General features: G+C 34.5%; 4 protein-coding genes and 3 pseudogenes across 4 annotated transcripts; all 7 read right to left on the bottom strand.

Moving 5' to 3' along the window:
- Positions 1 to 4,303: 4,303 nt before the first annotated feature.
- On the bottom strand, positions 4,304 to 5,242 carry OR6C7M (olfactory receptor family 6 subfamily C member 7M). Its single transcript, NM_001391824.1, is given in 1 exon segment — positions 4,304 to 5,242. A coding segment is annotated over 1 exon segment (939 nt).
- OR6AU1BP (olfactory receptor family 6 subfamily AU member 1B, pseudogene) lies at positions 11,085 to 11,695 on the bottom strand (annotated as a pseudogene).
- On the bottom strand, positions 15,924 to 16,877 carry OR6C1U (olfactory receptor family 6 subfamily C member 1U). Its single transcript, NM_001390919.1, has one exon. It carries the CDS (start codon positions 16,875 to 16,877, stop codon positions 15,924 to 15,926), a length of 954 nt encoding a protein of 317 aa, NP_001377848.1.
- Positions 16,878 to 37,429: 20,552 nt separating this feature from the next.
- OR6C74 (olfactory receptor family 6 subfamily C member 74) lies at positions 37,430 to 38,368 on the bottom strand. The gene has a single exon (XM_001489259.2). It carries the CDS (start codon positions 38,366 to 38,368, stop codon positions 37,430 to 37,432), a length of 939 nt encoding a protein of 312 aa, XP_001489309.2.
- Positions 51,151 to 52,084, bottom strand: OR6C3NP (olfactory receptor family 6 subfamily C member 3N, pseudogene; annotated as a pseudogene).
- Positions 60,443 to 61,384, bottom strand: OR6C1 (olfactory receptor family 6 subfamily C member 1). The gene is given in 1 exon segment (NM_001391779.1): positions 60,443 to 61,384. A coding segment is annotated over 1 exon segment (942 nt).
- OR6C342P (olfactory receptor family 6 subfamily C member 342, pseudogene) lies at positions 68,937 to 69,789 on the bottom strand (annotated as a pseudogene).

The following is a 72,089-nucleotide window of genomic DNA, read 5'->3' as shown; positions in this document are numbered from 1 at the left end:
TGCTCGACCCGCGCCCACCAATGTTGCAGCGTTCTTGGCTTCCAAGATGCCCTTGGCAATAGCTTTCACTTCATGCGCACATTAACCCACAGCAAAGTTTGTCTAGTTAGACGCCGGTCTGGTGAGACCGCAAACTCACCAGCCTGTGGGGCCGGCCCGGACAACAGGCTTATAGGGCCTATGCCTGTGTCCTACCCTATGGTATTTCCTTCTTATGACACACAACACAAAAGACAGAGACAAAAGAAAAAAACACAGTGGCTATCTCTGGGAGGAAAAAGGGATCAATAAAGCCAAGAGTACTCTATCAAATTACCAGAGTCACACAAGAAACTAGTTTCCCAAATATTTTCTCCTGCCAACCTAAATGTAGAAAGAGAAAAAAATTCTCACCGCTTGCTTCCACCGGACCCCGCAGATAGAGATTCTGGGAGGATGACTTGGTAAGAAATCTTACCTTTTGCCGGCTTTCGTCAGGCGACCCGGGATCTCCTCCTCCGCAGTGGCCCCCGGGAGGAAGCAAGTCTTCCAGCCAAAGGAGGCAAACTTGCCAGCCAGTGGGGATCCTGCTGACGACGCCAAAACTGTCGGGGAAGTGGGAGAATTCCCCCCACCGCTTTTCCTTAAGGTTCTTATGGCTGGTCAAATAATCAAAGAGGCAGGTTAGCAAGAGAAAATCAAACAAAATTTAATAGCATGTATACATGGGAGAAACCCAGGGTAAACTGAGTAACTCGGCCATCTGGCTGAGTCCACCCGTTTAAGCACCTTCAGCTACAGACAAGGAGGACATAATGATCTGGGACTTCAGAGGGGAGAAAGACAATCTACACAGAGATGGAATGCAAAAGTTTGATAAGCAGGACTTAGATAAGAGTGGACTTCGCAAGGGTCCCCCCAAGTGTCCTAGATAGTTATCTATGGTGATGGCCTGTCCTGGAGACAGCCTTTATTTTAAATTTCTTTAGACAGTTTGGGGGAAGGTCAGATGCTCTTTCTGAGTCTTTTGAGGCTTCGTTGTCTTCAGCTCGAAATAGTCCGCATACCAGAGTGGCACACCTTGGGGCGCCCGCCCTCAGCCCCATCAATCGTCGATAAAAGAGTTGGGGATTCTGAGTTTCTTTGGCTAAAGTGATTTTCTGTATTGTCCAATAGATTTAAGTTTAATTCCAAAGAAATAATTGTCTTCTGTTTCATTTTCTATCACATTATTTTATGGAGAAATCGTCATAAACCAAGGCTGGTATTTTGAATGTGTTCTTTTAGTACTTTTGCGAAAGAATATCTTATCTAAATAGAATTTCATTCTGAAATTCTGAGATTGCTCTGTATATTTTCATTTTGCAAGACTTCTCCCCTCCCCAGGAATTGGTACAATGGCTTATTTTAGGAGCAGAAAACTTATTTGAATCACTGTTCTGATGTTTATCTGCCACAAGTAAGTTATTTGTTTCTTATGAATTTGTCTCATTCTTTAAAAGGAGAAAATCATATCTACTTAAGTGAACTGTCAAAATCTTAGAGAGATAGGTAAAATTTAACATAGTTTAAAACAATATTCACATGAGGAAATGAGTATTGGTTTTATTCTCTTACTTTTCTTTGTATAATAAGTTAAATCAATAAAATTATCACTTTCATCAAAAGTATAAAAAGAAAGTTATTGTTACTCATTGCTTTCTGTGTCCACATGATTCACCATACACTTCTCTCACTTTCACAACTGTTTTATTTTCAATTTTGATTCTATTTGCCCACAATATTCATTTAAATATATTTATTATTTTACTGAGAATCTTACTGGATTACTGCAAATGTTGTGAGCAATCCCATAATTTATATTGATGTAGCACTTGGTGTATGCTTTTATAAAAGATTAATTCTATCATGTAAATGTTTACATTTTTATCTGCTGCCTGAAATTCTGTAGGATGGAGATGGTGTATGTACCAACCAAATGGCTAGGACATGCCTGCAACCTAGTCGTTTAAAAAATATTTTCAGAAATAATGTCTGAATGAATGTTTACAATCATATAACAATTAGGAAGAAATTATATTATTATTGTGCTTATAGGAAGTTTTTAATATCTATGTATAGATATTTAATTAAGGAAAATATTGTATTCATAATCACTTTATTATTTACAAGATATCACCTTAGAATATTCAATCTATGTCATTGTGATTGTTTTTTCTTTTTGTTTTGGGCATGGACTTAATTTGAGACATTTGAGTGTTTCCTGGATGTGACATGATAAATACTTGAAAGAGTTGGACACCTCCTAGAAATTGAGGGTGTGGTCATTGATGCAACATCTTTCGTATACACCTGAGACAATAATAGGTACATAGTGGTGCACAGGTCAAATGAGTAGAAAATCAACCTGTGATTCATGGTAGAGGTTGGGGCCAGAGGGAGCCCTCTGGGAGAGAGTTTCAGAAACCATCATAATCCTATTCCCGGTAACCCGTTTTTACTCACAAAATAATGTGACTTTTTGTTAATACACAAGATAAAAACAAAGAAAGAAAATAAAAGTTAAAACTAAGATGACAGCCAAAGCAGACAGGGTTGGGACTTTATCATTAAAATTAACCAACATTTATCAATTATTGTGAAGTTGCTATAATTCTGTTAGGAGAAAAGGCAGGAAAACGGACCTTTTTTCTCATCAATGATAACGTTATCTGGCCTATTGTTTTCTTAGACCCAAATTGCTGCATTCATCAAATTAAAATTTTACTTATGTGGTATTTTTTCTCCTCATTAGATTTTAAGATAAATTAGGAAAGAATCATCCTTTTTCATCACTATGTCCCCAACACCTGTCATATGTAAAGCCTGAATGAGTTAATTACACATTAGAGAGAACTTTAACAATTCTAATATTTAAGATGAACTTCTGCTCATAAATTATTACAAATGAAAGTCAGTGTAAAAATGAAAGTAACCCTACTAGTCTGATTTTAAAGTTAAAGAAGAATGATTTAATCCCAGTTCTGAAACCTTAAATCTCTGTGAAATCGAACTCTCAACATCGATTTCATTCTGTTCATTCACCTATAAATTAGGAATAATAATGCTCACTTTCTAAGAGATTTTGTAAAATAAATATTGCACATTACTCATCTAAAACAAAGTAGAGTGTGAATAATACTATCAATAGACGCGCTTTTCTACTCCCCAAAATCCTAACGTCAGTTCTAGACTCAGGTTAAAACTCAGGTTTTCAGAAAATTGAATCCTCACCAGTTTATCATATTTTCATGCACTTACTTGATGTATTTTGCATTGTCTGCTCTCTGTTTTTAAATTTTTCGAGGTATTTAATCTACCTAAAGATAAACACCCCTGGGGCCAGCCTGGTGGCGCAGCAGTTAAGTTTGCACATTCTGTTTGGGCGGCTGGGAGTTCGCTGGTTCAGATCCGGGTGCGGACATGGCACCACTTGGCAAGCCATGCTGTGGTAGGCGTCCCACATATAAAGTAGAGGAAGATGGGCATGGATGTTAGCTCAGGGCCACTCTTCCTCAGTAAAAAGAGGAGGATTGGCAGCAGATGTTAGCTCAGGGCTAATCTTCCTCAAAAAGAAAAAAAAAAAGATAAACACCCGTTACTAAAAAAGAATAACAATTGTAGGTACCTCATAAAGTTGTTGGCTGGATAGAAGGACTCAATGCAAAGGAAATAATTAGAATGGTCTGGAATATACTAATTGGTGAAAAAAAATTATTTCATCTTCTACCACTCTTCCTCATCCTTCTCCTCCTACCCATTATTATCATTATTATTATTAATAGTATAAAGAATTTGAATATATATGAGTTTCTAACCTTTTATAACATTTGAGTAGATAGTTATATTTTATTTCCAATCCCCTGGTGATTGTGGTTATTTGATTCAAATAGAACCAAAATTTCCTAATAACATTCATTTCTACTAGCTGGTAAGAATGAAAAGTTCAGCAATCCACATGTTTCCTGATGCCGTTTCCATTAAATTAAATGCCCTACGTCTCCTCAAAAATAAACCACTTCCTAAGTTCATGAAAATTATAACCATGAACCTGCATTTTTTACTTCATCCAAATACACTTGAATAAAACATCTGAATTTCCAGAAAATTCTGAAGCAATACTCAGCTTTATCAAATTTATTGAATTCAATGTAGGGGAAATTTTAGTATGGAAATGGAAAAAAAGGGTAAATATATAACTTTAGTGAAGGAAAGAGTTTTGAGAGAATAGAAATAATAGAAAGCACTGACAAAAATCTTTATTCTTTTAACGCTGTTAGTATTTTCATTTACCAGAGAAAAACATAACCTTTTTGACAGTGTCCTTAAAGGCTTGCTTCACTTGCTGGTTCCGCAGTGTGTATATGAATGGATTCATCATAGGAGGAATGGAAGTATTCAGAATAGCTACTCCTTTGGTCAATGATGCATTTTCTTTGGCTGAAGGGTTGGCGTACATGAATATGCAGCTCCCATAAGAGATGGAAATGACAATCATGTGAGAGGAGCAGGTAGAAAATGCCTTTTTTCTCTGACTGGTGGAAGGCAGTCTCAGAATTGTCCTAATGATGAACATGTAGGATAGAATTATTAATGCCAGAGTGAAAAGCAGAATCACTATTGCAGAGTAAAAACCAACCACTTCTAGGAGCCATGTGTCTGAGCAGGATAATTGCAAGAGGGGGAAATAGTCACAAGCAAAGTGATCAATGACGTTTGAGCTGCAGTAATCTAACTGGAGGAAAAGAATAACTGGTGGGAAGATGTTTAAGAATCCTGCCAGCCAAGCACAAAAAACAAGCAATATGCAGACTCTCTTGTTCATGATGGTTGTGTAATGCAGGGGTTTGCAGATGGCTACATAGCGATCGTAGGACATGGCAGTTAGAAGATAAAACTCAGTTATACCCATGAAGATGAAGAAAAACAACTGAGCTGTACAGTTATTGTATGAAATAGTTTTGTCTCTGGTGATAATTGTGATTAGAAATCTGGGAATACAAACAGTTGTAAAGGATATTTCTAATAGAGAGAAGTTCCTGAGGAAGAAATACATAGGCGTCTGTAGATGGGAGTCCACCAAGGTGAGAGTGATGATGGCCAGATTTCCAGTGACGTTTAACATATATGTGATAAGCAAAAAGAGAAAAATCACAATCTGAAGCTCAGGGTCATCTGACAGCCCTAGAAGAATGAATTCTGTGGGTATCGTGTGGTTTTTCATTGCTGATCCTTTCCCCCACTTTAGAACAGAAAATGTATGTCCCCCCTATAGAACCTAAAAATGTTAAAACAAGATTGAGATTATAGTATAAAATTTTTAAAATATCCATGATAATGAATAATCCATGAAATGCAAAAACACATGTTCCCTTCAGCAACTCTCTCCAATTTCTTTTCAACCTTACATTCAAGTAATGAATATTATCTGAAGTTAAATATTGATCTCTTTTCTTTGAAAATACATGATCACAGGCCATGGATAAAAAACCTTGTGCTAACATTTAAACAGAAACTATTTCTTCTAATGTTTCTTTTTAAATTAAGCATCTAGTTATTCTTTAAAATATTTGGCTCCTTTTATAAAAAATATGAAAATATTGTAAATGACTTTTTCCTTTCCTCAATATTATAATAATCAATCTGGATCATGGATAATCTAAATACAGAGTTTGAAAACTTGTAGAGGTTATTGAGGCCTCCCCCCACTTTTTATATTTTGAGGCCCACATAGTCTAGGAAACTTTCACAAAGTTAAACAACTAGAAAACAGGGTAATCATCTCACTTTAGAGCAAACACGTTGATCCATGGGAATGTTTTGTTGGCATTCTCTCTTAAATTAGTCTTAAGAGATTGATTGATGATATCACTCTCCCACATTATTTTTTTTGTTTTTCTGATAAAAAGGTCAGAAAGATAAGAAAAGTAACCTCTGTTACTGAAATGAATAATTGCTTAGAAACAATCTAATTCATACAATACACAATTCATTTTTTTATGATACTACTGTAGCAAACGAACAAGTAAATGGTCAAAATAACACGTACTGGGAAGCACATATTCTTTCCAATAGGAAATGTCTTTTTTATAATCCTATTTCCATAGCAGAATACTATTTAAATTCAGAAAATAATAAATGATCGATCCAAGACTTCTTCCTGTGTTCCTGCTTTGGACTCTATTAATAGTCTTGGTAGTAAACAATTATTTAATTTTTAATATTGAACGAGTTGTAAATTCACAAACATACACAAATAAGATTTTTAAACATTTGAGGAAAATTGAATAATACATACTATATTGTAGAATAACAAATTTACTTACTTCCTGGTTCTTCTTGATGATTTAGTGTCAAATTTTATCATCTGATTTGCTTAAATATCTACATCATTTCAGAGCATGTAAATTGAGTTAGCAATTTACTTGGTTTCTATCGTACTCTCAAAACAGGTGTGGTGATTTAACATTTTCATGTCGCTCAAGGATTATAGTTCTCTTTGTTAGACTAGTAACATTTGACCCACAACAACCTTCATTCCTGATGTAAAATATTTGGAATGTGTTTTATAAAGTGATTCCCGCTTCTTGTGTCTCACCCAGTCTCCATGTAGAAACTCAGTGACACCTGGCTGGACTAATGAAGCACCCCTCCATTTGCCCCTTTTCATATAATACTAAACACATTTATTAAAATGCTTTCTTTGTATTTATGCAAAAGTTTTAAATGACTATTTTGCAATTCTACAATTATGCATCTATAAAATCTAAGTAATATTTTCCTTAGGCTTCAGAGACTGTTATATTTTCCTGCAAATGTTGCTTTGAAAAGTAGAAAGTAAGGAATGTTCTTCTCCATGTATATCATGCAAAGGCAACTGGACTTATTTTATCTGTGTCTTTCCTGTTGACTCAGGGGAATTTATTAAGTAAACAGAGTGCCAAGGAGAGGCATCATTAAAAGATACGGGTGAATCATTGATGCTGGCCTTCTCATAAATATTGATAAGAAAGTATAAAAAGTCAGAACTGTTGAGGTAAATGAGGCGAATATAAAAATATCATAGGATGCTGAGTGTGTGAAAGTTTGATTTAGAATTTGACTCTTCTATGCTGGTTAAAGGAGTTCACATTTTTCTCCCAGAAATTCTGATCTTATCCTCAGGAGGCTTAGGATGCTTATCTGCCCTGAATTTTGGCAACCTAGAGAAGAGTTCTTCACCAAACCATAATGAAATGGTAGAAAATACTGCTTTGGATTTCTGGGATGACTTGATTATCTTCCAAAATGGACAGCATATTAAAGACAGATGAGGAGTTCTATCCCTGCTTTGGCCCTTGGAATTTAGGGAAACCTTTTCCACAGCCCATGACTAATATCATAGCAATATTTGCTAAGTATTGCATTTATTGCCTTTTGGTGACTTTCCTTCATAGTATCATTTACTTTCATTAAATCCTTTTTTATATTTGTGCATCTGGGGCATCTAATTGTGAGAATATTTATGAACCAAGAAAATAAATGTTTGGAAATCTGGCCTTGGATGTTTTAACTTTTTCATTTCCACGTTTTCTGTGATGAAAGATGTAAATTTTATTACTGGAAGAATATAATACTCATAAACACATATATGTAATACAAATTTTACATTTTACACATTATCCGTATTTTCTTCACAGTTATAAATATGGACAAAACACATGTGTGCATTTAATGCCAGGAGTGCATATTATTTATAGTACTGAAAGATGAGAGTATTTGAAAGTGGTATAGAAAGAAGAAAATACGAAAGGAGGAACAAATCGCTAGTGAACACACAGGACAAAACATAGACATCGAGATGTGTTGAATTTATAATTGATATACTTTAGAATAGGCATTGAAAATATTTATGTGACATATTTATGTAGAGATTTGTTGTTGTTAGTGCTGTCCAGTTGATTCTGACTCCTATCGACCCTGTGGACAGCAGAGAGAACCTCTCACCCTCTGCTATTCACAGAGTTTTCCTGGCCAGTTTCTTCAGAGTGGGTGACCAGGCCCTTTTCCCTAGTCCATCTAGACTGAAAGCTCCGCTGAAACCTGTCCACCATGGGTAACCCTGCCGATATTTGAAATACCGGTGTCATAACTTTCAGCATCACAGCAAAATGTAGCCACCAGAGTATGACAACAGACAGGTGATGTGGATCCCTGAAGAGAAAACAAACCTCCGCCACGATGGTAACAGCGTCGGATCTCAAACACTCGACCACCATTGGTAGAAACAGTGAAAGTGAATTTCTGTTTATGAAAATTCTATCCCTTTGCCTTTATTTTTGTATCCAAATAATGGTTCTTTTTATATTATGTTTCTTAAACTCTTTAACAGTAATAGATGTAGTAATCACTTTTGAGATTTTATTAATTACAAGGCATTGATTATACACTTAAATCATGTCATTTTCCCAAACAGACAACAAAAAACTTTATGAGGTGAGTATTGTTATTCTTCAGAGTTTGAAGAATTCTAAAGAGTTTGAAGCAGACAGAAGTTAGTTAAGTATCTTGGCTCCACTACATGTTGTTGTGAGCACTCCGTCTTTATTGATTTTCTTAGAGGAAAAGGAGTGAGTTTCTATCTCACAAAGCACTGCATTTCATTTGAAAACTCCTATGAGACGTGTTTCTTCTCCACAGTATCTTTTCTCAGACTCCCAGATGTTGAGTTGCCCGACTCTCTCCCTGGATCACTCGCTTACTTTCTACTTTTATTGTTTTCTTCCTAGTCCCTAATAATTCTCTAGCATCTCTCTAGGCCTCCTAATAGCTCACTTTTAATTTAGACTGATTCATCTCTATTGCACTCCTATCTGCAATCTAGTATGACAAATGCTTTTTAAATAATGTATCGAATTACCTCTAAGGTATTTTGAGGTTTTTGAGTGACTGTGTTTTAAGCCAATGAAACATACATAGTTCAGCTCCCAGAGTTCACCTTCCTTAACAACTGGAGGAAGAGCTTCAATTACAATTAATATTTTGCTGCAACATATCAAAGATCAAAAAATAAAATCTAAGACAGAGGTGGGCAAATTATGCTTCATGGGCCAAATTTGGCCCATCATCTATTTTTGTAAAAATTTTATTGGAACACAGCCAAGCCCATTTGTTTACACATTGTTTATGGCTGTTTTCATACAAGAGTGGGAGAGTTGAGTAGTTTCATCAGAGACTATGGCCTGTAGAATCTAAATTGTTAATATATTGCCCTTTACAGAAAAAGTTTGTTGACCTCAGATATTGATAATCAAAATGCTCATACAGATTCCAAACATTTATAATAACCACTAAGGAGTTGGTGTAGAGTTATATAGAAAGCTGAGTCATCCAATAATACCAGCATAAACTTCCTCATATCTTTTGTAATAACTTTACAAGTTAATTCCCCGATTTACAAATATCTAATCTTTATGGTATATATTTATTGAGCGATTAGGAACCAACAATATCAATCAAGTGTAAACTTCAATATTTTCAAATGTTTCCAGCTTAGCTTAGAAATTGTAGATCCAGTTAGAAGGAAGCAAGCAGTAACTGCGTGATGTTCCAGCGATAGCTGTCCTCCTCGTTATTTAATTGTGACAACTCAGCAAATAATCGAGATGAGTCTCTCAATTGAGTATAATGCATGAATATCATGAAGAATTTGGCTCAACTGGTTATGATTATAGTCTTTCTTCTCTTTTCAAGAAAAATGGTTAATAAAAATTTAGGATATTTTTTAGTATCCTCCATTCTTATATTAGCTTTTGACTTCATGGAAAACAAAAATTTCAGGGCCAGAGCTGTATGATCACTAAATTCTAATCACTAAATCTTCCAATGAAGTACTATACTCTAATGCATAAAGTAGAGTGAACGTAAAACATTTTTTTCACAAAAAGAAATTCTCAATTTTATATATAGTAAGACTGCCATTGTTGGCTTCTTTATTCCTGTCTATATAGCCTCTCACATAAGTAAGTAATTAAATGTATTGTATGTGTAAGCTATTTTATCAAAATAGCCACAATGTTGAGAAAGTTGTAAAAGTCTTAGCTGTTGATAATCAAAAGAAGAAGCTTCACATAAAGTATTTATTTAACTACATCACTGAACCACGGCAAATATAGTCATAACTGGTATCTAGTAATATTTATTTCTTTATACTTTAATGAAGAATTTGAATTATGTATGTGGAAATTACAGAGTTCTAAAAATATGTATTGATAATTTTTTAAACTGATAAATTATATGACAGAAATTTTAAATAAAGTAATGAAAAACAATTTTTGATTTCTCAAGAAAATCTAATTACATTATTCTTTGAGTTATCCTGCTTTTCACAAAGTTACTAAATGAGCTACAGTATGGAGAAGATAATATCTGGAATATTCTAAAAAGACTGTTAAATTATGTTTATAGTGTATATAGTAAATTAAAGTTAATATTAAACGTGATTTAATGTTTCCTGAATTTCTAGAAAGAGTGTTTCCTGGTCAAATCATGAAATACTCTTCTCTCTTGCAATCTTTTGCTCTCTTTCTGTCTGTCTTTAATTTTCTATGAATTATTGTGGAACACTGGAATTAAAAGATGTCAAGACAAGGAAATGAGGTCAGTTTCATAGTTATAGAGTGGAAAGACGAGGCAAAGGAGGAAAGCACATTAGAGAAGATTGGAATTTGAATGGAAAAAATAAAATATATACACACACATATATATATGTAATATATATGAGAAGAATGAGAATTTGAATGAAAAAGGAAAAAATGCCTAATTATATATAGGTATACAGAGAGAGATATCTATGTATACATCTATATTCAAATATTCTTAGTAAACTGCTGGAAATAGAAATATAAGAAAGGAAAAATAACTCTAATATGCAAATATTAATAGAGTTTTGAGCAGCCCTATTTTTCATTAATTGCTCTTCATTAGGCCTCTAATTTATGACAGCACTCTTATTTTTCTCTTGCTTGAGAAAAATAGTCTTCCTCGCCATGTCCATGAAGGCTCGCTTGACTTGCTGATTCCTTAGGTCATAGATAAAGGGGTTCAATATGGGGGCTACTGAAGTATTTAGCACAGCAACTCCCTTGCTCATGTAGTAAAGGGAAATAATCACAAGTAAAATGATCTATAATATTGAACTTACAGTAATCGAGCTGTATGAATAGCATGAGTGATGGGAATATGATTAAGAATGAAGCCAGCCAAGAGACAAAGACAAGGAGTGTGCAGACTCTCCTATTCATTATGGTCATGTAAGGCAGAGGTTTGCAGATGGCGATGAAATGTTCATAGGACATCGTGGCCAGAAGGCAAAATTCAGTGACTCCCAAGAGAATGAGAAAAAATAACTGAGCCATGCAATCACTAAAAGAAATGGTTTCATCTCCTGAAATAATGGTACCCAGGAAGTTGGGTGTACTGACAGTCATAAGTGAAACGTCTAATAAAGAGAAATTTCTGAGGAAGAAATATGTGGGAGTCTGGAGTGGGAATCCAGCAGTGCCAGGGTGATAATGGTCAAGTTCCCAGTGATGCTGAGCATGTAGGTGATGAGGAGAAAGACAAAAATCACTCCCTAAACTGGATCATCTGACAGTCCCAGGAGAATAAACTCAGTTATTTTTGTGTGATTTCTCATTCTTCAGTTGTCATTTGTTTTTCTCCTGCCAGATCTGTATGAGAAAGCACAAAGAACAAACTTGAAGAGTGGCTTGACAAACATCCAAGTGCAGAGCTGGAATTTGGCCTGAGTAATATGCCCTTTCCACCTTCAGGGGAAATTTAAAACAACTTGATGTTTACAATGATGCTTTAATTTCCTCTCCTTCGCACGTAGAAACTCTGGGGCTAAAGCAGATTAAAAAATTTTTTTTGGATTACGCAACTTGAAGTGATAGCACTGGGATTTATAAGCCAACCTTTACAATCCTAAATAAAATACAATGTTAACTTTCAAAGATCTTACACGCAAGGTTCCTAACCAATAAGAACCACCTTGTGTCATTGCCCCAATCCCCATACAAATTTTCTATTGTGTTAGGTACAGGTTTAACCACAGTGAGACTTTTCCAAAATGGTACATATACCTTATTTTTTAATAATAAGTGACTTGTTTATCCTTAGCCATCTACCACTCAGCTTTTCCAACTCTTAGTGGTACATCACTGCAAGTGAGATATACTGAAGCTATTGTCATGAGAAACCCAGATGTTAGGGAAGGAGGCAGAAAATAACATACACAGGAAGCACTTAAAACCGAGTTGATTGCGTGTGAATCCCTGGCGATGTTTCATGACAATTCAGCCTATGTGTCATAATTGTGGAATTTATTTCAATACAACTGATGCTCCTTTCTATTTATAATAATAACTATTATTATTTTTATTTCAGAAGAATTTCCCTCAGTCAAAGGCACAAATAGGTGTTATTGAAGAAGGCTGATTGTAATATGTTTATGTATTTATTACTTTTTTGTTTGTGTTTAAAAATTTAGGGTTTTAATTTTTCTATTTTTTAATAAAATGAAAAGGTATTACCATAGATATTGCTATAAGGAAGACTGAGGATTTCTAGGTTTGAATTAGGCCACTTACTATGTCTGAAAATCACTTAACTTCTCTGTGCCTCAGTTTCCTCATCCATAAATACATTTTCTTCCTTTGAATATCTGTCTATCTTGTAGAGTTGTATGAGCTTTAAATAAGTTAGTGTATGTGAAGCATTTAGAAAAATGCCAAGCACACAACGAAAGTCATATAATGATTTGCTCTGTGAAAAATATGTTTCCTAAACAGTAAATTAAATACTTTCAGATTAAGATGGTGTGCTATGTAAAGGCTAGGTATTCAACATGGTGCTGAAAGTCCCAGCCAGGATAATTAGGCAAATTAAATACAAATAAGTAAATAAGTAAATTGCATCCCTATTTACAAATAAAATGATCTTATATATAGAAAACACTAAAACTCCATAAGAAAGCTGTTTGAACTAGTAAATGAATTCAGTAAATTTGCAGGATACAAAATCAACATTAAAAATACCTATCGTGTTTCTATACACTATTAGTGAACTATCTGAAAAGGAAATTAAGTAAAACCTTTCAATTATAATACCACCCCAAAGAGTAAAATACTTAGGAAAAACTTAACTAAGGATGTAAAAAACTTGTACCCTGAAGAATAGAATACTCTGACAAAAGGAATTAAAGAAGACACAAACCAATGGAAAGACATCCAGTGTTCGTGGATTGGAAAACTAAATACTGTAAATGTGTCCATGCTCCCCAATGCGATCTACAAATTCAATGCAATCCCTGTGAAAATATCAATGGTCTGTTTTTTTTAAGAAATAGAAAAAAATAATTCTAAAATCATGTGGAACCACAAAAGACTGTGAATAGTCAAATCAATATTGAGAAAAAAAGGTCAAAATTGGCTTCCAGATTTCAAAATATATCACAAATCTACAATATCTGTATCAATAAGGGGTAAATGTCCAACATATATAAGGAACGCCTATAAATCAACAGCAAAAAGCTGAAAGAAACAAATTCTAGTAGCCTAATTAATAATGATCTGAAGACTTGAGCAGGACATTTTTCCAAAGAAGACATACAAATACAAGGAGATAAATGGCCAATAGGCATTTGATAGATGCTCAGTGTCACTAATTTTCAGAGAAATGCAAATCAAAACCACAGTGGTATATCACCTCACACCTATCAGGATGGCTATTATCAAGGAACGAGAAGATAACAAGTGTTGGTGAGGATGTGGAGAAATTACAATCCTTGTCCGTTGTTGGAGTGATTGCAGAATTGTGCAACTGCTGTGGAAAACAGTATGGATGTTCTTCAAAAATTAAAAATAGAACTACTATGTTATCTAGCAAGCTAGTTCATGGGTATATATTTAAAATAATTGAAATCAGTGTCTCTATGAGATGTTAGCATTCCTGTGTTCATTGCAGCAGTATTCACAATTGTCAGGATATGATAACAACTTAAATGTCCATGGCAGGGTAAATGGATACAGAAAATATGGGAAATAACATACAATGGAATACTATTCAGTCTTAAAAAGAAAGGAAATCCTGTCATATGTGGAATGTGGTTGCAGGGGGTGGAGAAGGGGGAAATGGGAAAGTTGCTAATCAACGGACATAAAGTTTCAGTTTTACAAGATGAATAAGTTGTAGAGATCTGCTATACAGCATTGTGCCTACAGTTAACAACACTGTCTTACGCCCTTCGAATTTCATATGGGTAGATCCTGTGTTAACTGTTCTTACCCTTAAAAAAATGTAATCTGTACCTACTCGCAACTGTAACAGTTAGATATAGAGAATAATACTAATAATAATTGCTACAATTTATTGACAGCTAATTATGCTATATGTGTTACAGATTTATTTCCATCCCTATAGTAAGTTACAAATACCTGATTTACCTGATTTTATACCTGATTTACCAATAGCGAAATTCACACCTAGAAGTTATAGAAACCTCAAGTTTGTCAACTATTTGTTTTATTTAACATACAGATTGTACTTCAGATAGGTTGAATTGAAACTGAGAAACTATCCATAACTTTCCTCTAACATTGTGAATCTCCTTCAATTTTCTATTACTTTTTGTTCTCTCTCAACAAATTCTGTGCTGGCTTTCTCAACTGAATATATCACACGAGGATCATCAGGAATGTTGTACTACTCATTAAGATCACAGCATATTTTTTATTACTAAAAAGTGGTTTATATAATTTAGAATACCTTTTAGTATCCGTAATTCTTATTTGACATTGCACTCATGCACACACACACACACATGCTCACACATCATCTCAAAATACTTTAGGCACTTACTAATGCCTTAAGTAGAATGAGTGGAAGAATATTTTAACAGATGAAATCCTATTTTTGTATAAGATGGGAAACTCTACTTGATTATGAAGCTTTTATTTTCTGGAAAGCTTAAATTATTTCTTTAGGTACAAAATAATTTGGATACAAGCCCTGTGTCAAACCAGTCCAAATCTTGAGAAAGAACTATATGCATATGTGTGTATGTATATATATATGTAAATTATACATATACACATACATGTAAATTTATATATGTATATTTCAGCTTAGTCAGAAAGCAGAGCTTACCTTCTATGGAATTAAAGAAAGTGAACTCATTCTACATATCTAAAATGGATATTTATTCGCTATTTTCTGCAGTTTGTATCTGTATATGTATCTACCTACCTATATCTATGGAGTTATGGGATTTGGAAATACAGAGACTATTTAGTACCATATCTACAAAAGTATATGTTAAAGATCTATGCTTTTTATCGTTAGATAAATTATATTGACTTACCTCATTAAAGTGAACAAGTAATGTTTTTTGGTTTCTGAATGAAAGCATTTACATTTTTTGAAAAAATTATATGCCATATAATTTTTTTCCCTAGAGAAACTGCAAGATGATGAAAGGAATTTCTGTCAACATAAATGAATATCACAAAACTATATTTTCTATGTTGACTAAGTAAAATATCACATCAATATTTATACATTGTTTCCTCCATTCTTGGCGATCATTTTCTTTTCCAAAACAAAACTCAAAATACAATTTTACTTTTTAAAACAACTATTGTTTAATATCTTGCAACTAACACAGTGTTCAGAAGTATGAGAGTCAGAGAGACATAAAAGTTATTTAAATTGAGTGAGAAATATATTAAACGAATGTGCTTGTAAACTACTAGAAAAAAAGAAAGAGAATGAACTAGTCTAACAGGAGGCTGTTGTGATTAGAAGAAGCTACTGAAATTTCATGTTTTATTTTTTAAATTGCCCTAAAATGTGTCTCTAATGCATTACACTGTATCAGTTCGTTTGCTTGAGAAGAATAGAGTCTTCCTCGCCATGTCCATCAAGGCTCGCTTGACTTGCTGATTCCTTAGGCTGTAAATAAAAGGGTTCAGCATGGGGGCTACTGAGATGTTTAGCACAGCAACTCCCTTGCTCAAAGACACTCTGTCATTTGCAGACAGTTTAATATACACAAAAATGCAGCAGCCATAAGACATAGAGATGACAATCATGTGAGATGAACAGGTGGAAAAGGCCTTTGTCCTCTGACTAGTAGAAGGAATTCTTGAAATGGTTCCAATAATATATACGTAAGATAGAATTATTAATGCCAAAGTGAACAGTAGAATGAACACAGCATAGGAAAACCCCATTATCTCTAGGAATTTTGTGTCTGAACAAGAAAGTTGCAGCAGGGGAAAATAATCACAGGTAAAATGGTCAATAATATTAGACCTACAGTAATCAAGGTTTAAGAACAACATGAGTGCAGGGAACATGAATAAGAATGAAGCCAGCCAGGAAGCAAAGACAAGGAATATACAGACTCTCCGATTCATGATGATCATGTAATGCAGAAGTTTGCAGATGGCAATATAACGGTCATAGGACATTACAGCCAGAAGGTAAAATTCAGTGACTCCCAACAGAATGAGAAAAAATAACTGAGCCATGCAATCATTAAAAGAAATGGCTTTATCTCCTGAAATAATGGTGCTCAGGAACTTGGGTATACTGACAGTCGTGAATGAAACTTCTAATAAAGAGAAATTTCTGAGGAAGAAATACATGGGGGTCTGGAGGTGGGAATCCAGCAGGGTGAGGGTGATGATGGTCAGGTTCCCAGTGATGCTGAGCATGTAGGAGATGAGCAGAAAGGCAAAGATGACCACCTGGAGCTTTGGGTCATCTGACAGTCCCAGGAGGATAAACCCTGTTATTTCTGTGTGGTTTCTCATTCTTCAGTTATTAGTTTCCCTCCTGCCAGACCTTTGTGAGAAAGCACAAAGAACAAACTTGAAGAGTGGCTTAACACATATCCAAGTGTGGAGCTGGAATTTGGCTCAAATAGTATGGCATTTCACCTTCAGGGGAGATTGAAAGCAAATTGATAATAACCGTGATCCATTAATTTCCTCTCTTTTCTGGGTGAAAACTCTTCCGTTGAGGCCAAGTTAATAAAAGTCAGTATCACAAAGATTGCATTAGTTGGACAAGGATTTGTTCCCAGACTTTTCTGACTCCAAATAGCACCTGTGAACTTTCAGAGATGTGACCACGAGGTTCCTTCTCAATGAGAACCACCTTTGTGCTATTGCTCCGATCCCTATACAGCTGTTTCAGTATGCGTAAGTTAAAAAGCTTAATTACATCAAGAATCCTCAAAAATAAGAAAGACAGTTTATTATTTTTTTAAGTGACTATTTTGTCCTCAGCCGTCTGTCAATTTCTGCTAACCCTCAGCTTTTCCGACTCCCAGTACTACTTTCTTGGAAGACAGAAACACTAAAGTCATTGCCATGAGCAACTTCAGATGTAGAGATAGAGGGGAGGAAGAAGTGGAAAATAAATTAAGCCGGAAGTGCTTAAACTGACATTGATTTCATCTGAATCTCTGGCAATATTTTATGACATTTCAGCCTACTTATGTTTCATTTTGATGACTTTTATTCCTATGCAGCTTATTTCCTTTCTATTTAAAATGATTACTGTTACTATTATTATTATTATATTGAAGAATTTCCCTCAGTTAAAGAGTTAGATAAGGGCTGTCCAAGACATAGTTCAATTTAATAGTTAAACTTCTTTATTTGTATGTGCTTTTAAAATAGTAAGTTTTAATTTTTCTTTTTATAAAATAAAACTTAAATGGTATTACCCTAGATGTTTCCATTAGGAAGAGGGAAGATGTCTGTGTTTGAGTCCAAGCCACTAACTAGGCCTGCAAATCATTTAGTCCCTTTGTGCTTCATCTATAAATACACAGTTTATGCCTCTGTATACAAGCCTGTCTCATAAGGTTATTGTGAGCATTAATTGAGTTAATATATGTGAAACATTTAGAAAGATGCTTAGGATTTAACAAAAATCTTATAAGGCTTTGTTTAATGGAGAAAATGTTCCCTAACCGCCAAGCAGAAAACCTTGGGATTAAGATGGTGTCCTGTATAAAAATCTGTGTCTAAGATAAATAATAATGAATAAATTTAGCACCAAGAGAACCACATGGGAACAATAACGACAACAACAAAATAAGGTCGAATCACCTGGTTGTACGGTACCTGTCAGGCATTCTAGGCAAGTGTATCTTAGTTTTGCTTCTCCACTTTGCGTACCTGGTGACCTCTCCCACCATGGTGTATCTGCCTTCTTCACCCCGTTACCACCCCCTAACCCATCTACACACACAATTCACTTTTATCTTCAGCTAGGATTTAACCAGCACATTTGAGGCATGTTCGGTATTTGCAACATGTCAACATTACTACCAATGGGCAATTCATTTCTCTGCCCTTCATTAGAAATAGTAACCTCTATGAGAATGATTGTGAAGCTTACATTAAATAAAATACATTATGTAACTGGCATTGTGAGTAGCAGATTTCTATGACACACAAATTCACCTCTTTCCTTATTCCCACAACACTAGGTTTAATACTCATTGTGTGAGTTCCATAAGAATCTTATACTCGTTCTTCCCAGCCCACCACACATCCTGTGCTGAAATCTCCTGTGAACTCCTCCACTGCTCTGGTATCGATGAAAGGTAGTACAGTCTTACCTTCAAAGCTGTTGCAACATAGTCCAGTGTCTCATATAGCCGTAGTGGGTTTAAACACTTGTCTAATTAATTAATATTGAGTTTGTTGTTGAATCACCTGCTAACGTCAGCTACACTTCTCTATTTTGCGACAAATTCTAGGCTGTGTATTACGCAGGTTGCATCTTTGTTTTACAGGAAATATTTTCCTACTTTACCTGATTTTCAGGATGTATTTATCTGCATGGCCTAAATTCCCTGTAGTAAGTAAATTTATAACAAAGGATATGTAAAGGAAACCATATTTTTTGATCTATAATTTAAAATTATAGATCACAAAACATTATTTCAAAATTCCTTAAATTTCTTCACAAATCATCCTTTTTATCTAACTTTCCTCCTGCTCAGTGCCATCACTCTTCCTTTACCAAGGTCTGCTTTTCATCGAATGAGCTAGTTTTTCATAACACCATGAAGTCACAAAACACATTCTCATCAACTAGACAAGATTTGGTTTCAATTTCAAGATTGAAATTTCTGAAACAACTTGTTGACACTAGAGATCCAGATTTTTAAAAATATATATTATTAAAATTCCATAGTGAATAATGTATCATTGCACTCTGTTTTTAACTTTATTTCAATGTTTTTGCATATTTGTTTTTCCTTTTAAGTTTCCTATTAATTTTAAGAATTTTCTGAATACTATACAATGACTTACACCTTTTGGCTACTGATCAAGCTTGTGAAGGAGTGTATGAAGAGCTGTGAAGAAAGGTATTAACAGTCAGGGTTCACGTGAACTTCACTGAAAGTGAATATTTATATAAGCAGTCTTCGAGGACCAGAGAAAACAGGCTTAAAGAAATTCTAGCAAGAGATGATCCAATGCCGCAGAATTGGAGGTAGGATCTTACACTTTTTATGTAAAAATGTTTATGAAAATTCGGTGCATTGTGTTCACTTATCGACATCAAATAAGTCTGCTAAGAATCATCTGCATGCATTCGTCTCCCCTTTGAGAGAAATAAACTTAAATAATTAACAAGGTGCTTGTGATTCCCAGAGCATTAAGCCATCCCAAGGATATAGTCCTGAAGAGTCCCAAGGATATCTCCAAGCACTTAACTCACCTTCTCAGCTTTTAATTCTGAATGCTGATCTATACTTCCCCCCAGAGGAACATGGTTTAGATTATTAAACTTTATGTTTCCTTCCACCCATTTTATCACAATCAATTCTTACTTGCCTTCTAAGAATCCCTGAGGCAGACTCGTTGAGCTATTCAGAATGAAAACCAATAATAATAGTTCATATTTGTTAAATAAGATGATTACAAAGCATCTTCCAGGCATCATTCTGAAAACAACTTTATATCTTACCCTTCCAAATTCCCTACCATCAAGTTAATATTAGCAATAACCCTCTAGATAAACTAGATATTGATGATTTCTTTGATGTCTAGGGTGAGAAAAGGACTCTATATTAAAGAGTACATTAGGCTTGAAGGACCAAAGGATGTTCCTCCAAGAGACTGAAAGAAAAGCCTTACACTGGTTCCATTCTACTTCTGGTGTGTTTTGTTGTTGTTGTTGTGTTTAGTAATGTTTTATGTTGCACAGTATGGAATTATCCTTAAGAAATGCAGTAACTTTGAAAGTCTACTTGCTTCAAATTTTTCTATGTTTAGTAAATTCTCTCTTCACTTAACCTTCATTAGAGGTCATAAGAAAAATATCACAAATCATATCCCCAAAGCAGTGTGCTTTATTGATTATATCACTCAGTTTCTTTCTTATTGAGTTAAAGAGTGGTTCAGGGTTTAGGATTATACGTTAGAGAAAAGGAAGATTGCTTAATTCAATGCTGTGGGTAACATCTACTTTAGTTTCATAATTACTCTAAATTTACTTGGGGCACTGCTCAATCCTTCTACGTTTTGAGCCATGACACAGGGTTCCTCTTAGAAGATCTCTTGGCCTGAGTGAAACAAAGACTCCTCAGGAGAACCAATCCAGTGGTTGGAAGGGTTGTTTTACTAGATGCTTTTTACTCTTTTTCCACAATTATTTTAGATGACTATTTCCCGGGAGAAATCAGAAGAATTTATAATTCTTTATTTCAGTAATGATGGGCAGATTCAATTATCAGCATTCATACCAGTCTTCATCAAATCAAATCAAGGAAAAAGAGAAATCATCAAGTCACAACTAATGACAATTTCAGAAATGGTAACACTCACATCTGTAGGGGTTTATGGTGAATATCAGCTCATAATCTCACACCTTCAGTTCATTAGCAAGCCCCCTATAATTTAAACAAGGAAAGAAAAGTAAAAAGATGATAAGATTGTAGTATCAAAACACTATTAATTTATTATTTATGACATTCTAGGATAAATTCTTATCACAGCAAGTATCTGGGCTTTGCAGTTAGAGAAACATGGATTAAAATACAAATGGGCCACTTAATCCATTTTGGCCTTCGGATGAGTTACTTAATTTCTTTGAGTATCAGTTCTATTTAAAATTGAGTTGAAATTTCAAGAGTGTATTTGAGAATTAATTGAAATAATATAAATGACAGTACTGTATGAATCATGTGGCACTTAATATTCTTTTAGAATAGCTGTTTTATTATCTTTATTTTCCTTTTAGTTGGAATTTACCGTTGGGAAGGATATTCATAGTAATTACGATTTAGCAAAAGCATTATTTATACCAGAGAAATACTAAGGACTTTTGTATTTTATCTCATTTAGCCATTATAACACAACTATAAAACTTCTATCTTTATTCCCAAATAAATAACAAAGCTCATAGACGTTATGTACCTTACGTATTTTCAGACAGTTAGCAAATGTCAAATATAATCATGGACCACCTGAAATTAGCCTTAAACAAAGTACTACATTGCTTATATTCAATTAGAAACACACAAATGAGGAGACAGCAATTTCTCGACTTCACTTAGAGAATGAATAAATTTATATAATAAAAATATATAGTAACTTCTTTTTACACTTTTTAGTCTATCCGTTTGCAATATATAACTTCAATATATCCCATTCAATTTGATAAAAAATTGAGCTGACAAATAATGAATCAGTGATAGGGTTTGGGAGACTTCCATTGCCTCTGTATGGCCAACTTACCTCTGATATTCATACCTAACACTCAGAATGACTGAAATATGGAAAATATTAGCAACTGCCATTGTTTTAATCCAAGGAAACCAGCATTTCTGAGAACAGTTACTTTCATTGAACAAATTTGCCTTCTCTTGTGAACGTTTTTGTCTTAAATTTTCCATTTTATCCAGAGGAGATGTATTTCTTTGACCACAGAGAGTGAGAAAAGAGGAAATACACAAAAGAGAAAGAAATATCAGAATGTGTTTTAAAACTCTCTGGTATGGTGTCTACATAGATTTTATGTAGCACAAGCCAGGTAGTTTTTTATCTGTTCTCTCAGCCACTGGCTCAAAGGGACTAATTCAGTGAATCACAATTGCCAGAACAGGAATGTACACAAAACACTGAGGAATACAAAATGTGATACACATTAGTATTGAAGTTTGAAAAGGAAGCTTAGGGGTCAGTGATCAATGAGACAGAATAAAAGGTAACAACAAGCAAACAACAACACCGTGTGAAGCTTGCTTCCGTTCACATTATTTTTCAGACAGAGTTTAGCAACCAAATGTCTTAATTCCTGATGCAGATCTCTACCCAATACTCCATGCCATTTTTTAAAACTGGTAATCTGCCATATTGTACTAAGTGCAGTCATTAACTTCATTATTTTTAATCTGCCTTCCAATAAGAATTTTTGTAGCATACTATTACTAATACATAGTACTTTTCTTCCTGCTCACTCTTGCTTGCCAGGAATGACAACTGAAGAATTTCTCGATTTGATCGATTAATGTTGTAATTTATATGCCAATTATAATATTAGGAGTTAGTACCTTCCCTGACTAGTCTATAATAATATAATCATGCCCAATGAGAGTGTGAGTGAAAAAAGCCAATAAAATTGTGCAAGTCCTTAATAAAAGTTATGCAAAATTCAGGTCCTTGAAGTTTCAAGTATGTACAAAGTAAAGCAAACACAATTTTTTCCTGTTTCTCTTCTTTTATTTATTATTTATTAATTTATTTTTTATTGCAGTAACATTGGATTATAACATTGTATAGCTTTCAGATGTACATCATAGTATATTTTGAATTCTGTGTAGATGACATCATGTTCACCACCCAAAAACTAATTATAGTCCGTCACCACACATGTGCCTGATCACCCCTTTTCCCCTCCTCCCTCCCTCCTTCCCCTATGGTAACCACCAATCCAATCCCTGTTGCTGTGTGTTTGTTTGTCATTGTTTTTATCTTCTACTTATAAGTGAGATCATATGGTACTTGACTTTCTCCCTCTGACTTATTTCACTTAGCATAATACCCTCAAGGCCCATCCATGTTGTCACAAATGGCTGGATTTCATCATTTCTTACGACTGAGTAGTATTCCATTATTTATATACACCACATCTTCTTTATCCATCCATCCCTTGATGGGCACTTAGGTTGCTTCCAGGTCTTGGCTATTGTGAATAATGCTGCCGTGAACATAGGGGTGCATGTATCTTTATGCATTTGTGCTTTCAATTTCTTTCGATAAATACCCAGCAGTGGTATAGCTGGATCATATGGTAGATCTATTTGTAATTTTCTGAGGATACTCCATACTGCTTTCCATAGTGACTGCACCAGTTTGCACTCCCACCAGGAGTGTAAGAGGGTTCCCTTCCTTCCACATCCTCTCCAACACTTGTTGTTTCCTGTCTTGTTAATTATGGCCATTCTGACCTGAGTGAGGTGCTATCTCATAGTAGTTTTTTTTTCTGCTTTATCTCCCCCAAACCCCCCTGTACATGGTTACATATATCTTAGTTGCAGGTCCTTCTAGTTGTGGGATGTGGGACGCTGCCTTAACGTGGCCTGACGAGTGGTGCCATGTCTGCACCCAGGATCCGAATCCTGGGTCGCCACAGCAGAGCGCATGAACTTAACCACTCGGCCACGAAGCCAGCCCCCTCGTTGTAGTTTTGATTTGCGTTTCCCTGATAGTTAATGATGTTGAACATCTTTTCATATGCCTGTTGACCCTCCGTATATCTTCTTTGGAGAAATCTCTGTTCAGATCTTTTATTATGTTAAGGTATTTTCCTTACATATCCATTTTAGAGTTTTTATCATAAATGGATGCTATAACTTGTCAAACGCTTTCTCTGCATCTATTGAGATGATCATGTGATTTTTATTCTTCGTTTTGTTATTGTGGTGATTCACATTGATAGATTTGTGGATGTTGAGCCATGCCTGCATCCGTGGAATGAAACCCACTTGGTCATGATGCATGATCTTTTTAGTGTGTTGTTGTATTCGATTTGCTAGTATTTTGTTGAGGATTTTTGCATCGATGTTCATCCATGATATTGGCCTGTAATTTTCTTTTTTTGTGTCATCCTTGTCCAGTTTTGGTATCAGGATAATGTTGGCTTTGTAGAATAAGTTAGGAAGCCTCCTCTCCTCTTCAATTTTTTGGAAGAGTTTGAGAAGAATAGGTAATAAGTCTTCTTTGAATGTTTGGTAGTATTCACCAAGGAAGACATCTGGTCCTGGACATTTATTTTTTGGGAGGTTTTTGATTGTTGTTTGGATCTCCTTCCTGGCGATTGGTCTATTCAAATTCTCTACTTCTTCTTGGTCCAGTTTTGGAAGGTTATATTTTTGGAAGAGTCTATTCATTTCTTCTAAATTATCCAATATGTTGGCGTATAGCTTTTCATAGTATTCTCTTATTATTTTTTGTATTTCTGAGGTGTCCATTGTAATTTCTCCTCTTTCACTTCTGATTTCACTTATTTGAGCCTTCTCTCTTTTTTTCTTGGTGAATCTAGCTAAGGGTTTGCCAATTTTGTTTATCTTTTCAAAGAACCAGCTGTTGGTTTCATTATTTTTTTCTATTGCTGTTTTAGTCTCTCTTTCATTTATTTCTGCTCTAATTTTTATTATTTCCTTCCTTCTGCTGATTTGGGGCTTTGTTTGTTCTCCTTTTTCCAGTACCGTTAGATGCGCTGTTAGATTGTTTATTTGGGATTTTTCTTCTTCGTTGAGGTAGGTCTGAATTGCTATAAAGTTCCCTCTTAGAACAACTTTTGCTGTATTCCATAGATTTTGGCATGTCGTATTTTCATTTCCATTTGTCTCCACAAATTTTTTGATTTCTCCTTTGATTTCTTCATTTGCACGGAGTATCTTTTTCCATCCTGTCACTTTCAGTTTGTGAGTGTCTTTAGGTCTGAAGTGTGTCTCTTGCAGCATATACATGGGTCTTGTTTTTCTTATCCAATTGGCCACCTTATGCCTTCTGATTGGAGCATTTAGTCCATTGACATTTAAAGTAGCTGTTGCCATTTTGTTACTTTTTTCCTGGGTGTTTTAGTAGTTCTTCTCTGTTCCTTTCTTTTTCTCTTGCTCTCTTCCCTTGTGGGTGGATGGCTTTCTTTAGCAATATGTTTGATTTCTCATGTAGAACTTATTTGGTTACTTATTATATATTTCTGATTTGTGATTACCATGAGGATCCTAGATAATATTCTGTGTTCATTGCATTCTATATTGAGCTGATAGACTCTTTAGCTTGACTTCTTTCTAAAAGCTCTAGTTTTTCACTACCCTCCTCCCACATTTTATGCTTTGGGATCTGAACCAGTGAACCCTGGGCCACCGAAGTGGAATGTGCGAACTTAACCACTGCACCACTAGGGGTCTCTAAAGATAACTTTTATACCCAGACACAGATGTCCCAAGGTTTACTTTAACTTTTGTTTCAGAAAAAGATAAGTTAAATTTAAAAATTAACTTATCTTACACAAAGTATATTAAGATGTGTTTTTCTGTCATGGTACAGAGTAGAATATATGGGTTAACTAAATTAAGGGTGATTAAAATCATTTAAAGATATTGATAAATTATCAAATAGACATAAAAATGAATGTTTTCTTCATAGTGATTCAAATAAAATATGAAATGTGAGAATTATTTATTTTTCAAGATATTTCCCCCTTTCACTTAGGTTCACGTTCACTACAGATCATAGTATTGGGATGCTAAAGAATCCTAATGTACCTCTATCATCCTTTCAAGTTTGGATAAACTTTTCTGAAATTTTTATTTAATCTTTAACTGGAAGTGTTACATCAAAAATTAAAACCTACAAAAAGAAACAATCTATAAGTATAGAAATTGAACATGCCCCATGATTTTAGCTAAGCTACAGTTTTATCTTTTTGTCCAATAAAGACACAAGGGAATCTATTGAAATTATTAAAGAGAACAAGATAGGAAAACATTATCTCTAGACACCACTCTTCAGAAAGTATTATTTATGTACAGGAAAAAAAATCCACACTGTTTGTTTTTAAAATTCAGGAAATATGCAGCAAAACACTGGTTGTTTCACAATCCTGAGGGAATATGGGAAAATTTGCTAGGCTTGTTTTCTCCAATAAGGAAATTTCTGCTACTTACACAGAAACACACACACACAAACTAACATGGTAAACAGACTCTATATTAAAATGAGAGTTTTAACTATCAATTGGTAGGACATTGTCTGAGTATTCAAGTCGGATGAGTTTGGTAGATTTTGACGGAGTATTTCTTCTTGGAATTTGGAAAAAACCTCCGGTGCCACATTTGGTTTGTAACTGGTTGGTCTGTGCAGGAAAACTTAAATATCTGAAGCACTTTAATTGTATTGACATAAAGATATACCCAAAATAGTTTAAAAGGATTGGTTATGTATATCACTTTGGGAAATAAACTGTTAAATGTTGTTAAACAAAGTCTCCTATAAAGGGCCACTTTGTCATGACTCATAACAAAAAGTCAACAGCAGCAAATCCCAAAAGACTTAATACTGGTGTTTGAATGTAGATGAAAATTGCTTACTGCCATCCATTCTTAATAAAACTTCAGGCGTGGTATAGGAATTAGACTTGAAAGACAGCCCAAACATGTTGCTCTCATACAAGAATACCTCACGACAATGCCTTGAAAAAAACGATCATTTCTCAACTGATTTGCCTTTGAATCTTGAAAGAGATTTGTTCTCTATATAGGTACGTTATAGGTATATTTCGTGACTCTTCATTCTGTTCTATTGACCTATTTGTCTACTTGAAGACAAGGCTTTATTGTCTCTTTATAAGTATTAAAATCAGGTAGTCTTAGTGCTCCCACTTTGTTCTTCTTTTCCAAAGCTGTTTTGGCAATTCCAGGTCCTTTGCATTTACATATAAATTCTTTATTCATTTTGCCAATTTCCATCATAAAAAAAAACTTCAGTTGTTATGATTGAGATTACATTGAATCTATAGATCAATTTCAGGAGAAGCAACATCTGAAAAATATTGAGTCTTCCGACTTATGAACAGACTAGGTCTCTACAGTGTTTAGGTCTTCTTAATTTCAGCAATGTTATGTAGTCTTCAGTGTACACGTCTTGCAAATATTTTGTCAAATTCATCCCTGTTTTTTACTTAAATTGAAAACCACATTATTTAAAATTTAATTTCTAATTTTAATTTATAGTATATAAAACAGGATTAATTTTTGTATTGATGTTGTACCCTGTACCCTTTCTAAACTCATTTACTAATTCTAGTAACATTTTTGTAGATTCGATTGGATTTTCTTCTTTGATGATCATCTTGTGTGTGTATAAAGACAGTTTTACGTCTTGTTTTCTGATCTGGATGCCTTTTATTTACTTTGTTAGACTTATTGGACAGGCCAGAACTTTCACTACAATGTTAAATAGAAGTGAGGAGAGTGAATATTCCTTTATTCCTTTATTTTTTCTGATCTGATGGGAAAAGCATTTAGTTTTTCACCTTAAATATACTATTAGCTGTAGGTTACTGTTAGATGCTCTTCATCAAGTTGAAGTGGTTGCCTTCTATACTTGGTTTCCTCAGTTTTTCTCAGCAATGGATGTTGGATTTTGTCAAATTACTCATGTATGGCAGTTGAATTATTTTTCATGGCTTATTACTACAAAGAATTATATCATTAGTTTTCTTTTAATGTTAGACCAACAATGCAATCCTGAAATAAACCCCACTTGGTCATGATGCATTATCACTTCAATGTAATATTAAATGCAATTATATTTATTAGAATTTCTGTAACTATATTCATAAGGTGTATTTGCTATAGTTGTATTTTCTTATAATGTCTTTCTCCACTTTTAGTATCATGGTAAAGCTGGCTTAACAATGAATTGAAAGGGTTCTCAACTCTTCAGTTTTTGGAAAGAATGTATGTGAAACTGGTATTTTTAAAAATTTTGGTAGAATTCACCAGCTCAGCCATCTGGGCTTAGGTTGTTTTTATGTTTTGTGGGTTGGTTTTTACCTACAAATCAATCAGGTAAACAGGTAAAGGGCTATTCAGGTTATATATTTCTCCTTGAGAGCTTTGGCAGTTTATATTTTACATGGATGTTTGTCCATTTCATATAAATTGTCTTTTTTTGGCACAAAGTTTTTCACTGTATCTCCTTCTTATTCCTTTATTATCTTATGATCTGCAGTGATGTCATCTTTCTAAATTTTCATATTAGTAATTTGGGCCTTCTCACTTTTCCCTAATGAGACACATTAATCTTATTTATTTTTCTCAAATAATTCACTTTTATTCATTTTTTTTGTCTTGTTTCCTGTCTCATAGAGTTCTGCTCTAATCATTCAGTGTGTATAGGATAGTCCTCGGCAATTTGTGCTGAAACAAGCGGACATTCATACATCATAAAATTAACTTTATTCTGAGACTCAAACTATATTAAAAATGAAATCAAAAAGGATCATAGACATAAATGTAAAATGTAAAACTATAAAATTTCTAGAAGGGCAAATAAAAGAAAATCTTTGTGGAGTTGGGTTAGGCAAACAAATCTAGATATGACATTAAAGAGACAACCTAATGAGTAAATGATAAACGAAACTATCAAAATTTTTAAAAACCTGCTTTTTGATAGACATTGTTATGAGAATAAAATGACAAATTACAAACTGGGATAAAATATTTGCAAAGCATATATCTGATGGAGGATTTGTATCTAAAATGTATTAAAAAAATCTCAAACTTCATTAATAAGAAAAGAAAAACCAAATGAAAAATGATCAAAAACTAGAACAGACGCTGCACTAAAAAAGACATGGCTATTAAATAAGCACATGAAAAGAGGCTCAACCTCACTAGTTATTAGGTTAATAAAAATTAAAATGGCAATGGAATATCATCCCTACATATTATAATGGCTAAAAGTTAAAAGATTGACCATACCAAGTGTTGGTGAGGCTGTGGAGGGAGTGGAACTCTCATACATTGCCAATGTGAGTGTAAAATGGTACAACCACTCCAGAAAATAGTTGCCAGTTTCTTAAAAAGATAAGCATGCACCTCCCATACAAGCCAGCCATTCTTCTTCTATATTTTTACTCACAATGTCCAAACACCTATCCAGAGAACATCTCATAAGTGAATGTTCATAGCAGCTCTATTTATAATAAAAAATGGAAATAACCTGATTTTTTAAAAGCTGGACATAAAAAAAATTCAGAAATTTAAAATGTAAACAAGTTCAAACAGTTGATCCAATTTGACAAGACAGAAGATATCTAACATTACACATAGGTCAACCTAAGCAGCCTCTAACTGTTCCATTTAAGCCAGTGATCTTTTCAATACTACTAAATTCTTTATTTTTCCTCATTTGAACTTGAGAGATAATTTAAATTTTAGCTGATCATTCCCAAATGAGCTGAGTTCTGTTTAAATGCTCTACATAGAACATAAGTATTACTTGAAATATATTTTCTATGTATATTTCATATATTATTGAAAAAGTTGTTGTAATGTCTAGACATGTATACCAGTGTCAATTTGCAATGTTTATTCAAAAGTTCTTAGCTCATGAAAAAGCTTTTTAAATATATGGAAGATATAGGGATTTACATATTTTCTCTGTGATTGAAATACTCTAATATATGCCGTCAATTATTTTGTCTCCTTTGTTCCTTTATCTCATTTCATTTAATGATTATTTTGGGGGTCTTTCAAATACATCAGACTTCTCAAAATTAGTTGTATTTAATCAGGAAGTATTGAATATTGCAACTACATAAAAATATAAAAGTATATGAGAGTTTAAAAGTCAGTGAATGTTACCTGACTTGTGGTTGCATAATTGCTTTCATTTATGATCTAGATAGCTATTCCAAGTTATAAATGACTTACCATGTCCAGGGTAGACTGATTTAACTTCCCCCCACTGAGAACATGGTAGAAACAAGAGTCAAAAATAAATGAAGACTATTCTTGCCAGTTTCTCAAAAAGAGACATGTATCTTTTGTAATACTATAAAATATTCAAGTATTTCAAGAAGAAATGTAATTTCAATGTTTTTACAGAGAAAGATTCAAAACAGATATGCAATCTGGAATTATATGCATCTGTTAATGTCTTCCAATTTCACTCACACTCTTTAAAATCACTGGACCCGGATATCACAGAGAATTTAATTAGAATCATCTTTATGACAGATAAGATTTATTTTGTGGGTTTTTTTCTTATATATTTAAATCAAGCAAAATATCTTCATAAAAATTCTAAGTGAAAAGGTGATGGTCTAAATGAAAAGATGTTTGGGAAATCGCTCATTTGAAAGGAACACAAACTTTGTAACAAAGAATTATTGTTTCCAATTGTACGCTAACAAAAGACACAGTTTTATCCTTTTCCTCACAGGAGACACAAAGCAATTAATTGAAAGAGAAAGAAGAAAGAAAAAAGAAGAAATGTCCTCTGGTGACTGGTGTCAGGACATACCAATTAAGCAAAAAGAGAGAGAGAGAGAGAGAAAAGAAAACAAAGAAATAAGGAGTTAAAAACTACTGTGAATTGTTTTAACTACAAAACTGAAAGAACATTCTCTCAAAAGAGAACTAGAAGTGATTTAAACTCTATACCTAATGCCAACAAGAATTTCAGATACTCCACTGCCCTGGGACAATATGACCAATTCTACTGGAAAGAGGGTTTTTCCCCAAAAGGAACCTGTCTCTTTTGTCCACTAGGCAATATGTTAGGATTCCAGTAACTTGATTGTGACCCATCCCCAAAATTGGAAACTTTCACGGCCCAGATTTGTTTACCAGTCAGGGACCCACACCACTTGTCCATCTGCTGGTTGTCATACTGAGGTGACTGCCTGTTGCTGTGATGCTGAAAGCTATGCCACTGATATCCCACTTCCAAAAAAATTGGCCATGAAAACCCTACGCATAGCAGTGGAGCATCGTCTGATATAGTGCCAGAAGATAAGAGGATGGCACTGAAAGCCCAGGCTGGGTTCCACTCTGCTGAACACAGGGTAGAGAGGAATCAGAATTGACTCAAGGGCACCAACAATAAAATACTTAAATGGCTCACTGTTTATTTTTATTTCAAAACAATATGAAACATAAAGAAAAAACATGGATCTTTTATTCCTGAACCATTTGACACTCCATCTGTTACTCAATATAGTAGTGTATGTTTATGACAAAAAAGAATATTCTACTAGATAAACACAATACAACGTTCATTACCAGGACATTAACATTGCTACATTATTAACATACAATTCTCCAATTCTATTCAAGTTTCACCAATTGTCCGAAAATTTTCCTTTGTAGAAAAAAGAATATAGTTTAGCATTATGTTTACTTTTCAAAATGTTTTAATCTCCTTTAATTCGGAATAGCTATCTAGTCTTTCCTTAACTTTCAAGATAGTGGACCAGAAATTATTTTCCAGTAATTATATATTGTGTCACTCGATTTTTGTCTGATATTTCTGCATGATTACATTAAATTTATTAACCTTTGGCAGGTACATCACAGACATGATGATGTTTTCTCATGGAATCCTACAGGCATCACACTATTTTATTTTTTCCCATTATAGGTGATGTTTTCTTTCATTTCTTGATTAATATGGCTATTTACAGGATTGTTCACCATAAAGCTACTCTTTTGTTTTTGAAATTAATAAGTATTTTGTACAGATACATTGAATACTACGTAAATATCTTAATCTTTGGAAAGCTTTCAATTTATAGGTTTGTTGCTTTATATCATTACAAATTTGTGGTTTCTAATTTTATTCATTATTATCATTATTTATTTTGATGCTCAGATGCCCCAGAGTTGGCCAGTGTAGGCCCCTTCAAGATTGTTCCCTTGTCCTTTTGAAATATCCCATCAATTTTTGAGAGTTTTTTTATTCCCTGGCACCACAAAGCGCTCCAGACTCAACTTGTACCTTTTCAACACCAACCTTGATGTAAACAATTTCTTCAAGGAGTCTGTTTTTTTCCCTATAGTGAAGAAAGTTATTTCAAAGCCAAGATCTGGGTGCTGACGTTACGTATGCTCATTGCTGTGCGGGGTCAACATTGTCAAGTCCTCACAGTGGCCAGATTTACACACACACGTAAAAACACACACACACTTATGCATACACATATACGCACATGCACAATATACATATACATTCTAATATGTACAGAGGGGTATATATACATATATATACACACATGCACATTCATATATTTATACTCATATACATATTTAACACACACAAACATACCTATATATTTATACTTATATGTTTTTCTATAATCTCTCTATATGTTAGATAACATGAGTTCACTCCATTACATCGATCTAGCACCACAGCAGTTATTCCACTGTATTTATGTGATGTGCAATTGGAAAAAAAATGTGGGTTAAAATGATGCCATTTCTTCCAGAGATGTTTATGTTTTGATTTTGCTGGGTACTGAAACTCTTAGGAATCCAGGACAATCTCAGTCCAAATGCACATATTGAGATGATTTGAAGCAGAATATACGGACCTGTGAGAGTCAGTTTACTAGAGTTTCTCAACTCAAAATCAGAGGTGTTCACCCAGTCTCCTCTGATGTGCCCTGTCTCTGTCTCCTTGGACCCAGGAATCAGTTAACAACACTGAGCTTTTCTTAGTGATGACACTTCTACATCAGCAATTCCCTCAGGGAAAAGGAGGCCCAAAGTCTAAATTGATTTTCCTGGATCTCGCTTCCCTGTATTCTGGACTGATAATTCTTCCTTATCTTGTTTTCTCTCCAATTAATGTCAAGCACATGATTTTCATATTTCCCATTCCTTCCAGCAGTTTTGTGTCTGAGGATTAATGTATATTTAAAGTTCTCTGAAGTTACTTTCTTCATTGTGATGTGAGTGACATTTTCCTAAAGAAAAGAGGTTGAAATGCGTCTTCAGAAATTTCATGTCCTGTAAAGTTAAGCCAGTTTTATGTAGGTCGTTTACCTATTCCCTATGGTTTTACAGCAGTGCTTTTATATATTGCAAATACTAATCATTTCTGTCTGTAAATATTGCCTCTCAATTTGTGGCTTATATTTTTCTCATTTTCTGATGTTTTTGAAAAACTAACTCTCATAGCTATTTCTCTGCATAAAATATCTTTCAACTCCAATTCTTAATGATTTTGCTGCATATACAAGTCTAACTATTATTCTCTCTCTCTTTTTTTTTTTTTTTAAGGAAGATTAACCCTGAGCTAACATCTGCTGCCAATCCTCCTCTTTTTGCTGAGGAAGACTGGCCCTGAGCTAACATCCGTGCCCATCTTCCTCTACTTTCTATGTGGGACGCCTACCACAGCATGGCTTGACAAGCAGTACCATGTCCTCACCTGGGATCCAAACCGGCAAACCCTGGGTGGCTGAAGCGGAACGTGCACACTTAACCCCTGCGCCACCCAGCCGGCTCCTCTCTCTGTATTTTTAAGAAATCATTAAACTATCTTCGTATCACAGCGTTGCTGTTGAATTACTATTCGCCCTTTGTTTCTAATCTATCTTTACTCTCTTATTGCTCTTAAAATGTTCTGTTTATCCTTGCAGTTTCCAGAATTCCATTATGATTTGCCTACTCATGGATTTCTTTTTATTTAAATTTGCCTAATATTTATTTAGTTTCCTAAAAATTCAAATTGGTGTCTTTCATCAGTTATGGAAAGTTAATAGCCATTATCTCACAATAAAAGTTTTCCCTGTTCTAGATATGTTCTGCTACTAGATATCCAATCCAACATACATTAGAACATCTCGTTATATATGCAGTGTTTTGTGAACTCTCCCATATTTATATATCTTACCTTTCTACATGGTATTCTAAATAACTTACTGAGAAGTATTTTCCTGTTGACATATTCAGCAAATATGTCAATTCGTTGTTTGACCTATATATAAATTTTTATTTCAATTATTTTTATTTTCGTTTCAATAAATTCTATTATTTCCAAAACTTTCTCTTCAATAGTCTCTTATCTCTACGTAAAATTGCCTTACTGTCTTTGATTTCTGTAAGCTATTATCCATTATTTGACAGAATTTATATGATTCTTGAAGCAATTTTTATGACTTCATTGTTTCAGGAGTTTGTTGTTTCTGCTTATGATTACTTGTGGTGAACTGCCATGCAAATATTATGCAATATTTTATTGTGAAGTCACATTTCTTCACTAATTTATTGATTCCTTTCTAGGCAGTGGCTTAAATGATGAGAATGTCAAAATGCGTAAGATGTGGGCTCTTTTTGAGGAACTTAGAGTCCACTGAAGGAAACATATATAGCCAATTACATGTGCTATGATAAGTACCATCGAAGGTTGACAACAAACACTATGAAAGTTCGAGTATGGAGTGACCAACACAGCCTTGCCCATGAGAGTCTTCCATAGGCGACCCCATGTGAATTAACTTTAACTGATAATTGATGTTTTATATGCTAGCAGAGAAGATTTAGGCATGGAATATGCCTTCTACATATGTGAGAGCATATAATTTTGCAGTACGCTTTGTTATACAGTGTTATTGAGGCTCAGGACTCCTAGTTGGAAGAGATAAGAAATGAAATGAAAGATCAGATTTTGAAAATACTAGAGGAGTTTCAACATCATTTTGTAAGCAATAGAAAGCCATCAAAAATTTCTTAGCAGGAATGTTCCATGATCAATTCACATTCTAGAAAGTATTTGAAAAGCAATGTGGACGATGAATTGGAGATCAGTGGCCGGAAGGGTATTGAAGAGACGATTGATTCCCCTTGAGTCTAGCTCATCTTAACACTCATTCAATATGTATTAGTGAAACATAAACTGCTAATAATTTTGTCACTTTTAAGTTCCAGAGGGAAAGAAAGTCAGAGTGCCAAAAATTGGTGCACAGAAAGGACTTCAATAGTGTTTTGCAAGTCTAACACAATTTGAAAATCGAAGGTCCATGTAATGCACCTTTATCTCTGCTATTAACAAAAGTCAACGTTTAGCTACAAACTCATGATTTATTTAAAATTAGGTGGAAAATTACTTCCACTAATCACGTCTCAACATACCTTAGGCCTGGGGTTTCTTTCCTTTTTCATTTTCCATTATCTGCTTACAGACAGCCTCGGAATGGAAGATAAAACAGCACCTATGCACTGTAAGTGGTTAAACCTAGTAAATGTATTTACGAATTTCACAAAGTCATATATAATTATTTTTGGAGATGAAGGAAATAGGGGGAAGTTTCAGTCTTTGATCTATATTAAATTGTTTATTAATTTACCTACATATCAGACTTTAACAACAGCTAAATAGTCTTTATATTCATATTTAAAGAATAAGCTTAATACATAAGCAAAATTCTATTTAGGAATATAAAATAAATATTCTACATTATTGCATTTGGCAACAACTTAAGACTTAGGCAAGGGTGTTCACAAGAAATTTGTCAGATGCCAACCATTTTGAGAATACTTTTCTTGGATGTAGTTGTCATCCATAAAGTAGAAAATTTTCTGCATATAATCTTAGGTTATAATGCCTTTCAGAAGTTGATCAGTAAAAGAAAGCCAAATAGAGAAGGTCAAAGGATACTTATTTTTATGTGTCAACTTCTGCTGTCAAATAAAATATTCCTAAAGTATTATAGTTTAATACAAACCACTTACACAAACATGATCCCTATTTGAAATGTATACTCGAATCTCTTGCAGTCATTCTCAATGCCCGATTTAATACTTATTTAGATATGTAGATTTATTCACAAATGTTCATAAAATTCACATGAAATTGTTAACCTGGTGTTCTAATAAAGTCATATTTCCTTCTAAATGGATTTGGACAATCCATGTAACAATTATCCCTAAGGTCACCATATAGATTGTCTCAAAACTAAGTGATAGATAAATATTCATCAAGAAAATTTAAATTAGTCTTCTTGGGAAAATTTTATCAGTAGGTCACATTGTAATATGATCCAAGTTAAAGGAAAAGAGTCAAAATATTTTGCTTTTCACATGATCAGTAATTATATCTAATTTTTAATGCTCAAATCACTTAATTTGAAAAATAAAGCATTCTCAGTGCTGGTCCCATGGTCTAGTGTTTAAGTTTGGTGTACTCCACTTTGGCTGCCCAGGTTCATGGGCTTGGATCCCAGGTGCAGACTTACACCATTTGTCAGCCATGTTGTGCTGGTGACCCTCATACAAAATAGAGGAAGACTGGCACAGATGTCAGCTCAGGATGAATTTCTCTCAGCAATAAATAAATAAATAAATAAGATCTAAATCTCATAAGGCCTTAATTTTTTCTATGTCATTCCTTAAACTCTTGGACTTTTCTATAAAGATCTTACTGTTTTTGCCTCCCAAATAACATATAGACAGAGGGATTTCCACTTTAGTTTGCTAACAAAGTATAAAAGATGCATGGCCATCAAGAAACCAGATTTTGTCATCAGTGAGTTGTGACTATTCTTTTTTGTCATCAGCAAGTGAATTAAGCTCAAAATATGTCTGAGGTTTTCATGCATACATGAGCATGATGATACCTGACTTAGATAGTTTTGAAGATGGGAGCTAATACATTTCACAAGTCCTGGCCATTGTAAGCAATCAATAAATGTCAGTGATAATTTCTACCTGATTACTGCAAGAGCAGTAATGCTTTAAATTCTCTGGAGTTCCTTTAATTTGTTTCTCAAAACACACTATAACTCTAAGCCTGGTTGAAAGTTGGAAACTATCAAGATGCATAATATAAGAAATACCAGTAAATTAATTTTCCCCAAGTTTCTATTTAGTACAGTAATAAATCGGACATCAAATTCTGCATCCCCCCAAAAAACCTGATTAGTTGATGAAATCTAGGTAGTGTATTTTTTGTATAAAATATACGCCAAATTGAATCTCTGAATTCCAGAGAAGTGGAAAGGAACATGGAGAAAATGAAATCCCACTTTGTCTCTCTCTGAGAGAATTTTGGAAGAAATTCTATAGAGGCACCAAATAAAACAGCAAATGAACTTGACAATAAACAAGAATTATCTTTTGTATGTGCTCTCAGCATGAGGGGAAAAACAACAGTGATGGTTAGACTTTGAAGGTTAGGCAAGCCCCAACAGAAATTATGTCACAAGATAGGTAATATTATTTGAATACAAACATTGAATAGCTCTGTGACATACTGCACCCTTCTTGTTTTATTTTACTCATAACCTCAGTTAATATCACTAAAGTGGTTCACTTCAGTGAGAAAAATTCTATTCTTTTGATCATATGTTTAAAAGCATCTTTCACTTGTTTGTTTCTCAGTGTATAAATGAAAGGATTCAACATGGGGGCAACAGAAGTACTGAGCAGAGCTACCCCTTTATTTAAAGACACTCTCCCCTTTGCAGACGGTTTCACATACATGAAGATGCAGCTGCCATAAGAAATGGACACAACAACCATGTGAGAAGAACATGTAGAAAAGGCTTTCTTCCTCTGTTGAGATGAAGGAATCTTCAGAATAGCCTTGATGATGTTTGTGTAGGAGAGAATCACTAACACCAGTGTAACCAGGAGCGTCAAAATGGCTGAGAGAAGCGCCATTAATTCTACTAAATCTGTGTCTGTGCAAGAGAGTTGCAATATAGGAAAAACATCACAGAAGAAATGATCTACAGTATTGACTGCACAGAAATCAAGCTGGAGACCCACAAGGAGTGGTGGAAAAATTATTATAAAACCAGCCAACCATGAAGCAAAGACCAACAAGCTGCAAAGTCTGCTATTCATGATGGTGGTGTAATGCAGGGGTTTGCAGATGGCCACATAGCGGTCATAGGACATGGCAGCCAGCAGAAAAAATTCGGTTGCACCCAAGAGAATAGTAAAAAACATCTGTGCGGCACAACTGTTGTAAGAAATAGTCTTATCACCTGTTGCCATACTGACAAGGAATTTGGGGATGCAGACAGTTGTGAATAAGATTTCTAAAAATGAGAAATTTCTGAGGAAGAAATACATGGGCATCTTTAGATGAGAATCCAGTAGGGTGAGGGCGATGATGGTTAGATTCTCAGTGACACTCAACATGTAGGTGAAAAAAAGGAGAAGAAATATGACCACCTGTAATTGTAGATCATCAGTCAGTCCAAGGAGAATAAAGGTTCTCACTGTCGTGTGGTTTCTCATAGCTGACTTCTACAAAATAAAATAAAATAAAGAATAGGGAAAAAATGAGAATTAAAGGGGAAAATGTTGCATGCAATACCAATTATCTTGAGATCCTCCATAAACACATTGTTACCCACAGCCAACCTCCTTTAATATTCTGCTAGACAGAAGTAACACCTATAAAAATTTACTCACATAAGTTTTACTCAAAATTTCATTAACTAAATAGAACTCTTCTTTTGTTTTCCTTTTTCAAGTGTCTTAAATCAGACATTTCAAATGGACTGATAGTGTCATATAGAACCGAAAGAAACAAAAAAATTTTCATAATTTAACTTTCGTCTTCTGTATTTGCAATTCTTCCCTGTCTATTTAGTTTATATTAAAATATTTTACACCATCTAGTGACCTATTCTTCTTCTTCTGTTTCTTTTCTTCTTTTTTTTTGCTTTTGTTAAAAGAATCATTTGTTTTTATGATGGAAATACAAAGTAGTGAAACTCTCTCATTGAGTCGTAGATGTTAGGCTACACAGGACCTCAAGAAATCTTTGAAAAGCCATTTGCTTTGAGGGAGATAAAGTTTCGCTATCCTCACTTTATAGAGGAATAAGGTTCATTGTTCTTTGCCAAACACCTCTTCCTCTGTGTTTCTCACTTTTTATGGTGGACTTTGTTATTCTCCAGGTCAGATTTTAGCTGAGGCCTCTCTGCCTTTTAAAATTAACATAAACTTCACCTAAACATTCTCTATCCCATATACAGTGGGAATCCAATACTTTCAGAAAACTTCTGGAAATTTCAAGCTTTAACCCTCGTAACCTCTTTTAGCTTTGCTTTCCCTGTTTTTCCAGAGACTTGAATTTACTTTCATCTCTCTCACCCTGCTTGTTCTCCTTTGTCTGATATATGCCCAAATAGACATAAAGCATATCCTAGTGCATGATGTTTACATCATTATGTAACATGCTTTACTGATTATCTCCAGTGACAGAGGAGAGTTCTAGAAAACAAGCTATTTAAAAAAATAAAATGTTAGCTTGACCTGCTCGCTAGTTCGTATTAGTGTCACTGCCCTGCGTGCTTCCCCCTGTCCCCATAGCAGCCTCTTCTCTTTTATTCACATCCAACCTGTCTTTGTGATTCAGCACGTAACGATTCAGAATTATGTTAACCTTTTCATTTCTTCTTGTTTTTCTGTCTTCTCCCTGACCATACCTATGCTCTCACATTTATCACCTCAGAAGTCTATCACCAATTTTTTTTTTTAAAGAATGACAATACTTTCCTGAGGAAGAATTATTGCGTCGTATGTTAAATTGCATTTTAATCTTATTACATTTCACATCTTCCAGTTCTGGTATCTAAAAAACTACAAATATTCCAATGGCTATAAATGATTACAATACACCTAAGTTTTTTTTCTTCCCTCTTTTACTTCATTTCTTTCTTACTTTTTTTTCTTTCCTTCCCCATTCTCTGCAAATGGATCATTCTTCTAAAAATATCTATATTCTGTCCACTTAAGTAAACTTCATACTCATGTTAGTCTATTTTAAAGGCGAAAAGCATAGGGAAACATCAATCAACAATGACACGTTCTATAGTGTGCCAGAGTATAAAGTCAGAAATAGAATCATACATGGGAACTCTCTAGCCTAACTTTAAATTACAAAATCCTAAAAAAAAAATTTAAAGAAAACTTACAAACTACTTGACAACATTATTTTTCTTCCTAATTCTACAAGAAAATACTTCCTGGATGAAATAAAATGGTCATTGTTTCCAATGATTCTTACCATCCCAGGGGCTTCTGTAACAGCTTTGGCAATTTATAGGTAAGAGATAAGATATTCCTTAGATATGAAAATTTGACAGTTTGTGAAATGTTTAAATTCTATTGAATTCGATATGATGCTTGGTAAACATAAAAGAAAATTTCCTAAGTTCAAGACAAAGCTGTTTTTCCAGTGAGATATTTCACAATATTCATAATAACTATGTGTACTAAATGTGTAAGCAATTATGATTATCTGGAGAAAACAACATATTCATTTAATAAAATGCATCTCTGAGATTCCGTTGGATACTATGAAGGATATATATTCAAATCTTGATTCCTACAAAATGAAAGATTCAAAGATTTCTCTTTCAGATAACTCAACTACTTCAGTATAAGTTTTGGTATGGTAAGCTTAATGTTTGTTTTGTAAAAAGCATCAGTTCTAACTTCGTGAAATATATTTCAATGGTTTACAAAGCAATCTTTCTTTTTTTTCCAGCTTCACCCAGTAAAACTAATACGATTAAAATAAAAACAATTTTTTTCCAAACCTTAATGTCTCTATTGGCAATTTCATTCCCAACTGTCTTCTTATGATGTGAGTCCCAGAACAGAGGCAATTTCTAGTGTTACATATCCATCATGTTTTTTTATACTGCCTTAACCCTTGGCATTGTCTTGGATTATCTTCCAAAATACATCTGCACAAGCATCACACATTTATGATGTGTAAGCTCAAATTTTATCATGACAAGAAAATTAATAGTTTCATTTCTTCTCATTAATTTTTTGAACAAGTAATTTTCTCCGATTTATGTTATATTTAAGTTAGAGTACATTTTCTGGAATATATACAAAATGAAAATAAATATATATTTTAAAAGATTAGAAAGGAGGGGTAAGAAAAGATTTCAGACTGGTTGTTTACTTTGAGATGTTTTTGGTCTATATGAAAAGCACAATTGCTTGTTTCTTAGTTTGTGAGATTACAAGGAGAATCAGACTTTTTGTACTCTGTGATATTTGTCTCAAGAGAATTAACTGATTAAAAATTTTTAAAAAGAAGAAAACATTTCCCTGGAGACTATTGTCCAAGGAAGTTAAAAATACATGGAAAATTATTTTAATAGTGGAGAAATTCTACAATCTGTAAATTTAAGTTTAAAAGCAAGACAAAAACTTCTTGAAGTAGCTATATATTGTAAACCATAAGGATTTTTAAGAAAACTTGGCCCACCTTCCATGTCCATGTCATATACATCAAACAAGAAAAATGAAACCAATCTCTGTTGACATATATGAATGAAAAGAAATGACATTTTTCAGGGACATTCCTATTATACTCACATAATTGTGAAGCAATCTATTACAAATTTTTCTTCCTTTACACAAATTACTCCAATGGCAACAACTGTAGGAATGCATATATTTAAAACACCTATATCAGAATTATACCAAGTCATATTATTTCTTTGTGCAACTTCAACAATTTCACACACCAGCTACCCCCATCACACAACTACAAAACATTAACAAAATTCACATTACCAAAGCATTAGAAGTCGGGCCTAGTTGTGTTAGATACTGTGAATATCATGTAACTTTAAAAAAGAAAATGTTTTTCAGTACTAAATTATAATTGTATTCTATTTTTCTCCTTTCACCATTTTCCCTGAATCAAAATTTACAAGCTTAGAAAAAATTAAAGTTACTACTTTAATGGGAAAAATAGGACAAATGTGGATTAAAGTATATCTAACAGAAAATATGATCTTTAAAATTTTAGACATATCGATTCTTTTCATCATTTTGAGTCCTATAGCAGACTACCAAAAAGACTTAAAAATGCAAACAACTTTTTTAAGAAGATATATACATAGCTTTATTCAGACAAAATCATCTCTGCTTCACTATTTAACTCTTTTGTCATCGTGCTGAACAGAGCACACTCATATTCCATTGCTCTCTGAATGGATCTCACTCTACCCCACAATCTATGATCATTTTTCCCTGTCTATTAATGGCAACCTCATAAATGGTTTGATTAGGTATTTTTATTTTGCGTATTTTTAAACTAGTGTAGTAAATTTTCCCATTACTACAATATACTTATGTATATTTTGGGTAGTTTTCTAAGCTTTACCCACAGTGTTGTATAAAATTAATCAACACTTTATCCTTTGGAGTATTTATGCTTTCTGTGCCTGAAGGAAAATATCTAATGATTATGAATAATTCTCAGGAAGATTTGAGATCCAAGAACTTCATTCCTAAAGGATCACAAATTTATGTGTTATACAAGTGTTCTCCTCAGATGTTAGTTAAAATTTTAACAAATTGCCTTTAACTACAACTCCAGATAATTCAGTGTATATTTCCCTAATATGTATATGCCCTCATGTTTTGAAATCTCAGATGCAAAGATAAGGATTTGGAAGCTGAAAAAAAGTGGCAATAAAAAGTGACAATATAAGATGAAGAACTTAGCTGATCATAGAAAACAATTTTACCTCCAGCTAAATGAACCTTTATTAATTCTTCAGACACACTTAATACTTCACGTCCTATGTGTCCTTCAGTTTCTATTCTGACAGCTATCTTTTCTCCAAATAGTCTTTGTGATATTGTCTAGTGGATCTTAAAGTGATCTTTCATAGTAAGTAAGCATTCTCTGCTTCAATATTAATAGAACACATGTATGCACATAGCTAGCCTTCCTTGGAACTTGTGGTGATTATGTGACTAAATTCTGTCCAAAGGATGCAAATGGAGATAATCTGCAGAATTTCCAGGATTATCCCTTGATAAAAGAGACTTACCTTCCTCTTCCTCTTTACCTCTCTCACTGTGTAATGCAGATGTGACAGCAAGTTATCAGGAGCCATGAGTGTGAACAATTAACTTATCAGTTTTCTAGAATCTTTCTCTATTGGCGTTTTCACATGGTATTTTTGTTTCTAGGTCCCTCAGATGACAGAGTGTGAAAATATATGTTTTTAACTAATTCACATCTATACACACAAGTATAAATATCTGTATATGTGCATCTGTATCTAGATTAAGCTAATCATGAGTGTGTACTAAGGTCTTCAACTTTAACCCATCACCACATGACTCATTCTAGCTTTCTTCTCTTGCTTACGTGTAACCTCTCCTACAGTGAAACATTGGCTCCCTCCATCTGCCAATCATTTACTCCCTTATTCGATTCCACTCTATATGTAGAGGGGGAGACAACTTTATCAACTAGAGTACAGGACTTCTGCACAGTTCCTTTAGACTGCCGTATTAATGATTCCACTCATTTCCAGCTACTTAGGTCAGCACCTTTTTCCCCTACTCCCTTCGCTGTGGCTGTTTCACGCATTTGTAATCTAGTTAAATTCTTCTGCATTTTATTTTAACACCCTGAAATTTATTGTTTTTATTTGCATATGTTAGAATTATTCTTTGTGTTGCAAGATTTTACTGGTTTTGACAACTAAAGAGTGTGATATATCTGTCTTTACAGCATCATATAGAATAGTTTTGCTACCCTAAAAAAGTCACCTGTGTTTCAACTATTCAGTTAAACTATCCTCCTTCTCCCAAAGTCCTGGAAACCACTGATTTGCTTACTTTCTCTTTGTTCATCTTCTAGAATATCATATAAGTGGAATCACACAGCATATAGCCTTTTAAGTCTGCCTTATTTCACTTAGCAATGTGTATTTAAAATTCATCTATGTCGAGTGACATCAGCATCATGGCATAGTGAGCTCCCAGTAAAGTCTCCCCCAAAAGACACAATGAAAAGGACATATATATTCCAACAGGATATCCACACAACACAAAAGACGTCTGAGAAACCCATGCAGCCACAAGTTGTAAGGTGGAAGAGCTGGAGCCCCACATCCCAAGGAAGTGGTTCAAAGTAAGAGAATGCTTCTCTTCCTCAAGGAAGGACAGCAACCCAGGGATTATGTGCAGCCACAAGGAAGAAAGCAGGAAGGGAGAAATGGCCCTCTGTGGGAGCACAATAGATCCCTGAAGTCCTTCATAGCCTGGGGAAAAGCCCTTCAGAGAGGGGACTAGCTACCATGGGGGTGTCTGCATCAAGCCAACACACCAGAAGATCAGATAGTGAGGGCAGAATGAGAAGCCCCCAGGATTGCACAGGAGAAGAAAGTCTCACTTCCCCACTCCTGGCACCCTAGCCCAGCACTGGGGAGCTATGCCACAAATTGTGGCATGCTCAGAATACACAGCTCTTGACCCCCACCTAGTGGTGAAAGGTGGAAGTGGCAATTAAATACTACCACAATGAGGAAGAACAAATCTACTTCATTGAGCACTATGAAAAATTATATTAAATCTCCAGACTGGAAAGAAAATGACAAGTACCCAGATATCACTCCTGAAGACATAGAAATCTATAACCTAAATGACAAAGAATTCAAAATAGCTATCATTAAAAAATACAACAAGTTAAAAGAGGATACAGATAGACAATTCAATGAGTTCAGGAGCTACTTCACCAAAGAGATTGAAAATGTAAAGAAGAACAAAGTAGAAATATTGGAGATTAAAAACACAATAGATGAGATACAGCAGAATATAGATTCCCTGAACAGTAGAGGTGATATCATCGCAGAACAAAGCAGCATGAGTGAAGATCTTCAGATGAGGAAGAGAAAGAACTAAGACTAAAAAGAAATGAAGAGAGTCTCTGAGAATTATCCAACTCAATTAGGAAATGCAACATAAGGATTATAGGTATTCCAGAGGGAGAAGAGAAGTAGAATGGAGCAGAAACATTGTTCAAAGAAATAATAGCAGAGAACTTCCCAAACCTGGGGAAAGAGATGGAAATTCACATGAAAGAGGCCACCAGATCTCCTAACTTTATCAATGAAAAAGACCTATTGCAACACATATAGTAGTGAAGCTGGCAAAAGTCAATGACAAAGAAAAATACTAAGGGCATCAAGGCAAAAGGAACTAACTTAGAAAGGAATGCCTATCAGGCTTTCTGTGGATTTCTCAGCAGAAACCTTACAGACTAGGAAAGAGTGGAACGAAATATTCAAATCTTTGAAAGACAAAAACTTTCAGCCAAGAATACTCTGTCCAGCGAAAATATCCTTCAGATCTGATGGAGAAATAAAATATTCCCGGATAAGCAAAAACTAAGGGAGTTCATTGCCACAAGACCACCCCTACAAGAAATCCTCAAGAAGGCCCTCATATGTGAAAAACAAGAAGAAAGGGGTTGCAAAGCCCTGAATAAAAGATAAATAGGTAGGGGCTGGGCCAGCGGCGCAGCTGTTAAGTGCACATGTTTGCTTCTGAGGTCGGGGTTCGCCAATTCAGATCCTGGGTGTGGACATGGAATTGCTTGGCAAGCCATGCTGTGGTAGGTGTCCCACAAATAAAGTGGAGGAAGGTGGGCACGGATGGTAGCTCAGGGCCAGTCTTCCTCAGCAAAGAGGAGGATTGGCAGCAGTTAGCTCAGGGCTAATCTTCCTCAAAAAAATAATTAATTAATTAATTAATTAATTAAAGATAAATAGGTAGACAAAATCTGAAAATTGGAGCTAACAAGCAGAACAGGTTAGCAAATACTCATGGAAAACATTAGAGATAAAAGGACAGAAAACATCAAAAATAAAGATAATCTTGTCATTTTAAGCACAAACTCATGACACAAGATGGAATAAGATGTGACAAAAAACAACCTGGGGGGGAAGGGGAATTGGCTTAGTCTGAAGAAATAAGAGGGCATCAGAAAATGGACTATCTCATATATCAGATTTTGAGTACAAACCTCACAGTAACCAACCACTAAACAAAAAAGTAGATCAGACTCACAAATCATAAGTAAGGAGAAAACTAAGAAATACAGCATGAAAAACTGCCTAAGTGAATTGGTACTCTGAAATACATGGGATGAGAAACAAAGGAAATGCAGGAGAGCCAGAAAACAAATGATATAATGCCAGCATTAAGCCATCATATATCAATAATCACTCTTAATGTAAATGAATTGAACTCTCCAATAAAAAGACACAGAGTGGTGAGATGGATTAAAGAACAAGATCCAACAGTATGCTGCCTCTAGAAAACACATCTCAGCACTAACGCCAAAACAGCCTCAGAGCGAAAGGTGGATGATGATACTACAAGCAAATGTCATACAAAAGAAAGCAGGTGTTGCAATACTTATAGCAGACAAAGTAAAATTCAAGATAAGACAGGTAGAGAGAGACAAAGAGGGCCAGCATATAATGATAACAAGGACACTCCATCAAGAAGACATAACAGTTATAAATATCTCTGAACCCAACACAGAAGCAACAAAGTACATAAAGCAACAATTAACACACCTAAAAGGAGATATTAACAACAACGCAATAATAGTTGGGGACCTCAACATGCCACATACATCAATGGATAGACCATCCAGACAAAAGGTCAACAAGGAAACAGTAGAACTAGACCAGATGGACTTAATAAATATATATAGATCACTCCATCCAAAAATAGCAGAATATACATTCTTCTCAAGTACACATGGGACATTCTCAAGGATAGACCACATGTTGGGAAACAAGGCAAGCCTCAATAAATTCAAGAAGGTTTAAATAATAGCAAGCATCTTTTCAAACCGCAATGATATGAAACTAGAAATTAACTATAAGAAAAAATGCTGAGAAAGGGACAAAGATGTGGAAACTAAACAGCATGCTACTGAACAAAGAATGGATTATTGAAGAAGTTAAAAGAGAGATCCAAAAATATGTGGAGATGAAAATGAAAACATTCCATACCAACTCATATGGGATGCAGCAAAAGCAGTCCTAAGAGGAAAATTCATCCCAATACAGACCCACCTTAACAAACAAGAAAAATCCCAAATAAGCAATGTTTTTACCTGAATTAGAAAAAGAAGAACAAAGCCCAAAGTGAGTAGAAGGAGGGAAATCATAAAAATCAGAAGGGAAACAAATGCAATGGAAACAAAAAAGACAGTAGAAAGGATCAACGAAACAAAGAGCCAGTTCTTTGAGAAGATGAACAAAATTGACAAACCCCCTAGCCAGACTTACAAAGAAAATGAGAGGGAAAGCTCAGATAAATAAAATTAGAAATGAAAGAGAAATTACAATGGATACCACAAAAATACAAATGATTATGAAAGAATACTATGAAAAGCTATATGCCAAAAAATTGGACAGTCTAGAAGAAATGGATAAATTCTTATACACTTCTCAACCTCCCAAAGCTAAATCAGGAAGAAATAGATAATCTGAATAGACCAATCACAACTAATGAGATTGAAACAGTAACCAAAACATCCCAAAAAACAAAAGCCAAGGACCAGATGGCTTCCCTGGTGAATTCAACCAAACATTCAAAGAGAACTCAATACTTACCCTTCTCAAAATACTCCAAAATTTTAGCGAAGACGGAACACTCCCTAACATGTTCTATGAGACCAACATCACCCTGATACCAAAGCCTGAGAAGAACAACAAAAAAAAGGAAAACTACATGCCAATATCTCTGATGAGCATAAATGCAAAAATTCTAAACAAAATATTGGCAACCCGAATACCTCAATACATCAAAAAGCTCATACACCACGATCAAGTGGGATTTATTCCAGGTCCACAGGGATGGTTCTACATCTGCAAATTAGTCAGTGTGATACACCATGTTAAAATGAGGAATAAAAGCGACATGATCATCTGAAGAGATGCAGAGAAACCATTTGACAAGATCCAACAACCATTTATGATAAAAACTCTTAACAAAATGGGGATAGGAGGAAATTATCTCAACATAATAAAGGCAGTGTATGACAAATACAGAGCCAACATCACACTCGATGGGGAAAACTGAAAGCCATCCCTTTGAGAACAGGAACAAGGTTGTGTTGGGAGCCGGCCCAGTGGCTCAGTGGTTAAGTTCGCACATACCACTTCTCAGTGGCCTGGGGTTCGCCGGTTCAGATCCTGTGTGCGGACATGGCACCACTTGGCAAAAGCCATGCTGTGGTAGGTGTCCCACGTATAAAGTAGAGGAAGATGGGCATGGATGTTACCTCAGGGCCAGTCTTCCTCAGCAAAAAGAGGAGGATTGGCAGTAGTTAGCTCAGGGCTAATCGTCCTCAAAAAAAATAAGAAGAAGAACAGGAACAAGACAAGGGTGCCTACTCTCACCACTCTGATTCAACATTTTACTGGAGGTTTTGGACAGAGCAATTAGGCAAGAAAAAGGAATAAAAGGAATCCAAATGGGAAAGGAAGAAGTGAAACTCTGTTTGCAGACCCTAAAGAAACCATTGGAAAACTATTAGAAATAATCAACAACTAGGGTAAATTTGAAGCCTACAAATTCACCTTACAACAATCAGTTGCATTTCTATACCCAACAATGAACCAACATAAAGTGAACTCAAGAATACAATCCCATTTACAATTGCAACAAAAAGAATAAAACATCTAGGAATAAACTTAACCAAGGAGGTGAAAGATCTATACAATGAAAACTATAAGACATTATTGAATCAAAACTACCCTAAGATATCACCTTACACCTGTTAAAATGTCTATAATCACTAAGACAAAAAAATAACAAACGTTGGAGAGGTTGTGAAGAAGAAGCAGCCCTCATTCACTGCTGGTGGGAATGCAAACAATTGCAGCCACTATGGTAAACAGTATGGAAATCTCTCAAAAAACTAAAAACAGAAATACTATACGACCCAACTATCCCACTACTGGGTATCTATCCACAGAACATGAAATCGACAATTCAAAGTGACTTATGCACCCGTATGTTCATTGCAGCATTTTTCACAATAGCCAAGACAGAGAAGCATCGAATGCTTCTGACAAATGTGCTCATTGACTGATGATTGGATAAAGAAGATGTGGTATATATATATATATATATATATATATATATATATATATATACACACAATGGAATGACATTGAGCCATACAAAAGATGAAATTGTCCCATTTGCAACAACATGGATAGACCTTGAGGGTATAATGTTAAGCGAAATAAGCCAGACAGAGAAAGACAGACACCAGATGATTTCACTCGTATGTAGAAGATAAACAAACACGCGAACAAAGAGAAAAGTTCAGTGGTGACCAGGAGAAGGGGGACAGGGGCAGGGCACAGGGGGTGAAGGAGAGCACCCATATGGTGACAGACAAGTAATAATGAACAACTGAAATTCCACAATGTTGTAAACTATTATGAACTCAGTAAAAAAAAATCATCTATGTCTTTGTATGGTTTGATGCCTATTCTTTGTATTCCTGAAGTGTATCCTATATGAATGTACCCCAAACGTTTAGTCATTCACCTTTTGAATAACATGCTAATTGCTTCCATTGTTTCCCAATTAAATATAAAGCTTATATAAAAATTTGCATCCAGGTGTTATGTGATGTCTAATTTCTTTTACCTTTATTATTTTCCTTCTCACTGATGAAATTTGTGTTCTCCCAAGAACTCCTCCTCTTGAGGGAGCCTGACTCTTACAGCACTTTCCACTGTACTCACTGGGTATTCCCTGTTGGTGTGGTGGTAATGTTGGGGGTGCCAGAACAGTCTATCTTCCAAATAAATTTCAGCTTTTTAGTGGCCTTTGTCTCTGCACTGTGCTCTTTACAAGAGTTTCTCCAGTGGTGTATCTTTTTATTCCCTGGCTTCTACTCCCTTCCCTGGCTATAGCATTGCCAATCTGTTTCCTTGAAGGCATGACACCTGTTCACTTCTTTTTCTCTCCTCTTGGGTGAAACAGGGAGGTTAACAGGGAATGGAGCACAAGGATGTTCTTCCTTCAGATGGGAATAAGCACTGGCAAATTCTTTCCCCCCCAGGTTTGACTAGGCCCCAGAATCTCTAGGTGAACTGAATGGTGATCATCTTTCCTGTAAAAATTTTAAAAGTTTAAAAAGACTGGGAGAAGTGGTTGCTTTTTCAAGTGTGTAGATATCAACATGAAGTTACAAGGGACATGAAAAAACAGAGAAAAGTGGCCCAATCAGAGAAAGAATAAATAAATCTCCATAAACAGACTCTAAAGAAAGAGAGCTATGTGAACAGCTGACAAAGAATTCAAAATAACTGTCATAAAGATGCTCAATGAGTTCAGGAAAGAGGCATGTGTTTTAGTTTTATTTCATTTATTTTGAATTTTTTAAAATATATAAACAAACACATGGACAAAGAAAATAGCTCAGTGGTTACCAGGGTGGAAGGCGGGCACACGGGGTAAAGGGGCACATTTCTGTGGTGACAGACAAGAAATAATGTACAACTGAAATTTCACAATGATGTAAATTATTATGAATCTCAAAAAAATAGAAATATAAAAAATAAATCTAAAAAAATGATTAATTCCTAAAAAATAATTGAAAACATGGAAATTCTATAAATAATACTTCATATCATGACCAATATTTATCTTGAAAGTATGCACTAAACTTCGCAAAGTATACAGCTCTACAGTTAAAGTGCAATGCACTAGGACATATTACCTCAAGGACTGAATTTAATATACAAGAATACAGATCATGCAGACTCTTTAAACATTAAAAAATTACCAATGTTCATTTTGAAAATACACAAGAAATGACACACTAGTTTTGAAACTCTACATTTGAAGTACAACGTGATATCATATGTACCTTTTAGTGATTGATATTAACAGAATTAAAACTATTTTTTACTTTATACTATAGAGTCAGTATTAAAGAAATACATGTCACTTCCAGAAAATTCTATAGGAGAAATAAATTTTTCTATATTTTTGAATAAGTCAATAAACAATGCACTGGAGAAACTTGGGTATAGAAGTGAAAAAAATGGACTGGGAAAATATTAAATCAACTGTAACACGGCATATAAAGAGGCTATAAAGAACAAGCATAGTTATGCAGATATTTAGGAATTTCAAGATTTTAACTAAATGCTCTGTAGAATGTCCTTCATTTTCTACAAAAAAGCAATTCATTTAGTTGCAGAAAACACTACTTTATGGACGACACCTTTGAAAGCTTGTTTTACTTGCTGGTTTCTCAGGGTGTAAATGAAGGGATTGAGCATGGGGGCCACAGAGGTATTCAGAATAGCTACTCCTTTTGTCAATGATGCCTCTTTCTTTGTAGTGGCATTGGCACAAATGAATATACAGCTTCCATAAGAAATGGAAATGACAATCATGTGAGAAGAACAAGTGGAGAAAGCCTTTCTTCTCTGACTGGCAGATGGGATTCTCAAAATAGTTCTGATAATGTACATGTAAGATAAAACCACTAAAGCCAAAGTGAATAGCAAAGTAGCCAAAGCAAAGTAAAAACCAATTACTTCTAGGAGCCAGGTATCTGAGCAAGACAGTGTAAAAGGGGAAAATAGTCACATGCAAAGTGATCAATGACATTGGAAGCACAGTAATCTAGCTGGTGGAGAAGCATAAGAGGTGGGAAAACGGTCAGAAACCCGCCCAGCCACGCGCAGAGCACAAGCAGGCTGCAGAGTTTCCTGTTCATGATGGTTGTGTAGTGAAGGGGCTTGCAGATGGCAACGTAGCAGACATAGGACATGACGGTTAGGATGTAAAATTCAGTCACCCCCATGAAAATAAAGAAAAATAGTTGGGCTGCACTGTTGTAATAGGAAATAGTCTTATCCCTGGTGATAACTGCCCCCAGAAATCTAGGGACACATACAGTTGTGAATGAGATTTCTAAGAAAGAGAAGTTCTGGAGGAAGAAATACCTAGGCGTCTGTAGATGGGAGTCCACCAAGGTGAGGGTGATGACAGTCAGGTTTCCAGTGACACTCAATACATACGTGATCAACAATAAAAGGAAAATCAGAATCTGAAGGTCAGGATCCTCGTAAAGGCCTAGGAGGATAACTCTGTGATCTCTATGTGGTTCATTCCCCTCTCTCCCTCTCTCCTTTTTTCTTCTTTTAAAGCTATTTAGGTGGAAAGAGTACTTAATAGAGGAATGAAGAGTATCATTCATCAGGATCAATAGCATCATCATTGATGTAATTCTAAAACATTTTCTACAATTCATACCAAATATATTTCCTTTTGACGATATTGTTTGCATTATCTTTTAATATATATTTGTGAGTCCTGCTGTTTACTAGTTCTCTTATTTTCAATCCATCAGGGGAACTTAGGAAACCTTCATCCAATAAGTCACATCATTGAGAAATGGCAAATAAAATCAATATTTCTTGCTCTGTCCAGTTTATGCAAATTATTATATTTTGTTGAAACAATCATATATAATACGCATTTTTCTTTATTTTTTCTCATGTATTTATTAGAGGATACCACCACCTAAAAACAGACATGAATGATTTTAATTCCGTCAAAAGGTAAAAGTGAAACTTACAAGGTTAAAGTAACAACCCATTACATTTTTTATGATATAAGAAATCAATTAATGATTTTCTTAGCAAATAAAATAGATTTTTATTTTTAATTATTAATTTTATTTTAATATCAATATTTATGTGTATAATTATCAAGATAATATTAGAATATTCTATACATATTATATAGTAATATATACATTTACTGTAAGATATAATAAATTACCCACTTACTGTATTTAACAAATAGAAGACATATTCACCTATTGCTTTGTCTTGTAATTCCATGAATATCATAAATGTTTGATATCTTCTGTGATTTGTTAGAAATGTATATATAGAAATATTTTTATGTCTAAGCTTAAAGAAACATGCACTATTTATCTATTTTTAATTTTGCAATGAAGCACAAATTGGAAAAGTAACACCTTGCCTCAGATCTTAGCAAATCTGTCACCCAGATTGTAGCCCAGTGCATTTTCCATTTGAACATACTTCTTTCCGAGCTATTAAGCTTTATGAAAAAAATGTTTTGGGGCCAGGCTTGTTGCCTCATTCTGTATGCTCAGCTTTGGCTGCCTGGGTTTTCAGGTTTGGATCCTGGGCACAAACCTACATCACTCACCAGCCATTCTGTGGTGGGGTCCCACTTACAAAATAGAGGAAGATTGGCACAGATGTTAGCTCAGAGCTAATTTTTCTCAAGCAAAAAAAATAAAATAAAGAGGAAGGCTGGCAACCGATGTTAACTCAGGGTGTACGTGCCTCGGCAAAAAAAAAAAAAAAAAAGTTTTCTCTCCTTGTAATTCTGCCTCACATTTATCTTGTACATAAGACATCTGATCCATTAGGATATTTCAGAAATGTATAAGAAAACCTCTTTCATTCATCCTAACCTGTTAAGTTAATTCCCAGCTGTGCTTGATATGCCAAGCTGTAGATTTGGCTTGCTAAAATTGGGACAGTTATCTCCTCCATATTTTAGATAGTCAAATTTCTACTGTGAGGGATAGAATGTAAAATCAATGCTTTTCTGCCAGGCACTAGCAAAATTCACACCTGTCATATATGATTTTAGTTTTTCTCTATTTTATGATGGCTCAAGGGAAATAGTTCAGGAAATAAAAATAGGATGTCAGAAACCTTAAGAAGATGTGGAAATATACTATGGTTCTCTTTGATAATATTAATCTAGAATTTTAAGAAAGAAATATTTGAAGAGAGAACTACATCCCTGCTCTGTTACAGACCATGAGAGATTCCTACAGGCCATTCTTGGATTTCTCAGTAGCCTCCTAACTCTTCTTTATGGTGAATCTCCCTTGAGAACATTTACGTTCATCTTTGTATCCCACAGAGGATGCAAAATCTTGACTTCTACAAAATAATATTTCTGTTAATCACAATTACTTAGTATTTCAAGAGTAAAAAAAATAGATGTTAAATACATTTTCTTACAAAAATAGAACTCAATCAATAATTCTCTTTGTTGTTTATTTTATTCTCTTTGTTGTTAATCCTTAGGTTTTGTTAGTGTTGGGGCATCAAGAAGCAAGATTATGTCATAATTCTAAGTTACATAATAACTTTTACAATGCACAGGTTGTGCTCACAATTTTTTAAAATGCTATTACATAGGTTAACTAATTTAATCCTCATTACCAATAGCAATGTTTAATCGCAGTGTCAAATTTGTCCGCTTTATTGTTCATCTTGACCTTTACATTTATTTGTCATGTTTTTACCATCCCTGGTGATCTAGTAGTTAAGGTTCGGCGCTCACACAGCCACAGCCTGGTCAGACAACCGCATGACCCGTCTGTCATCTGTCTGCTGTGTATTGCTGTGCCGCTGAAAGTTATGCCGCCAGGATTTCAAATCCCAGCAGGATCGTTCGTGATGGACAGATTTCAACAGAGCTTGCAGACTAAGACAGACAAAATCAGTCCAGCCCCACAAACAAAGCTTAATTTAGCCCACTTTGGGAGATCATCCCAACCTGAGTCATCTCTTGTTCATGCCTCTGGTAAAATTTCCCAAGGTTGATATGAGAAAACTTCTGATGAACGCCCACATCATCCAAGAAAATTCCAACACTGTCACTTTTCTGCAAATCAGGCATTTAAGGGAAATCAGTCTTAGTCTTTAAGTTTAGTCTTCCTGAGGGCACATGTGTGAGATTCTCCCTTTTATATCCTCTAGTTCTATTTTAGATTGAAATTCTTTCACACTATTTGTCCCCCAGTTCTGTCAAAGTTTGCTTTAGATGCTCTGATGGTGTGTTCATATATATATTTATAAGTGTTATATCTTCTTGATGAACTGACCCTTTTCTCATTACATAATATCTTTCTTTATGTCTTGTGGCAGTTTTTGACTTTAATGCCTATTTTGTCTGATTTGAGTATAGCCAGTCACCCCACTCTCTTATCATTCCCATTTTCATAGAATATTTTTTCCATCCCTCTACTTTTAGCCTATGAGTGGGTTTCTCAGTGAAAGTGTAGAGTTGGATCTTTTTTTTAATACATTCATGTCCTTTGGTTTTGATTGCATTTTGATTTTGATTACATTAAAATCATTCTTTGTAGGGTAAGATTTACTATTGCTATTTTGTTGTTTTCTGTTTGTCATGTAGTTATTTCATCTGTGGTTCCTATTTTGCTGTCTTCTTCTGTGTTTCATTGTATTTTTTGAAGTGATATGCTTTGATTCATTTCTTTTTCTTTTCTGTATCTTCTATAGATATGTTCGTGTGTTTACCATGTGGCTTACATAGAGTATTTATAATAGTTATTTTTAGCTGATACCAACTTAAGTTTAAACACATTAAAAAACTCTACACTTTTACTTCTCCCCCCACTTTATGTTACTTATGTCATCATTTACATGTATTTATACTGTGTATCCTTAAATACATTTTTAGTTGTAGTTATTTTTAATATATTTGTTCTGTAATATATATTACAATTAAAAGTGACTTACACACCACCAATATGATAACAAAGTTTTCTGTACTTGTCTATACATTTTCCTTTAGCTACAAGTTTTATACTTTCTTATGCTATCATGTTGCTGTTTAGCATCCTATCATTTTAACTTGAAGAACTCCCTCAACCATTATTTATAAGGAGCTCTAGTGATAGTCAATTCCTTCAGCTTTTCTTTTCCTAAGAATGCCTTTCTCTCTCCTTCAGATTTGTAGGATAGTTTTGCTAGGTATGGTATTTTTGGTGGGCAGTTTACTTTCTGGTAAACACCTGTTCTCATGTTAATCACATAATAATTTTTTTCTTCTTCCTCTGGCATATGTTCTATTTGGTGTGTGCATGCCCAGAGTTATTTGGGGGTGTGCAGGGATGGTTAGTTTTATTTCCTTGTTGTCCTGTTTATTAGTGTAGGGAGAGCAGAGAAACTCAAAACTTATGCTCTTGGCAATATCTCCTCAAAATTTAACTATAATTTTTTAATAATGATTTTAAATTTTTTATTGATCATGTATATGAAGGCAACTAATTTTGCTACGTTGCTGACTTATTTCCATTTCTCATTAATTCCCTTTAGTTTCTCATGGCCTATATGTGTTCATATATTTAATATACAACAAGTCTTTTGAGTACATATCTTGTACCCAGCATTGTTTCAGATGCTTGAGAAACATTAGTCAAGAAAAATGGCAAAGGCCCCAATCCACATGAATTGGATGAAGACAAACAATGAATAACAAATACAATAAATAAGTAAAAAAAGTTAGTTTGTTAGATGGTGAAAATGCTATGAAAAAAAGACATACATTAGGTTAATCTGCAGTAGAGACAGATTGAGCATTGAATCAGTTATTTAGGACATACTCACTAAGGTAGTGATGCTTGAGCAAAGGTGTTAAGGAGCTCTGGCTGTTATATCAAGGAGATATCTGACGATAGTTTACTCTAGATCAAAAGACACTGCAAATACCATAAAACTATGTCGATAACCTTGTCATTTGCAAACAGTGACAGCCCTGGTTCTTCTTTTCCATTTCCTTAAATTGTCGTGTGAGTCTCTTTATTTGCTGCGTTCTGGATAAGCCCTCTAGTATAATATTGAAACAAAGCAGTGGTAGTGGGCATCCTTATAAAGCAGCTCCTTTAACAGAATATGCTTATAACATTTCTAATTGAGTGTAATGTTTGTTATAGGACCTTTTAAATTAAGATCTTTTTTACAAATATTTTTAAGCCTAAAACAGAATTAATAATGCAATAAATCCGTATATGCTTATCATCCATATTGCATAATCATCAGTACTTTTCCAGACTTACTTCACCCCTGTTTTTTTTCCTTTGCTAAAATATCTTAAACCAAATCTAAGGCAGCATGCTGCTTCACCATATATAGTTCTGAAACTATAGAAAGCTTTCAAACTGGATCTTGAAAGATGAGTAAGAATGGAAACTTAGGTGCAAAGGCATAGAAAAATGAATAAAATAGAATTTTTAGAATGTATTAAAAGTTGTGCATGGCAACAATAGAGTCTAAGTAAAAGTAGGAGAAGGAATGATAGCATAAGCCTTATGGCACTTTCATTATGTGCTTGGTGTTTTTCTAAATTCTTCACATGTATTAACTTATTGAAAGTTTACACAATTTTTTTCTGCTCTCTCTTGCTCACCAGGAGTGGCAGTTGAAGAGTTTCTTGTTTGGATTGATTATGTTGCAGTTTACATGCCAATTATAATATTAGGATTTAGTACCTTCAAGTTTCACTCTCGCCACGTGTATTCAACATAGTACTGATAGTCCTAGCCAGAATAATTAAACTAAATAAATAAATGGCATCTCTGTTTGCAGATGAAATGATCTTATATTTAGAAAATCTTAAAAACTCCAAAAAAGAATTGTTAGAACTAATAAATGAATCCAGTAAAGTTTCAGAGTACGAACTCAAAATTAGAAAATCAGTTGCGTTTCTATATGCTACTAATGAAGTATCTGAAAAGGAAATTAAGTAAAAATGTCAATTACAATAACACCCAAAAGAACAAAATACGTAGGAATAAAATTAACTACGCTGGTAAAAATCTTGTACACTGAAAAATGAAAAACTAATGAAAGGAGTTAAAGAAGACACAAACCAATGGAAAGACAGCCAGTGTCTTCTTTAATTCTTTTCATTGCCCAAATTCCTTTCAACACCCAAAATACGTAAAGAACTCCAACAACGAAATAGCAGAAGGCTGAAACAAACAAAAAACCCCTTATCACCTAATAAATAAATGGGCTGAAGACTTGAGTAGAGTCTTAAGTAGATATTTTTCCAAAAAAGACACAGAAATACAAGGAGGTAAATGCCCAATAGGTATATGATAGATACTCAATGTCGCTAATCTTCAAAGAAATGCAAATCAAAACCACAGTGATGTATCACTCACACTTGTCGGGATGGCTATTATCAAGAAAACAAAAGACAAGCTGGTGAGGATGTTGAGAAATTAGAATCCTTGTACATTGTTAGTGTGAATGCAAAATTGTGCAGCTGCTATGGAAAGCAGTATAGAAGGTTCTTTAAAATTTAAAAATAAAACTATCATAGGGCCGACATGGTGGCATAGTGATTAAGTTCGCACTCTCCACTTTGGTGGCCCAGGGTTCTCGGGTCTAGATCCCGTGAGTGGACATACATGCCACATGTCAGGCCATGCTGTGGTGGCATCCCACACACAAAATAGAGGAAGATTGGCACAGATGTTAGCTCAGGGACAATCTTCCTCAAACTGAAAAGGGAAGATTGGTAAGAAATGTTAGCTCACAGGCAATCTTCCTCACACACACACAAAACGACTATCAGGTTATCTAGAAATCCCATTTCTGGGTATATATTAAAATAATTGAAATCAGTGTCTCTAAGAGATATTAGCACTCCCATGTTCGTTGCAGCAGTATTCACAAATGTCAACATATGATAACAACCTAAATGCCCGTGGAAGGATAGATACAGAAAATGTGGTAAATGCATACAATGGAGTATTATTTTGCCTTAAAAATGAAGGATATCTTGTCATATGTGACAACAGGGATGAAACTTGAGAACATTTGCGCTAAGTAAAATAAGCCAATCATAAAAAGATAAATACTGTGTGGATCTACTTCTATTAGGTATCTAAAATATTCAAAGTCATAGAATCGGATGGTAGAATGTTGTTGGCAGGGGATGAGGAGGGAGAAATGGGGGAGAAGCTAATCAGTGAGCATAAAGTTTCAATTGTACAAGATAAGTAAGCCATAGAGATTTGCTGTAAAACATTGTGCCTGTAGCTAACAACATAGGATTGTGCCCTTAAAATTTTAAGTGGGTAGATCTCGTAAGTGTTCTTACCACTTTAAAAAATGTAATGTGTACATACTCACAATTATAGCAGTTAGATATAGGGAACAATATTAATAATTGCTACAATTTATTGAAAGATAATTATGCTATATGCATTCCAGATTTCTTTCTATCCCTATAGTGAGTTATGTACACCTGATTGACCTGATATTATACCGGATTTACCAATGGGGAAATATATGCTTAGAAATTATAAAAACCTCATTTGTCAACTATATGTCTTGTTTAAGATACAAACTGTACCTCAGATAGGATGAAATGAAATAGAAACCATTCATAAGTTTCCTCTAATATTTTAAATCCCCTTCAATTTTCTATCACTTTCTTTTCTTTCTCCATAAATTCTATGCTGTGTTTCTCAGTTGAATATATCGCATAACAATCATTATGAATGTTACACCACTAATTAAGATTATAGTGTATTTTTTGCTACTAAGAAGCGGTTTGTATAATTTAGAATATGTTTTAGTATCCATTAATTCTTTTTTCAGCTTGACACGCACACAGACACACACATACAGCTTTTCAAGATACTTTAGGTACTTATTAATGCCTTATGTAGAATGAATTAAGGAGTATTTTAACAGATGAAATCCTCAATTTATATAAAATGGAAAATTTTGCTTGTTATGAAGTTTTTATTAAAAAACAAACCTAAATGATTTTGTTTAGGTGTAAAATAATTTGGATACATGCCTGGTTTCAAACTAGTCCAAATCTTGACGAGAAACTGTACATGAATATATATGAGCTTATTATATATATGTATATATAAGCTTATTCAGGAGGAAGAGCTTATTTTCTATGGAATTATAGAAAGTGAACTCATCCTACATATCTGAAATACCTATTTCGTCACTGTTTTCTACAGTTTGTATGCATGTATGCATATATGCACCAATAGCTATTGAGTTATTATGGCATTGGGAAATATGGAGATGTATTTTGCGCCATTTCTACAAAAGGATATATTGTTAAAGGCCTGTGCATTTTTTTATCAATAGGAAAATTATATGGACACATTCTATTAAAGTTAGTGACAGGTAATGTGTCTTGGTTTTTAAATGAAATTATTTATATTTTTCAATCAATTATGTGGCATTTATGTTTTTTTCCTGGAGAAACTGTGAGATAGTTAAGAGAATTTCTGTCAAATGTAAATGAAAGTCACAAAATTATATTTTCTGTGTAGAGTAAGTAAAATATCATATCAATATTTATACACTGTCTCTTCCATTCTTGGTGAAAATTTTTCTTTCCTAAACAAAACTCAAAATACAATTTTACTTTTTAAAATAATTATTTCTTAAGAAGCTAGAACTAAGAAAGTGTACAGAAGAATGGGAGTCAGAAAGACACAAGAAAAGTTATTAAATTAAATGAGAAATATACTAAACAAATGTGCTTGTAAAGTATAGGAAAAAAGAGAGATTGAACAAGGATGAGAGGAAGGCCATTGTGATTTGAAGAAGCTACTGAAATTTCACGTTTCTATTTTTTAAATTGCCCTGCAATGTGTCTCTAATTCATTACACTACGTCATTTCATTTGCTTGTGAAAAATAGTTTTCCTCACCATGCCCAGGAAAGCTCGCTTGACTTGCTGATTCCTTAGACTGTAAATAAAGGGGTTCAGCATGGGAGCTACTGAGATGTTTAGCACAGCAACTCCCTTGCTCAAAGATACCCTGTCTTTTGCTGAGGGTTTAATGTACATAAAAATGCAGCTGCCATAAGAGATGGAGATGACGATCATATGAGATGAACACGTGGAAAAGGCCTTTGTCCTCTGACTAGGAGAAGGAATTTTTAAAATGGTTCTGACGATATACATGTAAGACAGAAATATCAACGCCAATGTGAACATTAGAGTAAACACCGCACAGGAAAACCCCATTATCTCTAGGAATTTTGTGTCTGAACAAGAAAGTTGCAGCAGGGGAAAATAATCACAGGTAAAATGGTCAATAATATTAGACTTACAGTAATCAAGGTTTAAGAGCAACATGAGTGCAGGGAATATGATTAAGAATGAAACTAGATATGAAGAGAAGACAAGGAGTGTGCAGACTCTCCGATCCATGATGGTCATGTAATGCAGAGGTTTGCAGATGGCGATATAACGGTCATAGGACATGGCAGCTAGGAGATAAAATTCAGTGACCCCCAAGAGAATGAAAAAAAATAACTGAACAATGCAATCATTAAAGGTAATGGCTTTATCTCCTGAAATGATGGTGCCCAGAAACTTGGGTATACTGACAGTCGTGAATGAAATCTCTAATAAAGAGAAATTTCTGAGGAAGAAATACATGGGGGTCTGGAGGTGGGAATCTAGCAGGGTGAGGGTGATGATGGTCAGGTTCCCAGTGATGCTGAGCATGTAGGAGATGAGCAGGAAGACAAAGATCACCACCTGGAGCTTTGGGTCATCTGACAGTCCCAGGAGGATGAACTCTGTTATTTCTGTCTGGTTTCTCATTCTTCAGTTGTTTATTTGTTTTTCTCCTGCCAGACCTATGGGAGAAAGTGCAAAGAACAAATTTGTAGAGTGACTTGACAAATACTCAAGTGTGGAGCCATAATGTGGCTGAAATAGTATGTCATTTCACCTGCAGGGGAAATGTAAAGCAAATTGATAATGACAATGATCTTCTGATTTCCTCTGTTTTACAGGTGAAAAGTTTTTGGTTGAGGCAGCCTTTAAAAATTCAGTATCACAAAGCTTGAAGTGGTCTGGCAGCGATTTGTTCCTAGACTTTTCTGACCTCAAATATTACCTGTGAACTCTCAGAGATGTGTCCAGAAGCTTCCTTCCCTCTGAGAACCACCTTTGTGCTATTGCTCCAATCCGTATACAACTTTCCCTGTCAATGTAAGTTAAACGTTCAGTTACAGGGTCCAGCCCGGTGGCATAGTGGTTAAGTTTGGCACACTCCACTACAGTGGCCTGGGTTTGTGGGTTCACTGGCCAGACCTACGCCACTCATCAAGAGAGGATTTTCACAGCGTCCCACACACAAAATAGAGGAAAGATGGGACGTAGATGTCAGCTCAGGGCCTCTCTTCCTCAACCAAAAGGAGGAAGATTGGCAATAGGTGTTAGCTCAAGGCCAATCTTCCTCACCAAGAAAAAAAAGAAGTTCTACTACATTGAGTCCTCAAAAGTGGGAAGGATAGTTTATTTTTTTTTGTTTCTTTTTTATTTTTTTTTAAGATTTTATTTTTTCCTTTTTCTCCCCAAAGCCCCCCCGGCACACAGTTGTGTATTCTTTGTTGTGGGTTCTTCTAGTTGTGGCATGTGGGACGCTGCCTCAGCGTGGTCCGAAGAGCAATGCCATGTCCGCGCCCAGGATTCGAACCAACGAAACACTGGGCCGCCTGCAGCGGAGCGCGCGAACCTAACCACTCGGCCACGGGGCCAGCCCCAAGGATAGTTTATTTTTAAGTGATTATTTTGTCTTTAGCCATCTATCAACTTTTGCTAACACTCAGTTTTTCCAACTCCTACTACTACCTCGTTGGAACTCAGAAATGCTAAAGTCATTGTCATGAGTAATTTCAGATGTAGAGATAGAGGAGAGGAAGAGGTGAAAAATCATTTAAACTGGAAGGGCTTAAAATTGAGATTGAACACATTTGAATCCCTTGCAACATGTTATGACATTTCAGACTACAAATGTGTCATTTTTAGGACCAATATTTTTATCCAACTTATTTACTTTTGTATTTAAAATTATTATTATTACTACAATTATATTGAAGAATTTTTCTCAATTAAAGAGTTAGATAAATTTTCTCCAAGAAAGCTAGGGTAATGGTTTCATTTCTTTATTTGTATGTTTTTAAAATAGTAAGTTTTAATTTTTATCTTTTTAAATAAAAATTTAAATGATATTACCATAGATATTTCCATGAGGAAGAGTGAGGGTCTCTGGGTTTGAATCCAAGCCACTTACTAGGTATGAAAATCACTTAGCTCCTCCGTGCTTCATCTATAAACACACAGCTTGTTCCTCTGTATACAAGCCTATCTCATAAGGTTATCGTTAGCATTAAATGAGTTAATATACGTGAAACTTTAATAGAGATGCTTAGCACTTAATAACAGCCTTGTAAGGCTCTGTTCAGTGGAGAAAATGTTCCCCAAACTTTGGGATTAAGATGGTGCCCTGTGTAAAAAGCTGTGTACAAGGTAAATAGTAATGAATACATTTAGCACATAGAGAACCACATAGGAACGATAAGAACCCAAGAAAATGAAGTGGAATCACCTGGTTGTACAGCACCTGTCAGGCATTCTAGGCAAGCGAATTGTTCTTCCCCTATGTGTACCTGGTGACCTCTCCCACTATAGTGTGGCTGCCTTCTCCACCCCGCCACCATCCCCCGTCCCACCCACACACACAATCCACTGCTCTCATCTTCAGCTAGGATTTGATCAGCACATTTGAGGCATGTTAGGTGTTTGCAGCATGTCAACATTGCTACCAATGACCACTTCATTTCTCTGCCCCTCATTAGTAATAGGAATATTTATGAGAATGATTGCATTAAATAAAATATACGTATGTGAGTGGCAATGTGGGTAGCAGATTTCAAAGACAGCTAAAATCACCACTTTTATTATTCCTACAACACTAGGTTTAATACTCATTTATGATATCCGTAGGAATCTTATAGTCATTCTTCCCAAGCTGTGACACAGCCTGTGCTGAAATCTCCTGTGAACTCCTCCACTGCTCTGGCATTTCAGAAAGTTAGGACAGTCTTCCCTTCAAAGCTATTGCAATATAATCCAGTTCCTCATATAGTCATAGTAGATTTAAAATAAACACTTTAATTAATTAATATTGAATTTGCCATTGAATCACCTACTGCCATCATGTACAGTTCTTTATTTTATGCCAAATTCTAGGCTGTATATGACGTAGGTTGCATCTTTGTTTTATAAGATGTGTTTTCCTACTTTACCTACTTTTCAAGATATATTTATTTACTTGACCTGAATTTCCTGTAGTAAGTAAATTTCTAACAGAGGCCTGTAAAAGGAGCCAAATTTTCTGATATGTAATTTAAAAGAGAACATAATAAAATTTTATTTAGGGGCCAGCCCCGTGGCGCAGTGGTTAAGTTCACACATTCTGCTTCGGTCGCGCGGGTTCACCAGTTCATATCCCGGGTGCGGACATGGCACGGCTTGGCAAGCCATGCTGTGGCAGGCGTCCTAAATATAAAATAGAGGAAGATGGGCAAGGATGTTAGCTCTGGGCCAGCCTTCCTCAGCAAAAAAAGGAGGATTGGCAGCAGATGCTAGCTCAAGGCTAATGTTCCTCAAAAAAAATTATTTAAAAATTACTTTCCTTAAATTTCTTCACAATTCATCCACTTAATTAACTTCACTCTTGGTCAGTAACATCATTTTTCGTTCATCAAAGTTTACTTTTCATTGAAAGTACTAGTTCTTCATAACACCTTGAAGTCACGAAATGCATTCTCATCAGATAAACAAGATTTGGTTTCAATCTCAAAGTTGAAATTTCTCCAATAACTTACCAGCATTGGAGATCCAGGTTCAAAAAACAAAAGTTTATTTCGTTATTATTCCATTGTGGTCAATGTATCATCGCACTATATTTTTAATCTTGTTTCAACTTTTTTTCATATTTGTATTTCCTCGTAAGTTTCCTCCTAATTTTAACACTTTTCTGAGTAATAATACCATGGCTTGTACTTTTTACCTACTGATTAAACCTATGAAAGAATGCCTGAGAAGCTGTGAAGAAAAATTTTAGTAGATGTAGGAAGGGTTCTTGTGAGCATCACTTAAAATGAATATTTTATAGCCGCTCTTCTAGGACCAGAGAAAACAGGTTTAAAGAAACTCTGGCAAGAGATGATCCAATATCACAGAAGCAAGGTTTGTATACTGTGCTTTTATGTAAAAATGTTTATGAAAATTCAGTACATTGTATTCATTTACTAACATCAAATAAGCCTGATAAGAATTACCTGCATTCATTCGTTCATTCGTCAGCCTTTCGAGAGTAACGGCCTTCAGTGGTTAACAAGGGGCATGTGATTCCTAGAGCCTTACCCATCCCAAGGACGTAGTCATGAAGAGTATGAAGGATGTCTCCAAAAATTTAACTCATCTTTTCAGCTTTTTATTCCTGAATGCTGATCCATATTTCCCCCTGGAAGAACATGGTTTAGATTATTAAACTTTATATTTCTTTCCACCCATTTCATCAAAATCAATTCTTACTTGCCTTCTAAGAATCCCCGAGACAGACTTTTTGAGTTATCCAAAGTGAAAATTAACAATAATATTTCATATTTTTAAATAAGATGGCTACAGAGCATCGTCAAGGAGTCATTCTGAAAACACCCTAATATTTTACCCTTCCAAAATCTTACCATCAAGTTAATATTAACAATAACCCTTAGATAAACTAGATATTTATGATTTCTTTGATGTCTAAGGTGAGAAAGGGACTCTATATTAAAGGATACATTAAGTTTGAAGGACCAGAGGGTGTTCCTTCGAGAGACCTAGAGAAGAGCATTAGACTGGTTCCATTTTATTTCTGGTGTGTTTTGTTGTTATTGGTTTGCTTTTAATAATGTTTTATGTTGTACTGGGTGGAAATATCCCTTAGTAAGGCAATAACTTTGAGTCTAATTGATTCAACTTTCTCTATGTTTACTAAATTCTCTCTTCTTTTGTTAAAACTCATTAGAGTTCATTAGAAAAAATTCACAAATCCTATCTCCGAAGCAGTGTGCTTTATTGATTATATCACTCTGTTTCTTTCTACTTTGTAAGTTTTAAGAGTTGTTCCTGGCTTAGGTTAATACATTAGAGAAAAGGAAATTGTTTAATTCAATGTTGGGGGAACATCTAGTTTTGATTCATAATTACTCTAAATTTACTTTAGGCACTGCTCAATTATTCTGGGCTTTGGACCCTGATACGGTCTTTCTTAAAGAGCTTCCCTTGGCCTGAAAGAAGCAAAGACTCCTCAGGAGAAGCCAGCCAGTCTTTGGAAGGATTGTTTTATTAGACGCTTTTTACCTTTTTTTACACAATTATTTTAGATAGCTATGTTCCTGAGAAATCTGAATCGTTTATATTTCTTCATTTCAATAATGATGGACAGATTCAATTTTCAGCACTCATGCAGTGTTCGTAGAATAAAATCAATGGAAAACAGAGATCATCAAATCACATTTAATAATAATTTCAGAAGTAGTAACACTCATATCTGTTTATAGGGAATATCAACTCATAACCTCACACATTTACTTCATTTGCTATAATGTTCAGAAAAGTAAAAAAAAAAAAAAAGATTATCTTATCAAAACGCTATTAATTTCTTATTTATGACATTCTAGGGTAAATACTTATCACAGAAAGTACATGGCTTTTGCTGTCAGGGAAACATGGGTTAAAAACACAAATGGTCCACTTACTGACTTTGTGACTTTGGATGAGTTACTTAATTTCTTTAAGCTTCAGTTTTCTCTGTTTAAAATTGAGTTGAAATTTCAAGGGTGTTTTTGAGAATTAATTACAATAATGTAAATGAAAATAATCTATAAACCATGTGGCACTTAAGATTCTTTAAGGCCAGCTGTTTTATTTACTTTATTTTTTCTGTCAGTTGGAATTACTTTGGGGAGGATGTTCATATTGAGTGTAATTTAGCCAAGATATTATTTATTCTGGTGAAATACTAAGGACTTTTATATTTTATCTCATCTAGCCCTTAAAACACAGCTATGAAACTTTTATCTTTATTCCCAAATAAGCAACTAGGCTCAGAGAGGTTATGTACTTAGATATGTTCATAGCTAGCAAATGTCAAATAAAATCTCAGACAACCTGAAACTAAAATCTGTTCTCTTAAACAAAGAACTACATAGTCTATATTCAATTAGAAACACACAGAGACGTGGATAGTAGTTTCCTGCCTTTAATAGAGAATGAATAAATTGATATGATAAAGCAAAATATATTAACCCCTTTTTACACTTTTTGATATATCCACTTGCAAAATATAACTCCAATATATCCTATTTAATTTATTTGAAAGTGGAGCCGATAAATAATGAATCAATGATAAGGCTTTGGAGACTTTCTTTGCCTTCTATATGTCCGACTTACCTCTGATTTTCCTACAGGCTCATTAATACTCAGAACAGCTGGAATATAGAAAAATATTAGCAGCTGCCATTGCTGTCGTCCAGAGAAACCAGCATTTCTGAAAACATTTGCTCTCATCAAATTTGCTTTCTATTTTCAATGTTTTTGCCTTAAATTTTCCATGTTATCCAGAAGGGATACGTTTCTTTGACTACAGAGAGTAAGAAAGGAGAAAATATACAAAAGAGAAAAAAAATCACAAAGAATTTTAAAATTCTCTGGTATGATTTCTGCATAGATTTTATGTAGCAGAAGTCAGTTAATTTTTTGTCTATTCTCTCTTCCACTGGCTCAAGGGGACTAATTCAGTGAACCAAAATTGCCAGAACAGGAATGGACACAAAACACCAAGGAATACATAACATAATACACATTACTATTGAAAGTGGAAAAGGAAGCTTGAGGGACAGTGTCCAGTGAGACAGAAAAGAAAGTAACAACATGCAAACAACAACACTAAGTATGAAGTTAGTTTCTCTCAACATTATTTTTCAAACAGAGATTAGCAATGAAATATCTTAATTCCTGATGCAGATCTCTACCCAATACTCCATGCCGTTTTTTAAACTGGCAATCTGCTACACTGTACTGAGTATATTCATTAACTCCATTACATTTAATTTACCTCCCAATAACAATGTTTGGTACCATAATACTGCTAATACTTGATACATTTTTCTCCTGCTCACGCATGCTCTAGGAATGGCAGTTGAAGAGTTTCTTATTTTGATGGATCAACATTGTAATTTATATGCCAACTATAATATTAAGAGTTAGTACCTTTCCTGACTAGACTAGTAACAATATATCATGCCCAAATGGGATAATGTGAGTGAAAAAAACAATAAAATAATGCAAATCCTTCAGAAAAACTATGCCAAGGAGTTTCAAATATGCATAAAATAGAGCAAATACAAGTTTTCTGTTTATTTATTTAGTTTTGTTTTTTTCAAATCAGGCTACCATATTGGCTATTATAGCTCAAGACCTCTGGCAAATTACTCAATTTTTCTGAGCATCAATTTACATATTTGTAAAAAAAAGATAATCACATCTAGTTTGCTATATAACTCTGAAGATTAAATAAGATCTGGTATAGAACATACCTAGTTCCAAATATGGCATAGAATAAATGCTCTCCCTAGAAGAGATATTATTTATGAAATCCCTATCAAACATCCAGGAGGCAGAAGAGTAATGGTAGCTGCCTAAATATTCTTCTTTTACATATTTTTTTTAAAAAATAAAGATAAAAAAAGAGAGTATATAAAATAAGACACAACATATGATTTCAGTATAACTAAGAAATATGTGATGTTATGAACTTCAAATTATTTGTAAGTAGGAAAATAAATATCCAAGTCCATCAGATGAGTGAGAAGAATTGAACAGATACTACAGATAGTGTATAAAAATATAGTTGTTGCAGATATTTAATTTATTTCATATTTCATATAAACTTAAGAAATTGTTGTATTAGTTAAAAGGAGAAAATATTTAAGAATGAGGTAATTAAAACAGTGTACACTCCTTTAGCCATCAGCGTATAAAATATTTTTATTATTCAGGAAATTAGCAAAGAGACTTATGCTCTATAGTCATTGGTTGTCTATTCAGAATTGTAAATCAGTGATTACATACAACCTACAGATAGCTTGAAAGGAACACAAGATAGTCAATTTTAGGTTAAAAAAACAGCTTAAGAAAATAATCTCAGCGTTGCAGGTGTCTGTGAGATGGACATAGGAGGATATTGTAGAAGTTAAAACTCATTTTTCCTTTATTGCCTCTTCACAATGACGTTCATTCATGCTCACACATGCTTTCATTTGTTTCTAGAAAACACTACTTTATGAACCAAGTTGTTGAAACCTTGTTTTACTTGCTGATTCCTCAAGGTGTAAATAAAAGGGTTCAACATTGGGGCAATTGAACTGTTGAGAATAGCTACTCCTTTGGTCAATGATGCTCTTTCTTTGGCTGAAGGCTTGACATACATGAATATACAGCTTCCATAGGAGATAGAAATGAGAATCATGTGAGAGGAGCTTGTGCAAAAAGCCTTTTTCCTCTGACTAGCAGACAGGATTCCCAGAATGGTGCTAATGATGCGCAGGTAGGACAGAATCACTAACGCTACTGTGAACAGCAGAGTAACAAATGCAAAATAAAAGCCAGTCATCTCTATTAAGCCACGTATGTGAGCACAAGAGTTGTAAAATGGGGAAATATTCACAAGAGAAGTGATCAATTACATTGGAAGCACAGAAATCTAACTGGAGGATAAGTATGAGCAAAGGGAAAATAGTAAGAAAATTTTCTAGCCATGAACTAAAGACAAGTAGGGTGCAGATTTTCTTATTCAGGATGGTGATGTGATGGAGAGGCTTACGGATGGCAACATGACGATCATAGGACATGACAGCTAAAAGAAAAAAATCAGAGACACCCGTGGAGATGGTGAAAAAGTAATTGAGCTAAACGGTTGTTATAGGAAATGGTCTTGACTCTAGTAACCATTCCCCACAAAAATCTCTGGATAGAAACACTGGTGAATCTAATCTCCAAGAAGGAGAAATTCCAGAGGAAGTAATACACAGGAGTCTTTAGCCTGTACAAATTTTCTGAGTTGAACCACACCATCAAAAAGGTAAAACATAAGGATAGGCTCTGAAAACACATATTGCAACCGATAAGATATACCAAGGGTTTATATCCATAACACAAAGGTATATCCTGCTAATAAATAGGATCACATAAACACAATGAAAAGTAAACACAAGTTATGAATAGGCAATTCATAGATGAGAAATAGAAATATTAAAATGTCCAGTCTCTATTAGTTGGAGTATATGAAATTCAAAAGAATATATAATATGTATACACTAAGCCCTTACTATGCTGTAACTACTCTGCTAAGCACTTTTATACATTATCTCATTTGATCTTTATAATATCCTATGAGTTAGTAGTATTGGTCTTCATGTCTTTTGAGTAGAGAAACTGATGATCAGAAAGATTAAAAAATTTTAGAATTTACAATGATATTGAATCTCTTTAACCTCAAAACCCAGGCACTGTGATTGGGTCTTTATGATACTGTCTTTATCATTAAATGAATTGTGGCATCATTTTTGTCTCTCTGTTTGCAAAACTTGTAAACAAGTTTATCCAGTGTTGCTTAGGATATACTGAAAGGACTTGTCTAGGGGAGGAAAATTTTGATATGTTGTGTTTTTATTTTCATTTACTTCAAGATATTCTTAATCTTGCCTTGAGAATTTCTGTTTCCCCATGGATAATTTAGAATTATATTGCTTAATCCCAAATATTAGTACATTTTCTAGATATATTCAATTATTTAGTTTTAGTTTAATTCCTTTATAGCCTGAGATTTCATATTCCATGACTTCCAGTTTTTAAATTTCTTCATTGTGTTTTTTGGAGCAGAATTTGGTTAATTTCGCTGAATGTTTCATATGCCCTTGAGAAGTATTAATTGAGTGACTATTGTAAGCTAAACATAAAAATAGAGAGAGGAAAAATAAAACCACAGTTTTATCACCAGAAATCTCAAAATCTTGTACAGCCTTAATGATTATATAATCAAAAGTCCATGTTAACAGAGAACAGGATAGGTAATTCTGCTTACTATATGGAAATTGAATATTAATAGTTAAGTGACTTTCCATCATCCCTTGATTCAGGTAGAAATCAGGACTTCAACCTAATTGACAACTAAGTCTGAGGTTCTTTTTATTATAATCAAATACTTTGGTGGAACCAAAGGATATACACACCTTTATATTGTTCAAAACAGGGTTATATTCATGATTGAATTATGCACAATGATGTTTCTAAATTCACAATGACTACTAAGTTCTGAAATTTATTATAATCCAAAGACACAAAGACACACTTTTCTATGATTTCCATTTTTTTCCATTTTACTATCTACATTTTCATTTTTGATTATTACCCTATTTATTATCAAACACTGATAAGAACTCAGGGTACTTAACTTGTCTTTTCAAAGAGTAGCAAATATGTTTTTTTTTTTTACTTTGGGCATCCCTTGTTCTGTTTTTCATAGGAGTCGAGATATGTATTTCCATTCCCCTATGGAGAGTTCTGATTTTATTGAAAATATACCATGTGTATGGTTGTAATTTACAGTTTGTCAATGAGAGGACTTTGTACAAAATTTGGAAGTTGGAAGAGAAGCAGAGGCTATTACTTTGCAGAGGAGTTTGTAGTCAGAATGGCGAGCAGAACCTAGATCCACATTGGATTCTCAGTAAGTGAGAACTACCCACTTTATGGCTAAGATTATTGGTAGATGCTTTCTCAGAAGTTACTGAGAGTCATTGCCATTTCCCACTAAGTTTTCTTGAACCATTCTCTAGAGGGCTTCAACCTGAGATCTTTGGTATTAGTTTCCTCAACATTCCATCCGTTGTTCAAAGTTTTGCTCCCCCATCTCTCTAACATTTTTAAAAGCTATAATTCCTCCATTACACCCTTACTTCCAGAGTATTTACAGAAATTCTGCTTTCAACTGAACCCTGACTGATGTGGGATCCATGCTTTAAGAACTTACAATTTTGTAATTTCCCGTAATTACCATATTGTATGGTCCCATATATATTTGAACTTTAAACCGAATATGCTGATTCATGGTTAGCAAAGATAGAAAGTAAGGCAGTGTACTATTCTACATCAACTTCTTATGGGTGAAAACTCCCTCTCGTATGCTTGTGAATTTTTTATTGTAAACTCAAAACTGTATGGAAATTTTAAAAGCTCTTGATGATGATTTATCCCTATCAATAGTGTTTAAATTACTCTGGCACACAGGTAAAGGCAGACAACATTGACCCAAACAAGGGATGAGATTATTTAAATCCCTGTTCCATGCCTTTTGAGAAAGGATGAATTCATCGTGCTTATCCTTAGGGTGTAAGATTTCTGTGGTCTC

The sequence above is a fragment of the Equus caballus genome, chromosome 6 (assembly GCF_041296265.1).
Source record: "Equus caballus isolate H_3958 breed thoroughbred chromosome 6, TB-T2T, whole genome shotgun sequence".
NCBI lineage: Eukaryota > Metazoa > Chordata > Mammalia > Perissodactyla > Equidae > Equus > Equus caballus.
The sequence above is the reverse complement of the archived record's forward strand: the minus strand, read 5'-3'. Positions and strand labels throughout refer to the sequence as shown.

Coding starts and splice junctions, on each gene's coding strand:
- OR6C1U (NM_001390919.1), bottom strand. CDS start 16,877: ATGAGAAACCACACAGAAATAACAGGGTTTATCCTCCTGGGACTGTCA.
- OR6C74 (XM_001489259.2), bottom strand. CDS start 38,368: ATGAGAAACCACACGACAGTGAGAACCTTTATTCTCCTTGGACTGACT.